General features: G+C 37.2%; 1 protein-coding gene across 3 annotated transcripts; it reads left to right on the top strand.

Annotated features, from left to right (window-relative positions):
* The first annotated feature begins 17,620 nt into the window (after positions 1-17,620).
* Positions 17,621-71,081, top strand: PPM1A (protein phosphatase, Mg2+/Mn2+ dependent 1A). Of its 3 annotated transcripts, none has more exons than XM_058293328.2 (6): positions 17,621-17,881; positions 54,526-55,382; positions 57,570-57,687; positions 61,916-62,024; positions 63,265-63,322; positions 64,315-71,081. In XM_058293328.2, exons 1-6 carry the CDS (start codon positions 17,701-17,703, stop codon positions 64,342-64,344), a joined length of 1,353 nt encoding a protein of 450 aa, XP_058149311.1. In that variant the 5' UTR covers positions 17,621-17,700; the 3' UTR covers positions 64,345-71,081. The 3 variants fall into 3 exon arrangements, with proteins under 3 accessions (XP_058149311.1, XP_071069998.1, XP_071069999.1); XM_071213897.1 differs by lacking the exon at positions 17,621-17,881 and adding an exon at positions 20,844-21,289; XM_071213898.1 differs by lacking the exon at positions 17,621-17,881 and adding an exon at positions 51,271-51,319.
* The last annotated feature ends 1,008 nt before the right edge of the window (positions 71,082-72,089 follow it).

Raw genomic sequence — 72,089 nt, 5'->3', positions numbered from 1 at the left:
CATTGAACTCATTAGAGGAACTTTGCACTGTTTGAAAGAGTCTATGAGGCACCATCTTAAATCTTTCTCAGTCCTTAACAAAGAGTTTGCCATCACACCCTATGCTTCTTTAGGTTAAATTGTCCTGACAGCATTCTCAATTTGATCATGTCCAAAAAACCATTTCTTATTTTAGCATCACTTGCTGGGCTCAAAAAGAAAACTGTTCTTTTATATTTGATGGTACTTTCTTTAGCTTTATCTCTCTCCTCTTTCATTTTACTACAGCAGTTAGAAGGTGACTTGGGGGCATATTAAACACTGTCTGAAAATGTTCTAAGCTCTATCATTCAGTTAATTAGGTACATTTCCTTTGTTCCACATTACCTCAGGCAATAATGTTGCTAAGCTTTCTGCTGTTACATGACAAGGGTCTACTTTCCTCTACCTCCCAATAACATTTTCATCACTTTGTTTTAAGCCCTTATCATGGGGCACCTTGACGCCCCTCAGACTTCTACTAACAGGCTCTTCAAGGCTCTTTAGCTTTCCTTAAAGTCCTTCCACCTTCAGCCTGCCCCTTGTTCTCAAAGCCACTTCCACGTGTTTTGAGTTCTGTTAAAACACCAACCCACATCCAGGTACGAAAATATGTTCCAGCTATCTAATCACATGTTACTAATTATTCTGAAAATATAGTGGCATAAAACAGTCATTTATTATGATCATGGAGTCTCTGGGCCAGAAATGTGAGGACCCATTGGGCATGTTTTGTCTCTGCTCAGCATTGCCTAGGGCCTCAGCTGGAAGACTGAAAGGCAAAGAGTAACGTGGTGCACGGGTGCTAGAATCAGCTGAAGGCCTATTTACTCACATGCCTGGTAGGTGATGTTGGCTGTCAGCTTCAACCTCAACTGGGGCTGTCGATCTGAACCCCTACATATGACCTCTCCATGTTGCCTGGGCTTTCTCCTAAGGGGGTGGGGGGCATGATTCTAAGGGCAAACCTCCTGAAATAGAGAGAGTAGACACTTGCTTTTATGGCCTAACCTCAGAAATAATGCAGTCACTTCAATCACATTTTATTTGTCTAGGCAGTTACAAAGACTCATCCACGTTTCAAGGGGGAAAGATAAAGATTCCACCCCTTGAGGGGAGAATGGCAAGGTTTGGAGGACCAGAAATATTATTAGTTTCCTCTTTTTGGAAAAAATATAATCTGACATATCCATTAAGTATAAAGCCCTCCTGGGGGCTTTCAAAACTTTTGACAGTTAGGCCCTGTGCTACTTTCCCACTTTTGCTTACTGATATCTGATTGTCTCCTTGTACTTTGCTTCCAAAGATCCAATTAAGGGAGTCATTGCCTCATCAAGGATCTGGACATAGACTTTTCCCCACAGAAAAGTCTCCTTCTAATGAAAATATAATCCATCCTTCAAGGATCACTCCTTTTAAGGTGTCTGTGAATTAGCAGACAGAAATTCCAGCTTAAACTAGCTTAACAAAACAGAGAATTTATTACCTCAAGTAAACGAACACTCCAGAGGAGAATCCAGCTTTGGGCATGCTCCCCAGAAACTCCAAATTCATGTTATCCTTATTGCTAGCAATTCTAGAGAAACATAGCATCTCTTCCCTATGACTCTGAAACGATTCCTGGGATTTACTCTAAATGGTCCATTTAGGTCATGTTTCCTTGCACCAGATTCTGGAATCAGGGGAAGGAATTACACTGAGAGGAAGAGGTAGCTCCCTTTAAAGGAATGTGAATTACTGTTACCATAGTAGAGACGAAATAGATGTTCATTTCCAGAATCAGAGGTTTTTCCTTGCAACAGTGGTGGGATGAGGAAACTGGAAAAGATCATAAATGATTATCTGGTTCAGCACCTTCATTTTACAGATAAGGAAAATTAACATTCATAAAGAGAAATGACTTGCCCAAGTTATACCATGGCCTAGTTTCTTACTCCCCGGGTCAGCGGCTCTTTGTATAGCCTGATGTCTTAACAGACACCAAGATTATACTTAAATTTCAGTTATATGTTACAAAAAATAGCCAACATTCAAATTCTATCCACTCATTTGCAAAAATGTGGAGAGGCGACCTAACCTTTCTGAACCTCTATTTCTTATCTGCAAAATATAATAGCACCTACCTTGAAGGTATAAAGTCAGGATTAAACGAGACACTGCAGAAACAGTTTCTGGCAAAGAAAAAGTATTCGATAAGTGGTAACTATTATTTACATCTCTTCCCATGCTTAATAAGGTTTGATAAATGCTACATTGTTTCTTTGTTCATTTGTTTCTGGCTACACGTTTATTCAACACAAAACAATCTCCCTCTCCAACTACAATGACACAGCTGACAACATCCTACTCTACCTCTAAATTGGAATTCAGTTGCTGACTGAGCCCCAACCTTGGTTTTCTTGTCACCACCATGGGGCTTAGGGCTCCACCTGTAGGTGTTTCTGTTAGCCTCCCCTCGAGTGAATTTTGCAGATTGCTCTACCTCCATACTTGGGGCCACTGCCTGCCAGTATCAGGATTGCTGAGCCATAGGGTGGCAGGCACGATCTCAGGGGACAGAAGTGGGTAATCGCAGAGACACTGGATACCCTAGCTGGGAAAGTACCAATAGAAATGACTCCAAGCAAACTGTCCCTTCATATAACATTGCAACTTAAGGGATGGCATGGTCTTCATGACATGTAGGTTGGGCACATTCTGCCAGCTTGGGATGCCTTAGCCTGTGGACATCCTTCTTGGCTGCCATTGCTCCCTTCTCAAAAAGAACTTCATAAATGGCAATCTGTTTCTTAGGCATCAACATCACAGCTGTAGCTACCTCCTGAGCCCACGCTGGAAATCTGCATACTACATTTTTATTCCATTATTGACATTTGACTGACTTAATTATTTTCAGAGGTGGGAGTTATGATTTACATTCCCTCAAGCATTGTATTGAGAAATCTAGAAAGTCCCTGCCCTTAACAGGCTTCAAAGAAATATTAAATAACCAAGAAAGATCAATATAAGCCATTTGATTTTTTTTTAAGGAGGCACGGAGGACTGAACCAGAGGCTTCATACATGGGACGCAGGCTCTCAACCACTGAGCTATCCTTTGGAACACACTTTTGTAACATTGCCTTGGGGATTTAAGTGTAGGACAGCTGCAAATGTATATGTTGTCAATCCATGTGTTATAGTATATCAGTTTTTGCTTTTTGAATTTAGGTACATCTGACATGTGATTATGATTTTGGTGTTGACAATCTAGATATCCTGACTGCCTTCATGCTGATGTTTATCGGTACATAACCCAGATATGAAACACATGACTCACTAGGCCATATAAATCACTGGTATTTTATATCTAGCCAAGATTTTCTTTTGGCATTGAATGTTTCAAGTACTCACATTGTTCCCTTCAACCTTTTTGTGCTTTTGTTGTGACTGACAACATAAAAAAGTTTTTTATGCCTTGCCTACTTGGACAAAGGTCAGTACTTTTACTACTCTCCTAGAGATGTATATAAGGTTCTCTAAAAGAACAGATGCACATTTTTAAAAATATATTATTTCTGAGAACTTATAATTGCCATAAAAAGGTTATTTGAACAGCAAATTATTTCTAACAGATATTTATAACAAAATTTATGTCACGTTTATATGAGTCTAGTAAAGAGGAGGTTTGGCAATATATTATGGTAGCTATTATTTGCATCTCCCTCCATGTTCAATGGTACTTTAATAATAGTAGATCCTTATAAAAATATTTTTTATTTTATTGTGATAGCAGAAATAAAACATAAAATTTACCATTTTAACCATTTTAGGTATGCATTTTCATTTATTAATTACATTTACAATGTTATGCAACCATCACCACCTACCGTCCATTACCAAAATTTAGCACCCCAAACATTATGCATTAAGCAATAATTTCCCCATTCCCTCCTGCCTCCAGTCCCTGATAACCTCTAATCTACTTTCAGTCTCTATGAATTTGCTTATTACAGGTATTTCATATAAATGGAACCATACAATATTTGTCCTTTTGTGTCTGGTTCATCTCACTTAACATAATGTCCTTAAAGTTCATCTAAGATATAGCATGTATCAGAACTTCATTCCTTTTTACAGCTGCATAGTGTCCTGTTGTATGTATATATCACATTTTTTAAATTTATTCATCTGTCGATAGATACTTGGATTTTTTCCACCTTTTTGACTATTGTGAATATTGCTGTTATGAACACTGGTGTACAAGTATTTGTTTGAGTCCTTGTTTTCAATTCTCTTGAGCATTTACCTAGGAATAGAACTGCTGAGTCATATGTTAATTCTATGTTTAAATTTGAGGAACCACCAAAGTATTTCCACGGGAGCTGCACCATTTTAAATCCCTACCAGCAATGCACAAGGGTTTCAATTTTTCACATCGTTGCTAACACTTATTATTTTCTGGGGGTTTTTTCTTAGAATAATAGCCATTCTAATTAAGTGGCATTTCCTGATGATTTTGATTTGCATTTCCTTAAAGGCTAATGATATTGTTCATCTTTTCACATGCTGGTTGGCCATTTGTATATTTTCTTTGGAGAAATGTCTATTCACATCCTTTGCCTGTTAAAAAAATTTTTTTTTTATTTTGAAATACTTTCAAACATACAGGATAGTTTTAAAAAAATACAAACCCCATACACAGAAATCCAGCATATTCCAACTCTATCCCCTGATAGTCAAATTCACCAATTTTAACATTTTGTCACATTCGCTGTTTCATTCTATATATCCATCTATCGATTCATGTATCCGTCTATCTGCCTATTTCTCATCCATTTTCTGGACACTCGAGTGTAGGTTATATACAATATGCTCCTTGAACTGTTAATATTGCCATGTACATTTCCTAAGACCAAGGTTATTCACTTAAATAAACACCTTAAGTGCAGCTATCCAGGTCAAGAAATACATATATATTTTTGGTTAAACTTCTTTTTTTAATATATATATTTTATTTATTTATTTTTAAAGAAACAGATCACACAAAATATTACATTACAAAGATATAGGGGAGTGCCATGTGCCCCACTCCCAATACCACCTCCCATCCCCCACTCTTCCCATATCAACACTTCTTTCATTAGTGTAGTACATTCATTATAATTGGTGAATTCATTTTGGAGCACTGCTACACAGCATGGATTATAGTTTACATTGTAGTTTACCGTCTCTCCCAGTCCATTCAGTAGGTTATGGATGATATATAACATCCTGCATCTGTCCTTGCAATATCATTCAGGACAACTCCAAGTCCCCAAAATGCCCCCATATTACACCTCTTTTTCCTTCTCCCTGCCTTCAACAACTCCAGTGGCCACTGTCTCCACATCAATGATATAATTTCTTCCATTGCAAGAATTACAATAATTCTGTAGTAGAATACCAGCAAGTCCACTCTAGTCCATATGTTATTCCCCAGTCTTGAGGACACTGGGATGGTGATGCCCTTTCTGTCTCTTAATTGAGAGGGGGCTTCAGTCTAACATGGCTGAAGGATGGGACTCTCTTGCTTGCAGTTGTAGACTCTCTCGGTTCCCTGGTGTGGTGGTTGTCCATCTTCACCTCCTTGTTAGCTGTCTCGGGTGAGTCCAACGAACTGGAGAGTAGGTGTTGCAACTCTGCTGAGGCTCAGGACCCAGCTTGCACATAGACAGCCCAGAGATTCAAGTCTCCTGGACATACACCCACTAACCCCAGCACTAACCACAGGTTCAATAAAAGGGACAGAAGAGGCATGTGTACCCATCAAGAAATTTAACATGGATATGAAGTTTACAGTCTATAATCGAATTTTTTTATATATCCCAATAATGACCTTTTGAATCTTTTCACTTCCCTTATTAGATCCTATACAGGATCATGTATTGAATTTAATTGTAATTGTCTCTTCAGTTGCATCTTCTTTTTTAAATTCTGGGAACATATATACAACATAAACTTTCCCATCTCAACCACTCCCAAGCATATTATTCAGTGGGATTGATCACATTCACAATGCTGTGGTATCCTCACCACCTCCCATTACTGAAACTTTCCCATCTCCTCAAACAGAAAACCTTATATCCCATTATTCATTAACTCCCCATTCTCTGTTCCCCACCCCTGGCAGTCTGTGCTTTAATTTCTGACTCTATGAGTTTGCATATATGCCAAAATTTTCTTTGTAGTTACCATGAGGCATAAATTTAACATACTAAATCTGTAACAATCTTGTTTGCTTTGATATCAACTTAACTTTAATGGTATACACAGACTATGTTCCATCCCCCCACCTTTTTGTGTAGGTCTAGTCACAGATTACGTGTTTATACACTAATTTATCATTGCATTGCATGCATTTGCCCTTTAGATTCTGCAGGAAGCAAACAGTAAAATTACAAACAAAAATATAATAGTACTGGCATTTTTACTCATGTTTTTACCCTTACTGGAGACCTTTATTTCTTCATGCAGCTTCATTCTATTGGCTGGTGCCCTTTCCTTTCAACCTGCAGAACTCCTTTTATTATCCCTTGTAGGGTGATGTGACACATTCTGTTAGCTTTTGTTTATCTGGGAATGTTTTAATCTCTCTCTCGTTTTTTGAAAGTCAGTTTCACCTAATATAGAATTCTTGGTTGGCAATTTTTCTCTTTCAGCTCTTCGAATACATCATTCCACTGTCATCTTGCCTCCATGGTTTCCAATGAGAAATTGGCAATTAAAAATCTTATTGAGGCTCCCTTCTACATGACACATTGCTGTAGGTCTATTTGGGTTTGTCCTGTTTGGAGTTCATTGAGCATCTTGGATGTATATATTTGCATCTTTCATTAAATTTGAGACACACTTACACAGGAAGCAGGCACCCAATCACTCACGATATATATCTGTTCCTTTGAATGTTCTTTCTGCCCCTTTCTCTCTTTCTTCTCCTCTGTGGCTCCCATAATGTATAAACTGGTATGCTTGATAGTGTCCCACAGGTTCTCAGGCTCTGTTCATTTCTCATCAATCTTTTTTTCTTTTGGTTCTTCAGACGAGATAATTTCAACTTAATTTCAAGTTCACTAATTCTTCCTTCTGCCAATTCCAATCTGTTGTTGAACTCTTACAGAGAATTTAAAAATTTCTATTACTGTGGTCTTCAGTTCTGTTTGTTTTCTTTTCATAATTTCCATTTCTCTGTTGATATCCTCTTTGTGTTCAACTATCACTTTCCTGGTTTCCTTTCATTCTTTTTCCATGTTTTCCTCTAGTTCATTGAGCCTATTTGGGGCCATTTTTTGAAAGCCTTAGTCTGGTGTTTCCAGGTCTGGTCTTCTTCATTATAATTTCTAATGCTTTAATATTCTCCATTCTGTGTATGTTTTATAATCTTTTTAAACCTGGGCATTTTATATATAAAAATCTTATCACTGGAATTTAGACTCTGAGGTGTCTCTTCCTTAAGTTTTATCCAGCTAGTGTTATGATAGAGCTTTCCTTGGTGCCAGGAATGAGCTACACACAGGAAGGAAGGAAGGAAGGAAAGAAGGAAGGAATGAACAAAGGAATGAACAAACAAAGGAAGGAAGGAAAGAAGGAAAACATTGACCTGTTTGTGTGATCTCCTTTAGGTTTTTCCATGCAATAATTTTAGAGACTACCTCCAAGCCAAAATGAAGAGGGCTCCCTTGTCCTTTCTGTGAATGTGTCTTATCCTGGGCATGCATGTATGGTTCTAGAAATTTCCCCATTTATACAAATACAAATATTTCTTCTTCCCTAGGAAACATTTTCCTCATGGTCCTGGGCGCTGTAAATCTGAGAGCCAGCAAACTCTTGCCCCAGGTAGCCACTTTACTGTTCTCTCACAGCACACTGTAGGAGATCTCTGTGAGCTGCTGTCTACATGCAGGGAAGGTTCTAGTGCAGTGAGTATGTGATCAGTGTCCTGGTTCAATTCTCAAGCTGCCACCAGTCAGATTGTACCAGACATACTTGCTTCCAGCATGTGTACAAGCATGACTGTGCTCACTCTGAAACTGAGGCCAGGAATCTGCACTGGGAGCATGAGCCAGCTCCATACCCAGTCAGTGAGAAGGTGGAGGAGGGGCCTGCCAGAGCAACAGGAGATTCTACAGTTTTTAAGTAGGCTTTATCTTGGTTCAACACTTAACCCTTTTTCTGTAAGCCTTTAACTCTTTTCTGAAACTTTGAGAAAGAAATTCTGGTTGTTCAAAGCTTCTGGTGGGGGATGGTGCCCTGAAGCTTCTCACTCCATCATCTCGATCAGGGCAGAGCCCTCTGCCCATTTTTTAAATTTGGTTATTTGTCTTTCTGTTGTTGAGTTATAGAATATAGTCTGGCTATTGACCCCTTATGAGATATATGATTTTCAACTATTTACTCCCATTCTGTATGTTGTCTTTTTCATGAGCCTTGGTAATGTCCTTTGATTCACAGGAGTTTTAAATTTTTCTTTTTGTTGCTTGCCAAATCCAAGGTCATGAAGATTTTACCATGTTTTCTTCTAAGAGTTTTAAGGTTTTAGATTTTACCTTAAAGTGATTGTATTAGTCAGGGTTCTCTAGGGAAACAGAACCAACAAGAGTTGTCTGTAAATATTATATTTTATAAAATTGACTTGTGCAGATATTCAGATGCACAAGTGCCAATTCTGTAGGGCAGGCTGCAAGCCAGGAACTCTGATAAAATTCCTCAGTGAATTCCCCAGGAAAAGCTGACTGTTCAGCAGCCTCTGACTGCTGAAATCACTTCTCATTTTAAGGGCTTCAACTGATTGGATGAGAAGTCTCTCATTGCTGAAGGCAATCTCCTCAGTTGATTATAGGTATAAACACCTACAGATGCAATCAACTCACTGATGATTTAAGTCCACAAAATATCCTCACAGTAACAGTTAGGTCAATGCTTTCTTGACGAAACACCTGGGCATCATTACCTGGCCAAGCTGATGCATGAGCCTAACCATCAGTCATTGATACATTTTCAGTATCCCAATTTCATTCTTTTGAATGTGGATATCCAGTTTTCCTATCATCATTTTTTAAAGATAGTTTTTTCCCCATTAAGTGCAGTGGGCATCATTTTGAAAACCAATTAGTGGGAGTAGATGTAGTTCAAGTGGTTGAGCACCTGCTTCCTATGTACAAGGCCCTGGGTTCATTCCCTGGTACCTCCTAACAACAAACAAACAACAAAAACAACAACTTTCATTGGGGAGTGGATGTAGCTCAGTGGTTGAGTGACTGCTTCCCATGTTTGAGGTCCTGGGTTCAATCCCCAGTACCTCCTTTAAAAAAAATCAATTAGCCATAGACGTGTGGGTTTATTCCTGGACTCTACTCTATTTCATTGTTTTACATATACACAGTAAGTTTTAATCAATACTTAGTTTTGAGTGATTATTCTTTTTAGTGGTGGGGAATTATGATTTATACTTTTGGGATATAGGTTGAATTTGGCACTATGAGGAGAAACAGTTGTTTTAACTCATCAATTTATGGTCTATAGACTTTTACTTATAATATAGTAGCCATAAAGATTTTTATTATGAAATATTTCTTGGATGATAGTCATGTACTAGATATAAGCTTAAACATAAAATTAGTTATCATCTGTAGCAGTATGATATGGTTATGAATTCCAAAAATAAATATTGGATTATGTTTATAATCTGGTCTGTACCTGGGCATGATTGAGTTATGATTAGGGCTTTGATTGGGCCACATCATTAGGGCATTGAGTCCCTGCCCCTTGGTGGGTGGGGGTTCACAGATAAAAGGCATGGCAAAGGACAGAGTTGAGGGTTCTTAATGTTGGAGTTTTGATGTTGGAGTTTGATTCTGAAGTCTTAAGCTGGAGCCCCAGCAAGTAAGCACACAGAGGATAGAGAAGCAAACCCTGGGAAGGGTTGAACCCAGAGAGAAGCAAGACCCTGGGAGGGAGAAACCCAGGAAGCCTGAACCCTCACAGTCATTGGCAGCCATCTTGCTCTAACATGTGAAAATAGACTTTGGTGAGGGAAGTAACTTATGCTTTATGGCCTGGTATCTATAAGCTCCTACTGCAAATCATACCCTTTATAAAAACCAACCAATTTCTGGTATTTTGCCTTAACACCCCTTTGGCTAACTAATACAGAATTTGGTACCAGGAGTGGGGTAGTGCTTTTGCAGTTAATGAAATGTTGGAATGGTTTTATAAATGGATAAAAAGTATTTTTTTTGAGGAATTGGGAGACACTTGGAAGAAAAGACCTACAATGCTTTGAAGAGACTGTTGATAGCAATATGGATACTAAAGAGACTTTTTATGATGTCTTAGAAGTAAATGATCAACTATTATTGGAAATTGGAGGAAAGGCAATCCATATTTCAAAATTGCAGAGAACTTAGCAAGATTAACTCCTGATGTTTTATGGAAGGCAGAATTTGAAAATGGTGAGCCTGGGCATTTGGCTGAAGAAATTTCCAAACTAAACCCAGAGAATGCAGTTTGGCTTCTGCTTGCAGCTTGTAGCAAAATGCTGGATGAGAGAGATATGCTGAGAACTGAACTGTTGGGTTCAAAGAAAACAGAAACTGATTCTGAGAATTCCAAGCCTCTAGAAATCAAGCTCCCAGATGAAAGTGCCCCATTGGAGGACTTAACTAAACTTGAAACTTGTAAATCAGGATTGAAAATGCAGTCATTTGGGGAAGACTTGTGGAAAGGCTTACTGTCTGATGGCTTCAACCCCTGCTTCCTGCATGCTAAACCAACAGACTTTTTGAGAGAGCTGTATGAACAAAACCACTGTCAGCCTGGAATAAAAGAGACATGGAAATGAGAGATTGAAGGGAAAATAACTTCAAGGGGAAAATCATGGAAGCTGAAATCTGGAATTAGAACATCACCTTGGGCCCACAGAGGAACCCCACCCCTGTGTACGGAGAAGGTGAGTTTGCCCCAGCAGTTGAAGAGGGTCGAAGTTCCTGTCCGATGTTCTGGGAAAGTTTTGCTGCCCTAGGGTACACAGAGGGTGGAGCACATTCCCCAAGAATTAGGGCAGTTAAGGTCAATAGTCTGGGAGGGGTGGACTCTGTCCTCCAAACATTAGGAAAGGCCAGGTGGTCAACTCATTGCTTTGAGAGGGTTGAGTCTGTATGCAGTTTGGCTTCTGCTTGCAGCTTATAGCAAAATGTTAGGGAAGGCCAGGTGGTCAACTCATTGCTCTGAGAGGGTTGAACCTGTATGCCAAAGGTTAAGGGAAATGTTGTCTTCACCTCACTATACTAGGGGGTTAAGACTCTAACCCAAAGATTGCATAATGTGTGGCGATCACCCCAACACTCTTGGAGGGAGAAGTCTGGAGCTTGGTCAACACCCAGATGCTTGATGAGGGTGGAACAAGAAGATGGCTATTGGGCAAGCATGTGGAAAGAGTGGGTTCCCATAAGGCACCAAGGAGAAGAAGCCATCTTCTTAAGAATCACTCTCAAACTTTGAAATTGAACAGAGGATTCCCTGCAGGTCTACTGAACTGTAGAGAAACCGTGACTCATGTTTCCCTCCCAATTTCTCCTAATTGTAATGAAAATGTTTATCCTTTGTCCGTTTATGTATTGGAAGCAGATAAATTGTTTTGTAAGTTTCAGAGGTCTATAGCAGATGGAGTTTTGCCCCAAGACAAACTATATTTCTTTAAATTGATTGTGATATGATTAAGTACTTGCATTATAATTATTTTGTTTTTTTCTTAATATTGTAATGTCTTTTTGGAATTCAGAGAGTGGAGTGTAGCAGTTTGATATGGTTATGAATTCCAAAAATAAATATTGGATTATGTTTGTAATCTGGTCTGTACCTGGGCATGACTGAGTTATGATTAGGGCTTTGATTAGGCCATATCGTTAGGGCATTGAGTCCCCACCCACCAAGGACTCACAGATAAAAGTCACGGCAAAGGACAGAGTTGAGGGTTCTTAATGTTGGAGTTTGATGCTGAAGTCTTAAACTGGAGCCCCAGGAAGTAAGCACGCAGAGGAGAGAGAAGCAAGCCCTGGGAAGGAAGGAAGGAAACTTGAACCCAGAGAGAAGCAAGACCCTGGGAGGGAGAAACCCGGGAAGCCTGAACCCTCGCAGACATCAGCAGCCATCTTGCTCTAACACGTGAAAATAGACTTTGGTGAGGGAAGTAAGTTATGCTTTATGACCTGGTATCTGTAAGCTCCTACAGCAAATAATACCCTTTATAAAAACCAACCAATTTCTGGTATTTTGCATCAACACCCCTTTGGCTAACTAATACATCATCCCTTTCCAAAGGCATCCTCTAGGTTTATTTTGAAGGCTACCAATATAGTAACATTAAATTAAGTGAACAAAACCCCATAGCAAATAAGACTGACATGAGAAGTATTTCCTTCATAGGTCTGTGATCAAGATTAAATCTAGGCCTAGTTGTGGAAGAAGTAGAATTTGTCTTTGGTGTTATTGAGGTCTGTAGCAGTTTGATGTGGTTATGAATTCCAAGAATAAATATTGGATTGTGTTTGTAAACTGGTCTGTACCTGGGCATGATTGAGTTATGATTAGGGCTTTGATTAGGCCACATCGTTAGGGCATTGAGTCCCTGCCCCATGGTGGGTTGGGACTCACCTATAAAAGCATGGCAAAGGATAGAGTTGAGGGTTCTTAATTTTGGAGCTTTGATGTTGGAGTTTGATGCTGAAGTCTTAAGCTGGGGCCCCAGGAAGTAAGCTCACAGAGGAAAGAGAAGAAAACCCTGGGAAGGGAGGAACCCTGAGCCCAGAGAGAAGCAATACCCAGGAAGAGAGGAACCCAGGAAGCCTGAACCCTCGCAGACACCGGCAGCCATCTTGCTTCAACATGTGAAAATAGACTTTGGTGAGTGAAGTAACTTATGCTTTATGGCCTGGTATCTATAAGCTCCTACCGCAAATAAATACCCTTTATAAAAATCATCAGATTTCTGGTATTTTGCATCAGCACCCCTTTGGCTGACTAACAAGGTCTTCACTGAATCCCTTCTTAAAGTTCCTTTACCCAATCTCACCAACATGTCAAGGAACTTGCTTTCCAAGTATTAAAACTTGATCTGTAAAGGATCTAAAGATTTTCATATTAAGTTGTAAATGTCTGCTTTAGGTAAAGACACCTTAACTATCATTCTCACTAGACAGCACAAAATATAAATTAATTAGGAGAATTAAGTAATTAATTAATTAGAACTTTAGGCTTCAGTCCTACAACATGTGTTTTGTGGGTAGCGTGTGAAAAAGGAGAAAAAACAAGGCTTTTGGAAAACATTTTCAGCGGCAACAAGTCTTCACTTGAAATTAAACGAGTTAAATGGGCTTCTCTTTTACCTATGCTTAACCTGGCCTTTCCCACAAGATACTCCTTGCTGCTTTTTACTAAACTTACCAAGAAAGGTTACTTGATGAGTCATTGGCAAAAATACCCAAGAATATTTCCCAGAAAGTGAAAACATGAACCCCAGGAACAAGAGCTCTTTAAAAGACCACATTCCTACCACCAAAATGTAATCAATCTATGCCATTTAAAACTGAAAGTTAATTTCACTTCCTCATATAGACATATAAAACTGACATGAAAGGATATTTCTACTTCTACTTTTGCTTTCCTAAAATCTTTTCACTATACTGCAGCAAGAGCAAAACATAAATCAGATCACATCACTTCCCTGTATAAAAACTTCCAATGGTTTCCCACCATACACAGAATAAAATCCAAATCCTTACCATGGCATATAAAGATCCTGACTACACCTTGTTCTCCCTTCTTCACTATGCCCCAGTCATTCCAGAGTCTGCTGTCTGTTCTGTAAACATGTCGTGTTCACTCTCACCCTAGGGCTTCTGCACTTGCCTGGCACACTCTTCCCCCAGTTCTTTATGTGGTGGCTTCTTTCTGTCATTAAGACCTCGGCCCAGTGATCACCTCCTCTAACAGGCTTTCTCTGACCAGCCCATCCAGAGTAACCTCTTCTTTGCCCCTCTCCCTCCCCGCCTGCCCAGGTCACACTTTGCTCCACATTCTTTACAGTACTTATACCTCTCTGCAGTGATCTTGTTTGTTTTTTCTCTCTCTTTTTTTAAAGATTTATTTTTACTTATTTCTCTCCCCTTCCCCCCATTGGGTGCTCTCTCGTGTCCATTCGCTGTGTGTTCTTCTGTGTCTGCTTGCATTCTTGGCAGCACCGGGAATCTGTGTCATCTTACTGCTTCAGCTCTCCATGTGTGCAGTGCCGCTCCTGGGTGGGCTGTGCTTTTTTTGCGCAGAGCTTCCCTATGCAGGGGACATCTCTGCGTGGCATGGCATTCCTTGTGTGTGGCAGCACTGTGCATGGGCCAGCTCACCACCTGGGCCAGAAGGCCCTGGATTCAAACCCTGGACTTCCTATATGGTAAGTGGATGCTCTAGCAATTGAGCCACATCTGCTTCTCTGTTGTTTTCTCTTGATCCCATGTAATCTCCTTGAAAACTGCATCTTTTCTCAGCCACAATATCCCCAACCTCTAGAGCAGTATCTAACATATTCCAGGTGACCAATACCAACTGATTGAATAAATGCACTGTGTCTCAAATTCTATAATATAAAAATGATAAAACCATAAAATAGAAAAAAGAGTTTGGAGTTCTTTTGAAGAACAACAATTTAGAGTCAACGTTGAATGACTTCTTTGCTGAATTTCATATTTTTGTTATAGTCACAATGTAACAGCTATAGACAGGACATGCTTTTCAAAATTTAAGCTGTATTATTAACATTTTCTCCATCATTTTCTCAAGTCTAGCCAATCAACAAAGCAATAAGTGAAGCCCTGATTTGTGGTGTGTACTGATTTCTCTGAAGTAAATATTCTCTCCATGGGCAATTTCAAGTGCCACCATGAAATCACTGAGTATGGAGTTGGGAAGAGATATGTAGTAACACTGACAGAAAATGGCTACCATACAGAAAAATAGGTGTAAATAACCACAAGGGCATATATAATAGTAAAATGTATTAAAATAATTTGGAAGTGATGAGTTTCTATTATTCATTACCTGTGTTTAAAAATAATTTCTTTGTTTATAAGATTAACTTTTTAAAGCAGCTTTATTGAGATATATTCACATTACTATACAATTCATCCAAAGTGTACAATCAATGACTTTCAGTATAACCACAGAGTTGTGCATTTATCACAATTAATTTTAGAACATTTTCATTATTCCAAAAAGAAAAAAAAAACTCATTTTTTAAAAGATTTATATTATTTATTTATCCCCCCCGCCCCCATCCCCTTTCATTGTTTGGGCTCCCTGTCGCTTGTCTTCTCTATTTATTTATTTATTTATTTATTTATTTATTTATTTCTCTCTCTCTCCCCTTCCCCCACCCCCAGTTTTCTCCTCTCTGCATCCATTCACTCTGTGTTCTTCTGTGACCGCTTCTATCCTGTATTAGCAGCACCGGGAATCTGTGTTTCTTTTTGTTGCATCATCTTGTGTCAGCTCTCTGTGTGTGCGGTGCCATTCTTGGGCAGGCTGCACTTTCTTTTGCGCTGGGTGGCTCTCCTTATGGGGCACACTCCTTGTGCGTGGAGCTCCCCTACACGGTGAACACCCCTATGTGGCAGGGCACTCCTTGCGCACATCAGCACTGCACACAGGCCAGCTCCACTCGGGTCAAGGAGGCCCGGGGTTTGAGCTGCAGACCTCCCATGTGGTAGGCAGATGCCCTATCCATTGGGCCAAGTCCGCTTCCCTCATCTTCTCTTTAGAAGGCACCAGAAACTGAACCTGGGATCTCCCATGTGGGTAAGAGGTACTCAATCACTTGAGCCATTTCTGCTACCTGCTTTGTTGTGTCTCTCGTTGTCTTTCCTTTTTGTGTCTCTTTGTTGAATCATCTTGTTGCATCAGCTCCCTATGCCTGCCTGTTGCGCCAGCTTGCCTTCTCCAGGAGGCCCCAGGAATGGAACTCAGGACCTCCCATTTGGTAGGCAATAACTCAATCACTTGAGGCACATCCACTTCCTCCCAACCCATCTTTAATGATGCCTGTGTTTTAACAAATGGTTATCAAAATCCCTAAAAATTTATTAGCTGGTTATTGTGTGCCAGTACAGGCCAGTTTCCACACACCACTCAGACTCTCAACCCAGTGCCTTTTCTACTCCTAATTCTCAATGCTGCCTTTATTACTGACATGTAAAAGCTAATAATGATCTGTAGGATACAGGGGAAAACCTGGGTACCAGTCATTACTTTCTGTGCCTGTGGGTATTTACTACTCAAATGACACTCGGTTTTTTCTGTATTGGATGGGAATGACAGTCCTTGCCCTGCCTACCCATAGGCTTGGATTAAATTGTTAGTTTGTGAGACAGTGCTTGGTAAATTTTATTATGATGATCATTTCATCACTGGTTTTTAGCTAGGCCACCATTGTTAAGCTTTCAAAGGTATGGTTTAATTTTGGATCTCCCATATGCCTGGAATGTATAGTAAACACTCAGAAAAAAATGTCCTCAGGATATCTATTCAAATGTTTGCTGGTCTTAATATAGCAGGATAAAAAGCTATTTTTTTTTCAAAGCTAATAATTTACTCATCATTTTTAGCACTGTTTGTTTTAAGGAACTTCCTCCAAGGATTTGTCATGCTTCTTAATTTCAATACATAAGAATCGCTTGATTTTTCATTTTGATTCTCCAAAGCTCCTTTGCTTTTAGGGCTGGACCAATTCATCAAGTTGCTTTGTATGGATTATGTCCACAAATAAGATGTTTTCCTAATTTTAAGTTAGATATCCCAAATATCCCAAGTTGAACTCCAACAAATGACTGACTATAAAATATTTGCCTTGAGTTTGCTGAGCCTCTCTTCAATCTGTACGGACAACTTTTATTCTGCCAAGCTCTTTACCACTTCAGACCCTTTGCCCATACCTGGCCTTCTGCTTAGAAGCTCTCTCCTAATTCTTTCAAGGCTAATTTCTTTTCATCCTTCTGCTCAAATGCTACCTCCTTAGAAAGGATTGCCCTGAACACATGTTTCAAATCAGCTCCTCTATTTCCTTCTTTATTTCCTTCACACCACTGATCACAAATTACAATTTCCTTGTTTTTTGTTGTTGTCTTAATTTCTTTATGTACATTTCATTATAATGGCAGCTTCTTGGGGACAGGGACCTCGTTCACTGATATCATGATCTATCCCCAGTGTCCAGCATAGTGCCTGGCACACAATAACTACCTGTTGATCAGATTAACTGGTCTGACAAGATCTACACCAATGTTGTAAGACTGTGGCCACATTCAGTTATCTTGAGGCAAGAGTCTACCCTAAAGACTATCCAGGACTTCACTTGTGGCCTTCACAACAGCAACATTTTTATCTGAGTCTAGCAGGAGACACAGCAGCAGCAAGGATTGCTGGCTTCCCTCTGCCCACCCCCAACAGAGCTGTCTCAGTGATGTCACACAGGACAAGATTCTCTGACCCTTTTAATTCTGTGACAGTCCTCTAAACAGCTAAGATTTTCATGACACGATATGGTGGGGGAAGAAGGTGGAAAGAAAACTGGGGTAGGGGGGGTTTATCCCCCCCAAAAAAAATTAGTTTTGGGACATTATTTATGTGGGTAGTAGAAGCTGCATTTTGTACTAAGCTAAAGGAAAAAGAGAAGAGAAGAATGGGGAAAAGAAAGATAAAGGAGATGAAAAGAGAACAACTGAAAAGGAGAGGAGCGATAAGGATAAAAAAGAGAAGAGGAGGACAAATGAAGAGGATATGTAAGAAAGGAAAACATGAAACAGGTAGTGAAGGTGGAGGAGGAAGAGTTGAATCTATGCTATGCTTGGCTTTGTAAGTCTTGGGTAGTGGCTGGCTTCAGTGCGAATGGATGGATGGCTCAGGGACAGGGAGATTCTGTCCCTGTGATAAGTCACTTATTGCTGGCATCCTTTTGAGACCCAGGCTAGGCTATTTCAAGGGCGACTCTCCTGGATGCATTCACAATAGTAATTTGGGAAGAAGGAATGTAAACCTCTTCTTTAAATCATGATTATGGAGGAAAGGGGATCTGCGTATTGCTGACCAGACTAAGGCTTAGGGACTCCCCACCACGGCCCCTTTCCTCACCTCAAGCCTAACAATTAACAGGCTAACAACACAGATTAAAATTCAGGACTTTTAAGTCAATGTTTCAGAAAATCTTCATCCTCTTTGTTAACTGAAATATACAAAGATTTCCAAAATTTTATAACATACCTATAGAAATTCCTAAAATACAATTGTGGCAATATTTTCCCTGCTGATGTTCCATAAAAACTTACTATGAATATCTCAAATGTGTGTGGGAAGCCCAAACAAAGCCTCATAGGTCAAAAAGAGAGGAAAACATTTTTCCCTCTTTTCCCAATGTTTTTCATTTCATTTTGGTTCCCCCTCCCCTTAATATAAATTTAATAATAGGGGAGGGGATATTATAATAAAAATATATTTAATCAGAAACAATTGATATCTGTTCTAAATTTTAAAATGTTAATATTAAAGTTTCTCATTTCATACCAAAATGTCCCTGCAAGCTGTATCCAGAAATAAGAAATAGTAGGAAGGTGCAGGTTTATTGGCAGTCACTGTGCATACTGTTGAAAAATATACCTTTATGCTCATATTTTATATTTTCCTCCTCCTCCTGCTACAATTCGCCCAGATTTTCATACAAGTGTAGAGCAGACAGAAGAAAGGTGTGGACAACTAAAGGAAGGAGGCAGAAAAATGGGCAAGATCTTCAATTTCTCTATGTCCACTACTGCCTTTAGAGACCCAGCTTCTGCCTATGAATAAGAAAATTAGTTTTTTAAGGGCACTCCAAATCCTGTGGGTGCCTGGGCTTTTTCTAATTCAGAAATTGAGCCCAGTAGCATGCTAATCATGCTCTTACTTGTCCAAAGAATTAAAGGTTCCAATAAGTCAGAATTGAAAAGATCTTTGATCCCTTTTATTTTTTATTTTTTATTTTTTGGGCAGGGGGCAGGTAGATGGAGAATCAATTAGGAAATAGGCCATCGGGTGATACTTGGGAACAAACACATAAGTGAATTTTATTTTTACTTCATATTCCTGGAAATGATCCATTTTACTAGAAGAAATTCTATTCCAACGATATTGGGTAGAGTGATTTTTGGGTTCCCTAAATATTTGGCCTGTCATTAGCTGTTTGTGAAGTCTCAGATCCAAAAGTGGAAGGCACATAGTTTCCCCACAAGTCAAGGTGAAAAAATTAGAGATGGCTTTTAGAACTATAAAAGTACTAAATAATGCTTGCTGAATGAAAGAGGTTGCTTTTGGTCTAAGAGTTGGGACAACAGTGGTTTTAGGATATACAAAGTAGCAGGGTGCAAAATGCTACAGTTAAGCTCCTAAGATAAAATGGAGAGGCTTCCTCACAAACTTACCTCCCTATTGGCCAGGATTCAATTTTGCTAGTGTTTTCAGGTATTCTTTTATAAGTACTTCCCTCCTACAATGAAGCATTTGATTGTTCTTTGCAAATGTCAATTTTAAATATTTCACGGATTTTTCTTATAATTTGTTACTGCCAATGTGGTGTAGGTCAAATTCATGAACAGGTTAAACCTCTGACGAGAAGCAAAGGCCTTCCAGCCAATGGGAACCCGGGTTGGTGATGTACTCTTCCCCAGTTCTAATTCATTGGTTGAGTAAGGTTTGTCATTTTATCCCCGGCGTCTGCAAGCAGCGTGGGTCGGGTTTTCCGTAGGATAGCAAGCTAAACTGGATTTTGGTCGCTTGCACGTTCAATTTCAATCAAGTTTAGCTCATCTCTAACTCTTAATAGAAGCAACTGTTACGCTTTTAATTTCCTCCAGATTTTGAAAAATCCTGTTTCTTAACCTCATTGGAGATCTCTGGAGGTCCTCTGTGACAGAATCAAGTGATTAACATGAGCAAATAAATACACTGGAATCCCATGAGCTACAGGGAGAAAGCCTGCCAGAAACTCAGGGCATGTGCCCTATGCGTGAATCATTTCCACCCGGGTGTGGGTGGGTGGGGGTAGGGTATGTGCGTTCCTGCCCCAAGGAGCGCGAAGTGTGGACGGGGCACCTTCGTGGGCCTCCCAAGGTCACTGGGAGAGGAGGCTCTGTGGTCTTGGTGCTTTGGGAGAAGGGGTCTGGCCATGACCCGGGACCGATGGCGCGTCCGAGAGGCAGTGACCAGGCCGCGTCTGCGTCCGAGAGGTCCAAAGCTCCGCTTCGGTCCTCAGAACTGCGTGGGTGGCGTCTTGGCGGAAACTATCGAGAGGTGGGGAGTGGGGTGTGTATTTGCAGGCAGGTGGAAGAGCCAAGTTGGGAGGTGAGGACGATCGGGGGTGGGGCGCTTCTGGGTCCCGGCTGGGCCAACGGCGGGGCTCGGAAAGGCGCTAGACCCACAGGACCCCGAATAGTTGAGCACTCCAGTCAGTCTCCACCTTTGGGGCATTAAGGGTTCGATCCTTGCTCCGATCCGGGATTCGAATGCCCTCCTCGCCCTCGGCCTCGGCCTGGCGCCCAGGCAGCAAGGCGACGGCGTCGGCTGGAAGACCCGGGTAGGGTAGTGACGTCATTCGCGACCGCCTCTCAACCACCCGCCAGTGCTCGCCGCAGTTCCTGCCCAACGACATCCGGGTCTCTCCAGCTGCTCTGCCGGGCCCCAGCTGTAGCGGCGGCGGAGCCGGCGGGGCGGGGCGGGGCAGGAGTGGAGGAGGGGCGGTGCCGTCGTGAGCGCGCCTGCGCGGGGGCGCGCTAGAGGCGGCGGCGGCGGTGCTGGGGACGGGAGCGCGCGTGGGAGCGAGGGAACTGTGGTCTCCGCGCCGGCCCGGCCGGGAGCCTTGGGAGCTCAGACGGCTGCAGCTCCGGAACGGGTGGTTGGGGAGGGGGGGTGGGGGGCCGCCAAGCAGCTGGGGTGTGAAAGCGATGAATTCTCGGCTCTTCCTCCTCCGGGACCCGTTCTGCGCCTCCCGTTCCAACGCCCGGATGATCTGAGCCGCGAGGGCGCCGAGAGCCGGGGGCCGGGAAGCAGCCGGCTCCTCCCCTCCTCCGCCCCCTCCCCGGCCTGACCCGGCCGGCCGCAGCTGCGGTGACCCCCTCCCCGTCCCTTTCCCGTCCGCCGCCGCCGCCGCCTCGGCGGACCAGGGACCTGCCTGCCCGCGGCTGCTCCGGGTAAGCGCGGTGCTGGGGCCGAGGGCGGGCGGGCTGGCGGCGCAGGCCTGAGCGGCGGCGAAGCCAGGCCTAGGGCCTGTAAACAAGCCGGGCGCTCCCGGGAGGAGACGCGACAACTCCACCCCCTGGCCCGGCCTCCTCCCGGCCGGGCGGCGGGCGGCGAGGGGTTAACGCTCCGCGAGGGCGGGGGCGGGGCGGCGGGGGCGGGGTGTTTGTGGCGGCGACGCGAGGTGGGGGCGCGACCCTCCCGCCGTCCGGGCGGGGTATCTGTGGTGGCGGCGACGCTGGCGAGGACTGTGGGGCGGCCTGGTCCGACAGCGGCCGGCAGAACTTTTCCCAAATGGGGAGGGGGCAGGTTGGCGCTTCCACCCGCGCGGCCAGTCCTGCGCTCCAGCCCCTGGGAGCGAGGCTTCCTTTGGAGCGGACTGGTCCTCGAAACACCAAATTCTGGAGAATTTGCTTCAGGCTTTGTGGGGGGTAGGGTTGGGAGTGGGGCTCCTGGCGAACTTGTCAACGACGCCTCCACTTCATTCATTATTAAGGCATCAACCAAATCCATTGAAGTAATTACAGTGAAATCTCCTCATCCTTTTAAACAGTGTAAACTGTTCGGGTAAAAGTTCTTAGAGTTTGGTTGAAGTATGTATGGTTCTGTTCTGCTTGTGGATTTTAAATAAACTTGGAGCCTTTTGTCGAAAGACAACTGGCTGTGGAAAGCCTTTTACCAACCACGGTTTTAGATATGTTTTGAAAATTTCATCACCTGAGGAACCTTCCTCCTTTTCCGAAGCACTACATGGTACTTACAAACCCACAGAGGTCATAATTCAGTAGTCCAAGCCAAGAAATCTATGTGCTGCTCCCCTGAACCCCAAGTTTTCTGGCAATTGTTTTAAGTGATCGAAAGAGATTGGGAGGTGCAAAATTTATGGGAGAGAAGTATTTTTTACAAGAATAAGTTATTTTGAAATTATTGAAAGATTAGAAAATTTTTCATTGTCCTGAGGAAAATTATTTCGAGGAAAAATAGTTTTTTCATACTTGTACATTTCGATTTTAAACACAACTATTTTTTTACATGCAAAGAACTCTGAAGAGTCAGGATTTATTCCATTTCTGCTGAGCCTTAGGGACTTCAGAGTGCTCCGAGTTAAACAGGCAGGGCTTGATTTTCAACTCCCTTTAACCGGAGCAACTTCACTTATATACTTTTATCTTTTTACATATTGGGCCTCTTGCAAAGATTGTATTTCTGTAATTCCTTACTTTACAGATAAGAAGACAATCTGGAGATAGCAACACCCCCTCCCCCCATCCCCCCACCCCCAGCTCCCAACTGTTTTCTAACCTTCTATGTTAGTTATTGGATTAATGTTTCCATTGCTAATAAATGATTTGAACCACAAAGTAACATTCATTGCACGATGTTATAATACGCTGTGTTACCTGACATTTAATTCAACATTCAGTCATGTAGGGATGCTTAATTTTAACCTGAAGGTTTACAGCAATAGCACATTATTAGAACTATAATGAACTGCACTCAAAAGTTGCTTAAGACATTTTTATGCCATTAATTCTTTTTATATCAGTGAGCTAATTATGCAGAGATATAGCTACCTCAGTTTATATTTTATTTGAGAAATAATATGGTTGAGTACTGGTGTCATAAAAATCACTTTTTGTATGGATTGTATCTTTTTATATTTAATATGAAGGACTGAAGAGGTGATCATAATTAAGTATAACCTGTTGAAGAGAATATTGCACTAAGACACAAGAATTGTTAAGTCATGGTTGTATTCCATTCTGTGTCCATGGACAAGTCCTTTAACCTTTGAGTCTCAGCTCCAAGTCAGTAAAGTGAAGAGGTATATTAGATTCTCACATGTCCTGTCCAGTTGCTAAATTTTTTGATTCTCTTATCAACATTGTGTACTCATCCAGTGTACCTTGACTAGATAAGTGCTACTTAAATGCCTCAGTATTCTATAGCTGATTTTCTTTCTGGGTTGTGTTTTATTTAAAATAATTTTAAGTTCTTTAGGAAATGTTCTTTAGGAAAGATATTCCTGTAGCTAGCCTTTATTGATTTCTCTGTAAGGATTGGGCAATCTAGAGAAACTCGTGGAAGGAAGGAAGATGAAGATTCCAAGGCAGACAAAAGATGATTTGAGATTATGGGTTTGAACCAGTACTTTACCCTTGGTGGTTTGATGTGAAGGGCATTAAAACAGCACATGAGAAGGTCTTCCTCATAGGTCAAGCTGGGTCTTGCTTATCTCTACTTGTTTAACTTAAGTTTGAAAATTCGCTCCTATGTTTTTTCCCCAAAGAAATCTATAGCAACATCATTTTGTCACATGATAAATATTGCTAATCAGTTACTAAAAACCTGCAGTCTTTGCATTTATTCATATTACACCTAGACACTGGTCATAACTGCTAATAGAATGTGCAGCTGATTCTACTTTAACTATGAAGGTTTAATTGTTTTATAATTTTAAACGAAAAACTGACATCTGTTCACATGAAGCTTGTTGAAATGCTCACCCATGAGAGTTGGATTAATTTTTTTAAGGTGTAAATCTGTGATCATCCAGAATTAATTTACAAGATGATATTTTTATGACTCTCCTCCCCTCCAAAAATAATTTAACTCTTGCCTGGGCACCTGATTCTGAGTAGTATTCTTTTTTTTTTTTTTTTAAGATTTATTTATTTATTTCCTCTCCCCCTCCCACCCCGGTTGTCTGTTCTCTGTGTCTATTTGCTGCATCTTCTTCGTCTGATTCTGTTGTTGTCAGCGGCACGGGAATCTGTATTTCTTTTTGTTGCGTCATCTTGTTGCGTCAGCTCCGTGTGTGCGGCGCCATTCCTGGGCAGGCTGCACTCTCCTTCGCGCTGGGCAGCTCTCCTTATGGGGCGTACTCCTTGCGTACTCCTTGCACACCCCTGTGTGGCAGGGCTCTTCTTGTACCCATCAGCACTGCACATGGGCCAGCTCCACACAGGTCAAGGAGGCCGGGGGTTTGAACCGCGGACCTCCCATGTAGTAGATGGACACTCTAACCACTGGGCCAGGTCCGCTTCCCCTGAGTAGTATTCTTGACTACTTTCCATCCTTAATAAAATAAGAGGAAGGAGATAGCCATATAAGAAAAACGGCCCAAACAGAGTTGTATCTTGGGTAGTAATTTTGTGTTAAAATATGTCTTATCTTCAATTGCAAATGTTGGTGACAGTTGCTTCTTTTATTGTTTCACTATAAGCCTAGATGTATAAATTCTCTGAATCTCCGCTTGAGATTGACCACCCTTATTTATATGAAAGAAGCTTAGGTTAATTAATATCAAACCTAAAACTTGATTTTCTAACTTCTTTCTTCCTTTTTTCTTCCCAGTATCAGATGTGCTCCAAATTATACAAGTAACAATTTTATACTTATTATGACTCTCCAGAATGTATTTCTTAATTACTTTGACCTTTGTATGTCCTAGCTATCTGCCTACTCCTAGGTAATCTCTTTACCTAACTTCTCTTTTCCTGGGGCAGGTAGGAGGATCTAGAGAAAGTAAATGATTAAGAGAAGTGAGCTTCTGTATACCTTTATCTAAAATGTGATAGACTTTAGAATTTTTTAAGGTACTAGGTGATAATGTATTTCAATATAGTATCTGTTAAAGTTATCTCTTGATAACTTTACCAAATTAAGAGATGTTTTTAAGCATTCCTTGAGTAAATGTGTAATAAAGGAAAGGAGATTGAGTTTTTTAAAATTCTTAATGTATCTATCTGGACTCCATTGACCAAGTTTACATAGTATTCATGTTTAAGATCTGGATGCAAGTCTTTAGTTTTTATGGCCAATGTGATTTGAAATAAAATCCTATGAGGCCAGGGGAGTGTATATAGTTTAGTGGTTGAGTACCTTCTTCCCATGTACAAGGTCCTTGGTTCAATCTCTGGTACCTCCTTAAAAAAAAAAAAAAAAATCCTGTGAGGCTGAACCACTAGGCATAGAAGAAAGTAATTATTGAGCATTTATTTTTGTTAGGCTTTAATTTTTCACCGCCACCCTCTAAAGTATATGATGTTTTCCTCCTTTTACAAATGAAGAAACATAGGCTCAGAGAAGCTAAATAACATACCTGGGATCAGATCTGTATACATATACATGTGTTTTCAAAATATTCCTGAGTAGATTTTTTCCAATTAGATGAGCTTCTTATCCCTAGGAAGCAAAATGTAAAAAGTTGAATGTTAGCACTTCTGAGTCATATATTCCTAGAGTTAAGAGTCCTTAGAAGTTTCTATGGTTGTCTTCCAATGCAAGAATCCCTTCTAAAACATTTAGAAAAGATTTAAGAAATAAAGTTCATTTTCTCTCTTCCAATTTTTAAAAAATTTACAGAACTAAAAATAGTTGCATTTCAACTAAATTCTCAACAAACCTATTTTTTTAAAAAACAACTCATGTTTTCAGCTTATTTTTGATTGAGAAATGGAATCAATATTCTCAAATGGTTGCTATCCTTAATGATCTAACGAGAGAAATGTTTCTCATATAGTCAGTAGAGCCACATTAAAGGCTGTAGAGAGATAGTGATGGTAAAACTACCCTTTGAGTATCAGAACTGAGTTTGAATCTCTGCTCTCCCATTTCTTAGTGGGATTACTTTGGGCAAGCTAAAGATTTCTCTAAGCTTCAGTTTTATTTGTCAAATGGAAATAGATTTCTTAGAAGGTTATCTTGAAAATTACATGAGATAATATATGTAAAGCACTTGACATTTTCTGCCATGAAGAAAATACCAAATGGTAGCCGCTATTATTATTGAGATGAAATCCTTAGATGTTTAGCGGAATAAAGACTTAATGGATATGAGTAGGTGATCTTTGAATACAGTTTTAGCAGTGATCCTATAAACCAAACTAGAAGAAGCCAAGCTAGAAAAGACTGAGTACTACCCTCTTTTTTTTAGAGATTTATTTTTTATTTATTTCTCTCCCCTTCCCCCCCCACCCCACCCACTAGTTGTCTGCTCTCTCTGTCCATCCACTGTGTGTTCTGTATCTGCTTCTATCCTTATCATCAGCACCGGGAATCTGTGTTTCTTTTTGTTGCATCATCTTATTGTGTCAGTTCTCCATGTGTGCGGCGTCATTCTTGGGCAGGCTGCACTTTCTTTTGTGCTTGTGGGGCTCCCCTACACGGGACACCCCTGTGTGGCAGGGCACTCCTTGCACGCATCAGCACTGAGCATGGGCCAGCTCCACACGGGTCAAGGAGGCCCAGGGTTTGAACCGGGGACCTCCCATGTGGTAGGCAGACGCCCTATCCATTGGGCCAAGTCCGCTTCCCAGTAGTAGACTTTTAAAAAGGTTGTAAATATATAGAGCTTGCTTATCATGCTTATATATATATGAATGGACTGAAAGTTAAGGGGTAATAGAAAAGAGGGAAATTTGAGTACGGGATAGATTTATTTGACTGTATGAGTCTGGAAGAAGCCATGGGTTTGTAGTTAATGATTAGGTGGGAGTAGATGGTTAAATTGAGGATAAAAAGTAAGAGTAATAAAGCAAAGGTAAATGTTCAGACTAGAATGATTAGTGAGAAAGGACAAGGGTTGATGTTTTGAAGAGAGGTTACAGTTCATAATTAGAAATGGGCTAAAGGATACTGGTACAGAAAAAAGAAGCAAGAGAGAGTAAGGTAACTATTCTGATTAACTCATTGCTTCCTGTAAATAAAAAAAATGAAGTCTTCATAAAAAGCATTAAGACTTCATATGTGGGTTCTGAGTTAAAGATTGAAAATTGTCTTGGAATAGTTTAGGTCTTATTACATCATATGCAAACCATGGTATTAGCATTCTGACTAGTCTCTTTCCCACTAGCATCTTGTATTGCATTTCTCTTCTGCTTTCTGTAAACCGTCACAGAATTCTTCCAAAAGTACTGTTTTCATTGTACCTTTTCTCTGCTCCATTTACTTCAGTGACTCCCCTTTGTCTCTAGAATGAAGTTCAGAATTCTTGATTTGGTTTTGACATTTTCTGTGGTAGGGACCTCAGCACTGATCTCTTTCACCCAAAATGATATACTTGTCATTTCTGGAACACACTCTGTACTTTACTTTCTCTTTCTGATCTTTGCTCATGCTAATTCACAGCCTGGAATTCTTATCTTCTCCAACTTTTGTTTTCTCTTTATCAAAGTTCATTTCTAATATTCCATCCTGCACAGAGCCGTCCATGACCACTAAAGTATTTCATCTCTCCTTTTTGTGAACTTCTATAGCATTCTATGTGTATTATATGTTTGACTTGAATCAAATAATTGTAGATATTTGTATCTTAATTATAGTTGTATGTTTAAAATTTTATGAGGAGAAAATACAGTAACTTTTATTATACCCAAAGCCTAGAGCAGTACCTTGTGGATAATGGACACTCAGATATTTGGTAAGTATTAGGTAAAATCTACTTGGAGTGAAAGTGATTGCTGTAGGAAGTGGTGGAAATAGTTTTGAACTTTCTGGTAGCAGACATTTCTGACTCTTCCTATATGCTATTTTAGCTGATCCTAGATATTTAAGTTTTAAGATTATACAAATTTGAGGTATGGCAAAGTGCTTATGTTTGTATAAATTGCCAGGTTGACTGATTCTGGATGTTAAGGTTCCATTTTTACTTCTTTTGATGTGGAGGATTAACAGGATATTCATTATCATGTATATCTCCCAGAGCATTACATTTGAAAATATCCTGAACTAGGCATCCTTTTAACCAGAGAGGAATTGTGGAAACACAGAAATTAAACAATGTATTAGTTAAAGGAGAAAGATGACTATCAACTGATTTGATTTGAGCCAAATGGATATCTAATCTGTGAATAGTCTATGTCCACATAAAACTGTAAACTGAGCTTTAAACCTTATCAAATGTTAAACTATTTCCAGTATTTAGAAAATACATAGTGAAATTTCCATTATTGGATTTCTAAGTGAATAAGATTTCATGTAAGCATTCTGTGGCTACTTAAACCCATAACCCATTTATTGGAGGACAGTGCTAATGAGACTAGAATCATGAATTTGATTCTTTGTGTGGCTCTTTTTTTTTTTTTTTTTTTTTTTAGCCTACTTGCTATTAGCTACTAACAATGATAGCTAACATTATTGAGCACTTAAATGCCAGGCACTGTTATAAGAAATTTCCAAATATTATCTTGTTAAATCCTCACAATACCTTTATGAGATAGATCCTATTTTACCTCTATTTTAACAAATAAGGAAATTAAGACAGAGGTTAAGTTACTTGCCCAAGGTTTCACTGCTGCAAATAGGATAAACCAAATACATGTCCTTGGACTTTTCAAAATAATTATGTGGGTTGCTACTGAAGTAAAGTCTGTGGGGGAGTTGTGATGAGTCAGAAAATTTTTGTATATGAAAGATACCAGTACAGGTCCATTGTTCCTGGAGAGTGACTCTTGTGATTGAGTAGGAATCTGAAGTGAAAGTGTACACTAAATTTGAAAGGTACATTATCATATGTTATGTCAGCTCCCTTTAGAGCTTTTCTCCAAGAAAAACAATGAAAATTTTTAATATAAAAAATTATGGGACATGGACTTGGCCCAGTGGATAGGGCGTCCGTCTACCACATGGGAAGTCCGGGGTTCAAACCCAGGGCCTCCTTGACCCGTGTGGAGCTGGCCCACGCGCAGTGCTGATGCGCGAAAGGAGTGCCCTGCCACGCAGGGGTGTCCCCCGTAGGGGAGCCCCACGTGCAAGGAGTGCGTCCCGTAAGGAGAGCCGCCCAGCGCGAAAGAAAGTGCAGCCTGCCCAGGAGTGGCGGCCGCACACACGGAGAACTGACACAGCAAGATGACGCAACTAAAAGAGACACAGATTCCGGTGCCACTAACAACAACAGAAGCGGACAAAAAGGAACACACAGCAAATGGACAGAGAACAGACAACTGGGGGGGGCGGGGGGGAGAAATACATAAAAATAAATCTTTAAAAAAAAAGTGTATGAGAAGTGGTTATAATGTGACTAATTCCACAAACTGTACACGTATTTGTCTTTTGGCTTATTTTGTTCATATTCACGACTTTGCAGCCCTCTGACCTACCTTATTTCATTAGTCCTTAATTTAAATGAAATTGGTAGTAAGTTCAGGAAAGTAGTCTTAAGCATAAACTACATAATTGGGTTTATGATAGAGATTATACTATAAATGGAGCATTTTAAGGCTAAATTGTATTCAAAATAAATTCCTTGAAAGCAGAGACTTTGTTTCATTTATTTTATACCCTATATATGATTGTTTAATCTTTATAGTCTCACTGCCCCTTTTCTGATGTAAACATGACAAATATTGAATGTGAGTAAGGAATACAGCAGACTATGAGAGGATATCGGTCATGTATAATCCAATTTAAATTTAGTCTGGTGCTTTGTACTCATCTGTGATATGACTCTCAGCCTAGAACAGGTTTTGAGTTTTTGGTTTTTCTTTTAAATCATGCTATGTGTTATTTTATTTTTAAAATTTGTTGTCCAATAACTACCTCTGTACTAAATGTTTTAAAGACTTAGAACATAATTCATCACCACCTTTGAATATCTTGGTTTCTGAGCATTGCTTCCTTTAGCAGGAGTGGCAGATAATTGCATCAAATTTGGTATTACAGCTACAAAAGAAGCAGCTTGCTTACCTTTGTCACTAAACTTCAGAAATGAAAATATTAATGATTAAAGATAAGCAAGGAATGGCTGAATTTTTTTTTAATTTGTTTTGTTTTAAAGATTTATTTTTTATTTATTTTTATTTATTTCTCTCCTCTTCCCCCCCCCCCCCCATTGTCTGCTCTTGGTGTCCATTCACTGTGTGTTCTTCTGTGTCTGCTTGTATTTTTGTCAGCAGCACCGGGAACCTGTGTCTTTTTTTTGTTGTGTCATCTTGCTGCGTCAGCTCTCCATGTTTGCAGTGCCACTCCTGAGCGGACTGCACTTTTTTCACATGGGGTGGCTCTCCTTACGGGACACACTCCTTGCACGTGGGACTCCCCTACACAGGGGACACCCCTGCATGGCAGAGCACTTTTTGCATGCATCAGCACTGCGTTTGGCCCAGCTCACCACACAGGTCAGAGGCCCTGGGTTTGAACCTTGGACCTCCCATGTGGTAGGCGGAAGCTCTATCAATTGAGCCAAATCTGCTTCCCTTGTTGTTGTTTTTTGCAAACAGAATCTCAAACCTTACCAGGCTTTAGACAAACATTTTTTCAATATGCCATCATGCTTCAGAATGGAAATAGATAATAGTAATGAAGTTTTCACTCTTTGTAGAGCAAATGAATGTAATCATTGCTGAGAATCAGTAAGGCTGTTTCGGATGTTAAGGAGCCATTCTTAGAATTAGCAGCTTTTGTTCGTCTAATCCTGTGTTATTCCATATCTGTCAACTTCATTTTTTCTGACTGCAAAAATGCTTCTTGATACTTCAACAACTAGTAAGCCATCTAGCAAGATCTTGTACTGGTTTGCTATAGTCAATAGAATAAGAGCTCCTTAGTGCAAATGGGATTATTCATGTTTTATACAGCAAAACTCCAAGATTAAGATAAAGACATTTTTGTCTAGAATACACTGAAAATAGCTTTCTAAGCTCTCAGAAATTATTCCTCTTTTGTGTCTTACCTTATACTTTGCTCTTACATAGAAAAGATTTAAAAATTTTACCCCTCCATGAATATTAAATGATGAGCAGATGAATAATAAATAGCTCAGGGAAAGAAAATGTATGGGTTCTAGCCTAGTTGTAACTACATCTTTTCTCTTTTATTTCCTCCAGTATCTCATGTGACATTTTTCAATAGTGGGAGAGGAGAGTGTGTATCTCATGATGTTGGAAAACTTTTTTAAGTTATTAATGACCAGTGACTGAAAATCAACTTTTTGATTGATAAGCCAGGTTTGCATTAGGGTTCAGTAATTTATTTGAAATCAATTATGTTATTTCTGTAGAAATAAAAAAATAGAACTGTGCCTTCTATAGAATAAACAAAATGGAAATGGTAGTTTACAGTTTGTTTTTAGGTCTGCTTCTGTGGGAATACCTTTTCCTGAGTAGAAAAGAATCAATGTTAACTGAATGACTATCATTCATTTGTCCAGCATATTCATCAGGTATCACTGTGCTTAGTAAGTACTGTAAATAGTGAACCAAAAAGGTGTGATTCCTTGCATCGTGGATCTTAAAATCTAGAATGAGAGGCAGTTCACAAGATGGTGGATGGTAAGTGTTGTGATAAAGGAAGTAGGGATTCTGTGGGATCTCGTGACTTATGGTAGATCTATTCCCTGAGACAGGAAACTCGGTAGGAGAAGTGGCAGACAGTTGAGAAATTCATTCTGGGCCATGTCATTTGTGGTGTGGCTATTCAAATATAGGAGGTACTTGAATATATATATTTTAAGCTATTAGAAAGATCTTGGCTGGATATAGTGATTAGGGCATTTCAGAATATAGGTAGTAGTTAAAACCATGGGAGGAAGCAGATTTAGCTCAAGGGATAGAGCATCTGCCTACCACACGGGAGGTCCAGCGTTCAAACCCAGGGCCTCCCCACGCATGTGGCAAGCTGGCCCACGGGCAGTGCTGGTGCGCGCAAGGAGTACTGTGCCATTCAGGGATGTCCCCTGTGTAGGGGAGTCCCAAGCGCGAGGAGTGCGCCCCATATGGAGAGCTGCCCTGTGCAAAAAAAAAGTGTAGTCTGCCCAGGAGTGGCTCCACATGCACAGAGAGCTGATGCAGCAGGATCACACAACAAACAAGAATACAAGCGGACACACAACACACAGCAAATGGACACAGAGAGCAGACAACTGGGGGGTGGGAAGGAAGGGAAGAGAAATAAAAAATCTAAATAAATAAATAGGTAGATAAAACCATGGGAATAAACGAGGTCACCTAGGGAAGGTCTAAGCAGAATCTTGAGAGACACCAACATTTAACAGATGGGCAAAGGAAGAGAAGCCCATATAGGAGACTGAGAAGAATGTCCAGAGAGGAAGAAGGAAAACCAGGACAATGTAGTGAAAAATAATGGAGCAGACTGCTTTCAGAGGAGAGAGCATCAGTAGTGTCACTCCTGACAGATAAGTAAGCTAAGATTAAAATTTGTCCATTGGATATATCCAGAAAGAGATCTTGGATAACAGTGGGAAGAGTAATCACCAGAGTTGTCAGAGTGGAAACCCTATAGTATAGATTGAAGACTGAGTGGGAGGTAAGGAAGTTGAGACAGTGAATTACTGTTTTAACAAGTTTGCCTATCAAGAGGGAGGAAAAAGGGTGACAGGCATGTGGAATCAAGGAGGCTTTTTTATTTTCTTTTTAAGATGGGAGCTATTTGAGCAGGTTCGGTGGTGATGGTGAGTGAAAAGGTGAAGATTCAAGATAGAGGGCATAAGTAATATATAGAATGAGGTCTTGGTGAAGTAGGAGAATGGATCCAAAGCCAAAAAGAGAATAATTGGTATAATTTAAGTGAAGAGGAATAAAAGAAATATGTAATGTTAAATATTTTTAAAATTATTACAGGTTAAATTAGGCATCTCACTCATCTCTTGATTCTTTTTACTAATAATTTAAAAAATTATCTTTAAAATGATAAAATGATGCATGCTGGAATATTAAAACTGCTTAAGGTTTTAAAGTACTCTTGGTAATTTGTAGTTCCCTCTTGCTAATAGAATAAAATTCTATCTCTTCGTAGGTTTGTAGTTCTCACCTGATTCTTTCATCCTTTTTTCTTCCTTCTTCATATTTTGGGTAAATTGACATTCATATACCTTTCTTTCTTCCATACTTTGATATTATTTTTCCACCCCTCTTCATCTCCTTCCTCACTTCAAATAAACAAAACCAAAAACCTTTGCCTTAGCCATTTTTAAAGGTCTAGCTCAGGTGTCTGTTTTCTTAGTCTTTAAGGTCTTTATTTCTCTTGCTCAGCCCCCTTTTGTTCAGTATTCTCATACTTTGTCTATGCCTCTCTTTGGCACTTAGCATCTTTAAGCTTTATGGAGGATGGGGTAGGTGGGGGGATAATTTGTACTGTTACATCTCTGAATTTTAAGCTCTTGCAGTACAGGAACTTTCATCTAAATTTTTTTTTTCTTCCTCTTATTCCCCCCAACACACTACTGCCAATATATAAAGCATCTCATATCATATTTTATGGACTCAGTGAATGATTCTGTTTTGAAGAATGTTTATGGACAGAAGTCTGTCTTTATTTAGAGGCAGATGCTTTTTGGTCATTTTTCTAGCAGGGACATTTCATTATGTGTAAAATATTTTAAACCCCCAAATATTTTGTGGTGTATGAACATTTTACTGTCTTAAACATTTAATAAGTTGTATTTTTCCCCTTCTTTATCGGCAAACACTTAAACATGCTCTGAGTTTGGGGGTTTTGTTTTAAGCAAAAGGAAAAAAGGGATGAATTAGCTGAGGGAATCGGTTATTGTTTTCTGGGTCAATCTGAATCAGATATCTCAAATATGCAGGAATTTTAAAATAGCACACCAGGAATTGAATCTACTCAATCTATAGATTAATTATCCAAAAATGGTAAATTTCAGGTATTTAAAAGATGAGGCAAGTTGAGATTGTAAATACTCTATCATTTTTAGAAAATGATAAAAACTAAATAAGCTGTGTAATGTGTAAATGTGTTTTCAGTGTTTTGCTCATACTATATTTTTTAGTGAAAATAGGTCAATATCTAATTTCTACAGTCCCTAGGACCCTCCAACTAAATTTAGCTTGGACATTTTCCAGGCAATTATATACTGAGAAAATTTAATTTAAAAAACTATGTAGTACATAACCGTTTTAGAATTTTTTTTATTTTTTTTACTAATTTTGTAAAAATATTACATTAAAAAAAAATATATATATATATATATATGAGGTCCCATTCAACCCCACCACCCCCACCCCACCACTCCCCCCCCAGCAACACTCACTCCCCTCATCATTACACATCCATTGTACCCGGCAAGTACATCTCTGGGCATCTCTGCACCTCATGGTCAATGGTCCATATCATGGCCCATACTCTCCCACATTCCATCCAGTGGGCCCTGGGAGGATTTATAATGTCCGGTGATTGCTCCTGAAGTACCATCCAGGGCAACTCCAAGTCCCAAAGGCGCCTCCACATCTCATCTCTTCCTGCCACTCCCCATATCCATCAGCCACCATGTCCACTTTTCCCACTCAAATGCCACCTTTTCTTTGTGGGCCTTGGACTGGTTGTGTCCGTTGCACCTCTATGTCAGGAGGAGGCTCAGATTCCACATGGATACTGGATGCAATCCTCCTGCTTTCAGTTGTAGGCACTCTAGGCTCCATGGTGTGGTGGTTGTCCTTCTTCAACTCCATCTTAGCTGAGTGAGGTGAGTCCAGTAAATCAGATTGTAGGAGCTGGAGTCTGTTGATGCTCAGGGCCTGGCTATCATATTGTCAGTTCAGAGATTCAAATCCCCTAAATATATCTTAAACCCCAACACCAACTACAATTCCAGTAAAGTAGGATGAAAGTCTTATGAAAAGAGATCCCATCTGAGTCCAGTTCCATCGCGCAGAAACACCAGCTCCAAAGAAGGGCCATCTGACATGGCAGTGAACCCCGTCTGCCATGACCATAGAACCCGTGGGTCTCTTTAGCCCTCAAAGGAACCAATACCTGGGGATTGTATCTACTTTATCCGTCTCTTAGACTCTGCTCAGTTGTGCATAAGGGCACCTTTTTAGAAATTTAAGAAGACCACCTTATGGAATATGTAATTCAGATCACAGCACATGTCCATAAAGTGTTGATATAAAAAAAAGTGAAATATAAAAAGGAAACATTGAAAGAGGCAAACTGTTTCGTACACTATTAGAAATTGAAACTGCTGCTGCTATCTGCAAACTGTCTATGGTTTGAGTACTTTTAAATCTTTATCTAATTTGGCAAAAACTATTTTTTAAATAATTTTTTGAAAGAAAAGGTCTGCATCATGAGCTTTATGGAAATACTCTTTAGCATAGAAAAACTATCTGGCTAGTTCAGTTGGTTAGGTTTGGTTTGGTTTCTGAAATTTTGTTTCTAAGGTCTTATTTTAGGATACAATTAAGTCAATAACAGTTCATTTTCATCAAAATTCCTTTGGATGAAGTTTAGTTCATTGGAGGAGCTGTGGTAAATATTTAATTGGAGTTAGAATGAAGTAGATAATTAGTTGAAGCTATAAAATGAAAAAGCATTTGGTGGCTGAGAGGATTCTAAATAACTTTTTTTTACCTTTTAAAAACTTTAAGAACTTTATTATCCCATAAGTGTTTTCCTTAATGCTATATAGAATCTATAGTCACTTTTAAACCTTTTTATGTAAAATAAAATATAGAAACATAAAGTGTTAGTAATCTTTTTTAACAGCTTTATTGAGATAGAAACCACATAGGATAAAATTCACCCATGTAAAGTTTAGTTAGTTTTTAGTATATACATAGAATTATGCAGCCATCACTGCAATTTAATTTTAGAACATTTGCATTACCCTCAAAAGAAACCCCATATCTCATATATACAGAATCCAGAAAACTTTTTGATCAGTGATTTCTAATTTTTATAAACATTGCGTATGTCTCATAAGATAGCTATGAATAAGTTCACCTTTTATAGCTTAAATGTTCCTCATTTGACCAGGAAGAATTTTTTTTTTAAGATTTATTTATTTATTTCTCTCCCCTTCCTCCCCCCACCCTAGTTGTCTGTTTGCTGCGTCTTCTTTGTCCACTTCTGTTGTTGTCAGCATCACGGGAATCTGTGTTTCTTTTTGTTGCGTCATCTTGTTGTGTCAGCTCTCCGTGTGTGTGGCACCATTCCTGGGTAGGCTGCACTTTCTTTCGTGCTGGGTGGCTCTCCTTACGGGGCACACTCCTTGCGCGTGGGGCTCCCCTATGTGGGGGACACCCCTGCGTGGCAGGGCACTCCTTGTGCCCATCAGCACTGCGGTCAGGGAGGCCCGGGGTTTGAACCACGGACCTCCCATGTGGTAGACAGATGCCCTAACCACTGGGCCAAGTCTGCTGCCAACCAGGAAGAATTATTCACTAATTAGGAGACTATGTCCAACTTTAAACCAAGATTCAGGCTCTCTTCTCGTCATTTTAATCCAAAAGAATAAGTACCATTGATCCTCACCTCCAATAGTGCTTTTCACTGCAGATTGCCACAGTAGGGGCCATTTCTCTTCTACCTCTTAAACTCCAGGCTTGAATGAGCTCACGAAATGGTTTCCTTTTGCAGCTGGTTTGCCTGGCCTCTACCCTATTACTCCCCTAAGCCCAAGAATGAGGAATAATTAAAATCAAGAAGGGGAAAAGAAGAAGAGATTGCTCAGGCTGGGGAGAGGGAAAGTGGGGTAGAAGGGGACATAAAAATTTCGGAGAGATGGAATTTGTGGGCAGCAGAATAAAATGTGGAGGCTGCTTAGGAGAAAGTAAGACTTAGAGGGAAGAAATAAAAGGCAAAGATGTTATATTGTGGTAGAAAGTGAGAATGTAGGTGAAATTTTTTAGTTTTCCAGTTCTGAATTTTAGTCATATACTACTAACGCACATAGCTCCTTTTAGTCCCTTTATTTTTATTTTTTTAAAGATACTTTGAATTACATAAATGTTATATAAAAAATATAGGGGATTCCCATATGCCCCACTCTTTACCCCTCCCATACTTTCCCACATTAACAACTTCCTTCATAAGTGTGGTACATTTGTTATAATTGATGAACACGTACTGAAGCATTACCTCTAACCATAGATAATGTTTACATTATAGTTTACACTCTGTCCTGCACAATTTTGTAAATTATGACAAAATATATAATAGCCTATATCTGTCATTGCAGCATCACGCAGGACAATTGTATTGTCCTGAAAATGCCCCCATATTATACATATTCTTCCTTCTACCTCCCCTCAGACCTCTGGTGGCTACTACCTTTATATCAGTGATACAAGTTCTTCCATTCCTAGAATAATAAGTCTACTTAGTCCATTGTTCATTCCTCAGTCTTGAGGATTTGGGGTTGGTGATGCCCACTCTATTTCTAATTGAGAGGGGACTTAGATCCCATGGGGTGGATGGATGGAACTATCTTGCTTGCAGTTACAGGCACTCTGTTCCTTGGGATGGTTGTTGTCCATCATCATCTCCTTGTTAGTTGTCCTAGGTGAGTTCCAACGAACTGGACAATAGGTGTTACAACTCTCCTGAGATTCAGGGCCCACCTGGCACATGGGCAGACCAAAGATTTAAGTCTTTTGGACATATACCTGTAAGTATACTACTAACTATAGATTCAAATAAAAGGGGTAGAAAAGCCATATGTAGGGAAACCACGAAGGAGTCCAACTCAGTTTGACTGGAAGCATAAATTCCAAAGTACAGCCCACTGGCAGGGTGCCGAACTCCTGAGCTGTCTGCCCTGCCTATGGTGTCTGGATATCTCCAGAACCCTCAGGAACCCACTATTTGAGACAATAATTATTGTGTCAGTCAATGAGATCCTGCTGAGACATACATATGCATAACCTCTGGGATGACCCCCCCCCCCCCCCCCGACTCACTTTGAAATCTCTCAGCCAGAAAAACTCATTTGTATTTACTTTTCCCCCTTTTGGTCACGGTCTTTTACCAGGTCCATTGCTAGTTGGCATTTGGTAAGCCCTCAGTGCACAGAATGTTCATCTGCAGGAGTCAAGTCCAACAACGGGGAAGGTAATACATTTATATGCTGAGTTTGGCTTAGAAAGAGGCCCCATTTGAGAGACAAGGAGGCCCTCAGGAGGTAACTCTTAGGCAACATATAATACTAGGTGTAGCAGTTTTGATATGGCTATGAATTCCAAAACTAGATATTGGATTATGTTTGTAATCTGGTCTGTACCTGGATGTGATTGAATTAAGATTGAGGCTTTGATTGAGCCATGTCATTAGGGCATTGAGTCCCCACCCCTTGGTGGGTGGGGACCCAGATAAAAGTCACTGGCAAAGGACAGAGTTGAGGGTTTCTGATGTTGGGAGTTTCAATGTTGGAGTTTGATGCTGAAGTCTTAAACTAGAGCCCCAGGAAGTCAGCACGCAGAGGAAAAAGAAGCGAGCCCCAGGAAGTCAGCAAGCAGAGGAAAGAGAAGCAAGCCCCAGGAAGAGAGGACCTGAGCCAGGAGAACACAGGAATAGAGACGACTCCTTAGATATGGCAGAAACCCTGGGGAGAGAGACAGCGCTGTTCACCTGATAGTCTACAGCTAACCATGTGGAGAAAAGAGTGGAACTGAACCTACAGGAACCCAAGAAGCCTGAACCCTCACAGACATTGGCAGCCATGTTACTCGAACACCTGAAAATAGAGTTTGGCAAGGGAAGTAAATTATGCTTTATGGCCTGGTATCTGTAAGCTCCTACCCCAAATAAATACCCTTTATAAAAACCAACCAATTTCTAGTATTTTGCATCAGCACCCCTTTGGCTAACTAATACAGTAGGCTAAGTTTCAATTTTTAAAAAGTTCATAAGTGCAGTCATCAATATCAAGGGCCGGTCGTAATGGACCATCCTCCTCTACTAGGCACAGCCTCTGTACTTGGGGAATTCTTGCTGCCCGGCTAGAGAATGTAGTAGAGCTCCCCAGGATGGGAATTCGATATTCTTTCGGTTATTGTGTGGATCTCCACCCACAGTGATAACGCCCTTGAACACTTGAATACATTCATATGCCTTAGAGGTATGTCCCAGGTGAACCCCCTCCCTTGCATGCCCCCATCACAGACAACCTGCAGCAGTGATCCTCCCCTGCCACAGTTGTGACACTTGTGTGATCGAAAACCTCTCCAAAAATGAAACCAACAAAATAACCAAATAAAAATAATAAGAAAATGAAATTTTCTTGTTTTAAAAAATAAAAATAATAAAATACAAAAAAAATTTAATTGAAATGATAAAAAAATTTTAGACATTATATCTTGCCTCACTGTAAGATCTGTTGTCCTGTATGTACAGTAATATCTTCCATACAGTCCCCCAGTGTCTTGTTTTTTTTTTCATTTTACCTTCAAAGAACACATAGCTCCTTTTTGACAAGATATTTTCTTTCAAGGAATTTGTGTGGGACTTTTGAATCTGTACCATAACCATATGTTTTTTGGTTGTCCCATGGTCTTCAGGTTGGCGCTTGTTCAAAGTGGAAAACCTGTATCACTTTGGGATTATTCTTCAGGAAAATACCACAGGAGATTAAATGGTACCCCCCTCTGAGTTTTTGAAATGGGATAGCAGATCCTATTCAGGGCTGCTTCAGAGGTTCTAGCATCAGCAACAGAATGGAGTTAACTTGAGAAGTTGCAGCTGCCAAAGAAAATCTTATCTTGATTTGATGGATCTGAAGGTTGAATTAGAATTGTTACTGCTCTTTTAGGGACAGTCAGTAAATGTGCCTCAAAAGAAATAGAAATCCACATATCCAGAAATCCACAAATGGCTTTAAAGGCAGTGAGGTCCTGTAATGAACCAACTGGAACTGAGAATGGGGGTATGGGGAGGTAGCAGCAAATAGGAACTGTTACAAACTATATTTGACCTCTTGAATGATACTAGATGCTTTGAACTCTATACTCAGTTCCTTATCAAAAATATTAACAGTATTTTATATATAACTCTTTTAAGGAACAGGCCAAAAAGATAGGTTACATTTTCTTTAGAAACATTAAGTTTGATTATTTAACAGTTAAAATGTGTTATCTGATTTAAATGAATGTTTGTAGTAATGGAAAGCAAATTTACAAAATGTGTGAGAATATATCATTTGTTTTAATAAAAAGGATTCCTCTATATCTTCCTAAAATTATTGCCCTAGGCTTCCTAGAAGTCTAGGGAAGAGAAATTTAGAGTATTTGTTAACGGACTAATTTATAAGATTGTGTTTTAGTAAAAGAAGTTTTGATTATTAGAACCTGTGAAGACATTTTTAGCCCTGAGGGACATTCTGGAGATTTTGCCAATCTTATGGACCCTATAAGGAAATGTCTCTATCTCTAGCTAAAGTAAGATGTGGGGGTTTAAGGTTTGCTATGTTTTAAGTATATTTAGAAAATATGAGATTATACCAGAAGAGCATTTGTTAAATGAGGTTAAGCTCTACTATGTAGGATAAGGTACTCTTATTTTGCTCATGTTCTCTAATTCTTTCTGTGCAATAAACGTTGACATTAGAGCTGAGAAATCTATCTACCTTAGCCATGTTACAGGGAGTTGACATGAACAGAGAATATTTACTAGTGCCTGGACTTAAGGAAGTGTTCATGTCTTAGTTTTCTAAGAGCCTGTTGTCCGTGGACTTTCGATGTATTTACTCCTGATGGAGAGTTTGATTTTCATTTACATTTTCTCCTTTTTCCTTCCCCTTTCCCACATCGTTTGAGTGGGGTCAGTGGTCTAGAATGTGAGGGTGAGAAGGGTGGGGGGAGAGTTAGACTATCCATGGAACTGGGGGAGAGGGCTGGAGGAAAGAACAGGTGAACTCGAGATTTGTAGGTCTGTGGTTGAAACTAAAATTGTGGGAATGTTCTTTTGGCAGATATGGCAGGGGATGGTCAGTGGTGCAAGGTGTTGGTAATGGGGGATGTTTGGGAAAGAGTGCACCTGGGGCAGGCTTCTATGGAATATGAAGGTGTTCATCTCATCATAGAGACTGACACAATAAACAACAAATATTAAACTCCCATCCTGGGGAGTCCTGCTACGTTTTCAAATAGAGGGACAAGAATCAAGTATGTAGGCAACAATGCCTAATACAAGAAAACAGACCAGTATGTCAAGCCTCAATATATATTTTTTTTTAAGTTTTTTTTTTTTTTAATTTCTCCCCACCCCACATTCCCCCCATTCCCTGCTTTCTCTATCCATTCACTGTGTGTTCTTCTATGTCTGCTTGTATTCTCATTAGACAGCTCTAGGAACTGATCCTGGGATCTTCCAGACTGGGAGAGAGGCAATTACTCTCTTATGCCATCTCATCTCACTGTTCTGCTATGTCTTCTTATTTTCTGTCCTCTGTGTCTCTTGTTGCATCATCTTGCTGTGCCGGCTCCCCCTGTTGGCCGGCAGTTCGGCCAGCACTCCTGCACAGGGCAGCTTTCCTGCTCAGGGTGACTCTCCCGCACAGAAATGGTATTCCCACTCAGGGTGGCACTCCTGCATGGGGCCACACTCCTGCGTGGGCCAGCTCACTGCATGGGCCAGCTTGCCCTCACCAGGAGGCCCTGGGTGTCGAACCCTGAACCTCCTGTATGGTATACTAAAGCCCAGTTGATTGAGCCACATCTGTTTCCCAGGCCTCAATATTAATGCATGTGACTATGAACCTTATTCTCGAAAAATTGAAACTTAGTAGTTATCAAAGGTTCCAAGGGGAGGGGGGAGAAAGAATAGGTGAAACATAGGGCATTTTTAGGGCATTGGAATTGTTCTGCATAATTTTGCAATGACAGATACAGGCCATTATACATTTTGTCAAAATCTATAAAATTGTACAGTGCAAAGTATAAACCATTAATGTAAACTATTGACCATTGCTAGTAGTAATGCTTCAATATTTGTTCATCAACTGTAACAAATGTACCATGCTCATGTAAAATGTTATTAATAAGGGAAAATGTGAGCGGGGGAGGGAATGGAAATCCCCTATATTTTCTATGTGACTTTTCTGTTATCTAAAGTTTCTTTGGAAATAAAGTGAAATAAAAATAAGAAGACGCTAGGGGATCATACAGAAGAAATTGTGAACATGCATAAAAGATAACATCTTACAGTGATGACAGGCACAATGCAAGATATTTTTTTATCTTTGTTTTTGGGGAAGTTTTGGATTACAGAAAAGTTAAAGCTCTGGCAGGGGAGAATCACTGGTGCAGGGTGTCCGCAGTGGGGAAGTTTGTGAGGAAGGATACACTTGGGGCATACCTCTATGGCATATGAATACGTTCATCCAGTCATGGTGTTAATGGGTGGAAACCCACACAATACCAACAAAGTATTAAATTCTCATTTGGGGAGTCCTGCTACTTTCTCTAATAGCGTGACAAGAATCTCTAGAGTACATAGGCAGTGCCTAGTGAAAGAAGACAGACCAATACACCAGGCTCTTGATATTATTGCTTATACTTATGAACCTTATTCTTGTAAAATTGAAACTTAGCCACTTAGGATTGACCTCCTGAAAATCTTGTTACTCAACTGTGGCCTCTCTCTAAGCCAAACTCCACATGTAGGTTCACTACCTTCTCCCCAGCATGGGACATGACTCCAGGGGATAGGCCTCCCTGGTGCTGAGAAATTATTACCCTATGCCAACTAACTGTGTATTTGGTTGTAGGTTTTTGAAGTGGATATAATTTTTTTAAATTTCTTCAGTTCAGCCGTCTTATTACTATACATCATTTAATTTGTAGTTTAATTCATCCTTTGAATTTTTAATACCAATGCTTTTTTTATTTGATAAGTTTTTATAATTTTTCTTATTTTTTAATTGTCTTTTAAAATCTCACTAAACAGTTCATACATAGTTTTAATATCTTGGATTCAATAATGTCAAAATTTGAAGTCCTTTGGGAGTTATATTTGTTATATGCTAATTCCTATTCATAGTAGTTTGTTCCCTTGTGTATTTGGTGATTTTTTTTTTTTTATGAACTCATATTTGATTAGCTAAACACTGGTCCTTTCTCCATCACCTGTATAAGTGCCTGTAATTTTATTTCACCCTTTTGTGACAAAGTTTCATTCTTTTAATACTTAATAGCTAATATAGTTAGCATATTTTCCCAGTTTCTGTTCTAGTGATTCCTTACATCTTACTCCTCTGTATTTACTTTTTTTCTTGCTAAAATATATGTTAGTAGTTCTTTTAGTAAGAGTATCGCTTACTATTTTCTTGGTTTTTATCTGAAAATATTTTTTGCATTGCTTTCTTTTTTAGCTAGATATAGAATTACTGGTTGATAGGCTTTTCCCCACTTTCCCATTAACACTATGAAGATATTTTATTGTCTTATGACAAAGTTGTATATCTAAGAAATCTAGTCTCTGCCTAATTGTTATTCCTTTGAGTATATATATTTTCTCTCTGGTTGTTTTTTAAAATATTTTTTTCCTGTATCCTCTTGCCACTCTTTGCTGTGTGATCTTGAGTAGGTTTTAAATAAAGATAGCAGTATTTGCATTATAGCGTTGTAATGATGATTGTTAATATATGTAAAGCACTTGGAGCAGTGCCTTGCATATTGTAAGTGTGATGTAAATGTTAGTATTTATCGTTTGGTGTTTTTCTGAGTTTTTTTTTTTTTTTTTTAAACCATCCTTAGATGGTCTGGACACATTTTATCTGCCTCCGTATGTGTACATATGTTGTTAAAATAACATTGTTGATTTGAAGAGTCCTTTTTTTCTTCAATTCTAGAAAATTTCCTAACTTTTAATCTTTGAATATTGCTTTTCCACTGTTCCTTCTTAGTTTCTGTGTTATATTCTAGGCAGTTCCTCAATATTGTCCAGCAAGAGTTTATATAGCCCCTGTTGTTTTTATTTCTCAGTATGTATTTTTCTTGTGTCCAGGTTTTCTTTTTTCCTTCCTTTCTTTTTTAATAGCTACCTAGTCTTGTTTGATTTCTGCCTGTATTTGTTTTTTCCCCTTCCTCGTTTTTGTTCCTTTTAACTTTAAGAGGATCTTTTTTTTTTTAAGATACATAAATCACACAAAATGTTACAATAAAAAAATAAGAGGTTCCCGTATACCCCACTCCCCACACCCTCCGCTCCTCCCACTCAACAATTTCTTTGATTAGTGTGGTATAGTCATTGCATTTGATGAGTACATTTTGGAGCATTGCTACACAGCATGGATTATAGTTTACATTGTAGTTTACACTCTCTCCCAGTCCATTCAGTGGGCTGTCCCTGCAATATCATTCAGGACAATGCCAAGTCCCGAAAATGCTCTTTGGGAGGATCTTAAATGTATACATTTGAAAGTATTTTCAGATTTTTTCTTCTTGAATGAATTCCTACAATTGCTGATTTTGTTGGCTCCCCATCTTGATTTAATTTTCCTTGTATTTTGGAGTTTAGTTTTGTTGTCTTATGTTGAATGGGCCCTTTTTATTAGTTTTTGTGGGGTTTTTTTCTTCTTTTCACCCTTCTCATCCTGTTTTTGTATGTGCCCTTTATTTTAACCCTGGGGCTCCCAGTCTAAAGCAATGTTTTATAATAGAGGCTTGGTTCCCCTGATTCTTGTTGTGTTAGGATCAGGCTTACCTCTCCTAGAATAAGACACAGAGCAAGAAGATCTTGCTTGTCTTGTAGGACACATAACTTTATCTGAACTATAGCCCCAGACAGTGATTGGTAGTAGTGTTTTCCAGCTCCTTTTACAGAGAGCCCCTCCATGGGAAGCATTGGTTTTGAGCTGTGTCCCAGGGTTCTTCCCAGCCTTATATGGGTGCAGCTTTGGTCCCTATTACTATCTGTACAGGACTTCTGGCCATCTCTATTACTTGAGCTCAGGAGGCCCACAATGTCAGCTTTACAAATGGCTTTCTATTTCAAGAGTTGTTTTTCAGGTAGCTTAGTCTTAACTTTGTTTTTATAGTTAAACTATTTTAATATACGTGGTGTTTCAGAGTGTGAAATGACTATACAAAGTCATTTCAATGGAAGGCAACATTTAAAATTAATGTTTATCTCGCATATCATTCAGAAGGACAGCAGTCTACCCTCCTACTCACCAGAAGTATATTTCTTACTTGTTTGCAAATAGCATTATAAATTTTTAATCTTTGAGCTGGTAATGTGTAAAAAATGAATTTGTGTTTAATATATATCCATATATATTTTTGGCCATTTTTATTCCTTTAGTATTGAATTGCATTTTCATGTTCCTTGTCCCAGTTCTTTGTCCATTTTTCCCCCTTTATGGTGTTTATTTGGGGAAGTATTTATCCTTTATTATATATAGTATATTGCAAATATTTTCAAGCTGTTTACCTCTCAAGTTTTGCTACTTAGTATAGAAGTCTTATTCTTTTGGACTCATATCTGTCATTTTCCTTTGTGTCATTAATGGCATGCTTAGAAAGTCCTTCCCTTATAAGATTATGGAAATATTTGCCTAGATGTAGTTATATGGTTTTATTAGTAGTACTTTTAATTTTAAAAATCACCTGGCCCTTATTTTAAGGTGTGAGATAGGAATTCAGCCACCTTCTACAGGAGGGCAGGTGTGGAGCAGGCCAGCTGTTCTAATATCAGTTATTGAATCTCTGTTCTCACAGCTCCTTTTATAGACCCTCAGTTTTATTCATCTGATCTGTTTATTCCTGCATCAGTATTCCCTCTTAACTACTATAATTTGAAATTAAATTTGATTATCAGGTGTAGTAGTAATTTCTTGTGTTTTTTTAAGAACATTGGTTGTTGGAATTTTAATTGGAATTATGTTGAATCTGTAAATTGCTTTGGATATAATTGGCATCTTAACAATATTAAGTCTCCCAGTCCATGAGCCCAGAATGCCTTTCCATTTAGTTAGGTCTTCTTTGAATTCTGTTACCTTTACATATAAATGACAACTTTAGATTTCTTGGAATATACCTCTTTACCCTCAACATTACTCCATTGTTACCTGTTATTTGATGTTGCAAATTAGTCTGAAACCAGCCTGATTTGTTTTTTGTGTTTTATTTAATGTTTTTGGCACATTTCTTTTGTTGGAATTCTTCTATTCTTGAAATTCATTATCTTCACCAAATTATGCTTTGGTCAATTCTTACAAAATCTCTCTTAAAGTGATGGGCACTTTAAGTTATCAAAGTCAGATTTTCCTTCTATTTAAGATCTGCATTATTTAATTTTGTTTTCACAAAATACTAAACTGTTGGATCTGCATTTTTAAAATATTTTCTACAATCTGCTCAGTTTTAGCTCTTTATTTTTACTGTCTGCATATTAGATGGTTTTTCTCTTGCTTGGGTTTTACACCTTGCAGATTTTCTGTTTTGTCTTTTCTCCTAATTATTGCCATTTAATCTCTTAAGTTTTTCTTCCCGTAGCTTTGTTAATACCTTTTTATTTATTCTAATTTTTTATTTCTTATTTCACAGACCAGATCTTTAATTTTCTTAGAGAAGTTACTTAGTTTTTTTTTCTTCTGTTTTTCAGCATAAATCTTTCAGATTTCATGTCATCTTCTTGAATGTTGTTTTGTTTTGTTTTAATTATTACTATCCTTCTTTTTGTTTCAGAAATTTTGGGTGTGTTTCATGAATGTTGTTCCTGTTTTCTTTATAAATGATGACACTTTTTCCTCTTTGCCCAAAAATAATGCAACTAGATAATCCTTGGTTCTCCTCTCAGCATATCTGGGCACCATTCATATCCTCCCTTTAGGATGTAAACTGACAAGCCAAAGTATGTGAAATTATACTTTCAGTTATGATATTGAGTTTATTGAGAATAGTAATCCCATATTACCAGTTGAGAGCTGATCCTGTTAGGCGATTGTAGGCAAGAAACTTTCTCTGATGGTTTTCTCTTGATCCCTTGCTGAAATTACTGCAGATTTTCATCTTAACCAGTTTGGAAATACCAGCAGGAGGACTTGACTTTTGGGTATTATGTTCGTTCCTTATGGGTATAGTAAATCGCCAAAAACTTAGTGGCTTAAAACAGCACAGATTTATTCTCTTACAGTCATGGAGACCAAAAATTGAAATTCAGTTTTGACACCTGGATAAGTGGACACTTGGTTAAAGAACCCCTGCTCTAGAGGAAGATCTGTTCCTTGCCTTATCCAGATTTTGGTGACTGTTGGCTTTTAATCACTCCAATCTTCAAGGCCAGCGTCTTCGAGCTCTCTCTGCTCAGTCTTCATATCGTCTTCTCTATGTCAAATATCTCTCCTCTTCTCTCTTATAAGGACATTTTATGATTGCGTTTATTAATAGCACCCACCACATAACCCAGAATGATAATCTCATCTCAGAGAACCTTGACTTGATTACATCTGCAAAAACTTTTTTCCAAATATAAGATAACATTTGTAGGTTCCAAGGATTAGGACTGATATCTTTGGAGGCCATTACTCAGCCTACTACAGGTGTCATTTTCTTTCTCAACTCTTCGTATTAATGAAAAATCAGATTAGAGTAAGGCTCCATGGCTGTTTGTTAGAACCATAGAATCACAGGGATTGTCCTCTGTACCAAATGATTCAAACTCAGATGTCTTGGTGGTGAAGTGGATAAAATGGGCTGGATACAATTTAATAAGGAGTGGTAGGGACTCAGAAGAATGCATGCTGTTGGGAAGGATAGGATAACATGTAAAGGTCAATTTCAGGCTGCCAGTTGGCAGTCCTACTTTGCAGTTGCCTTTTCTATTTTCTTAATTTTTTTGGCTGTATGTCTACAGGTGTGAGCATGGCTCCTCGCGTGCTATGCTTTTTTCCTACTATTTACTTCCATCTCTAGATTTTATTTTTCTAGTTTAGAAAGCCATGTGGTTGGAGTAGAGAATGTGGGAGGAGGGTGACATGCATTGAGATGTGGCTGGAGAAAGTAGGTAGGGACCATGAAAATGAGTTGGAGGGAGGCATGCATGCATATGAGGAGACATATCAGGAAGCTGGTATGGAATAATTGCAGTGAGAGATCTTGGTAGCTTGGAGACTGATTTTTTAAAGTGGACAGATGTGAGAATATTTAGGGAGTATAATTCGTGGGCGTGATGACGGACTAATATGGAAGATGGGGTAGAAAAAGTTAAAAATAATCTCCTTGGTTTTTATTCAGTTTGATGGATGATTGTGCCATTCACTGGTAAAAACTGCAGATATGTGAAAGAGTGTCTAGGAAGAGAATATAGAGGAGGGCTTAAGTCTAAGCCTTTAGGAGTAACAATAATGACTTGGGTCTTGAGGAGTGGTCTGCAGAGGAGACAAGGATGGATCCTAATTTATCCTTTACAGAGAGGGCCACAAGGATTGTGTTTCTTCACTGAACCCCAGGAAAGGTGCATTCCGTCGGTCAACTAATCACCCCCATGTTTGAGGACAGTCTATTCATATGTAAGCAATAGTGATCAATGTAGTATATGCTAAAGATTTGATAGCAATAGAGTTTATATTCCACACCCCACTGGAAATAATTTGAATGTTGCCATGCTACACGCTGCTGCCTATGCTGCTAGCCAGTGAACCTTTTTTCCCCGCTTTTCCCCCAAGGACCTTCTAGTCTCACTTGATATATAGTTTTTCCCCTCTGGATTTTCCCCCATCCTTTAAATTTTTTATCTTATTTATGCAGATCTACTCCAGATTCTCCTTCCAAATTTTTATAACCAAATCTATCTTAGTGCTCATCAAACAAAAGACCTCCAGTTACCAGCCTTTACCATTCTTGGAATGCCTAATTAGCAATGATCTTACGCTGTTTGAGTATATCTTTTGAGCTTTACCCCCTACCTTAAATATTTGATCAAAGTAGTATTTCTTAGAAAAAGTGCCCTGAGAAGAATTCTATTATTAGTTGCTTAAGAGAATGTAATTTTCTCCAGATTATTTACATGTATCTGTCTTGTCCTCTACTTATAGAGCCTGGAGAGGAATTCTATATTAGATTATGTTTCTGTTTCCATTAGATAAGCAGGAATATAATTTTTAGGGTTTAATTTTTTACCAAAATATTCTGCCCAAATTGCAGGTTTGAATAATTCTTATTATTTCTGGGTTAATATGTTGCTTAGGGATCTTAACTATATAGAGTGTTTATTATTAATTTTATTATAGGAGGTACCAGGGATTGAACCTCGGATCTAGTACATGGGAAGTAGGTGCTCAACCACTGAGCTACACCCTCTTCCCTGTAGAGCTTTTTTTATTTGGAATAATTCTGCACAGATTTAACTAATTGACCACGTTCAAGATTTCTGCTACGATTATATCTATTTAGCTAATTAAAAGGCAGTGGCTAACTGTTAATGAATGACTTCCTGACCCAGCCATAGAATTTTTCAAGTTAGGAGTTAGTGTGGTTTTAAAAGGCCCAAAACATTCACCAAATTTTCTGATTACATCAAGTATGGAATCCCAGTCTTACGATTGTCATAGCACTTTACTTTGAAAAGTTCAGATCAATTGATAATGCTAGCATTTCTCTCAGAAGCAAACAAACTCATGGGTGAATTGAATCCTCTTGGGGTTCACCATAGGTATATACCAATTTAATAATTTGAGTGAATAAAATACTCTATAGTCTACTTTTGGAAGGTGATTCTATAAACATAGTATTTAATAAATAAATATTTCTGGCAGGTATTACATTTACATAGCCACCTGCTCTATTTATGTTGCTATAGTTGGCTCTTTCACCAAGACTTCTACAAATTACTCAGAACCCAGGGAGGTATCAGATTTCTAAATTGCTTAGTCTTACTATATAAAAATAAAGCCAGAGAATTATTAATTTGCTCTTGGCACTATTTTTTTTCAAAGATCTGTTTTATTATTTCTCCCTACCCTCTTGTTGTTTTTCACTTTCTGTGTCTGTTCATCTTCATTATTTCTTTATGAGGCACCGGGAGCCAAACCTGGGACCTGTGATGTGGGAGGGAGGTGCTTGAACCACCTTCACTCCCTACTTTGTTGTATCTCTCATTATGTTTTTTTCCTCCCTGCATCTCTTGTTTCATCTTGTTGCATCAGCTCACTCTGCCTGCCTGATGCATCAGCTTACTGTCTTTCTTAGGGGGCAGCAGGAACCTCTGCTCCCTGCTTTGTTGTGTCTTTCATTATGTTTTTTCTTCTGTCTCTTGTTGAGTCAGCTTGCCGCACCTGCCCATTGCACCAGCTCGCTGTCTGCTTTAGGAGGCACCAGGATCCAAACCAGTGACCTCCCGTGTGGTAGGTAGGAGCCCAGTCACCTCAGCCATATCTGCTTCCTTCCCTTGAAACTTTATTTTTAGAGTTCCTTTGGAGCTGGACCTAAAATTTTATCAGATGACTGACTTGATTTGTTATTTTACATCTCTAACGTGTGTTTTTCCAAAGTCTGGGTTTGGTGTATAGGTAGCGTACCCTGTTTTATCTTCAAATTATTTGGTTGTTTCAAATGCATATTTGGAAAATTACTACTGGACTTTGCTATGAAAGGGAGATAAAGGTTCCCATTGTGGCATATGGTCAGATTCTACATGTAGCTTTCTATGTAGGAATATAGTAATAATTAGGTTAGTTTCCGCTTGTTGAGTGCACTGTTTGTGCAAAGCTTTGTGTGTCTATTTTGCAGCCATTTTCTCATTTAAATCTAGCAGTAACATTCAGAGGTGACTAGTAATGTGCCTGTAATACAGAAGAGGAAGTTAAGGGATGCTAGATTAGTTGGTGTCAAGTGTCCTGAGTATACCTTCCCTCTTCCTCCTCAGCCTAGCAATTGAGATGATTAGGCAACTTGCTATTGACTTTCAGCACATTTCTTAACCTCCCCTTACTCAGATCAGTTTCCTTGTCAGTAAAGCAGGGATAATAATAGTACCTACCTTTTAGGGGTGGTGTGACATTTAAAGGAGTTAATACATATATAAACCTTTAGAACAGTGCTTAACTAGTAGTAATCCCTCCATAAATGTCATATGGGATGTAGGCTATAGGAAAAATGAGGGAGAAAGCCAGGCTCCTAATCTCTCTAACCTAGAAATATATCTTAGTTATGTTTTAAGAGAATTTATGTACTTTTTAATTTATTGATTTCCTTTTCTTTGGCTCCTGGTTTGATTTTCTTTTGATTTCTTAGTAAAAGTAACTTTTGAAGAACTTCAGTTTACCTAAACCAAAGGAAAACTAAGAGGTAAGACAGATTATGTTCCTGTAAATTCTTGTTACTTCTTCAAAGCCTGGAAATCACCAGTTATAGATACAATTGAAACCCCTTTTTGGACCATTTCCTAAGGCCGTTCTCTTATCTCTTTTCCTCTCTAGAGAGAAACTAGTCATTCAACAAATATTATTGAACTTCTGATATGTGTTAGACTCTATTCTATGTGTTGGGGAACACCAGTGAATAAAACAAAGTCCCTGCACTCATGGACTGTCCTAAAGTTGGCCTGTATTCTTTCTATCTGTGTTTTTGTACTTGCACAAACTATGTATTTAGAATTGTTTTGCTGCATTTTCAACATTTTGCTTTTTTTGTTGTTTCTGAGAAATACATGTATTAATATATAGACCTGTTATGCTAATTAATATTCTAGTAATTTATCCATTCTCCTTTCTTACGAACAATTAGAAGCAGGTTATTTCCAGTTGTTTGCTATTACAGTTCTTTAAAAAGATCATTGTACATGTCACCTTGGACACATAGGAGTTTCTTTGAAGAAGTATGTTTCAAGCTTTTTGACTGTGACCACATTAAGAATTATGTACTTCAACTCAGTAAATGCATAAGTACATCTGAAACAAAAACATGGTATTTATCTTTACCATATTGGATGCACTCTTTTATCTTTTTAAAATGCAAGCCACATAAAACCCACTAAATTAATTTCCTCCCCTATGTCCACAATTTGCAAAACATTGCTCTCAGATATATAATTAGAAGTGGAATTGCTGAGTAGTTGCTAATGTCATCTTCAACTTTACTAGCTGTTACCAATTGCTCTTCAGAATGTTTATATGGATTTATATTCCCAAGTACAGGGAAGTTCCTGTCTCCTCACCTTTCCCACTCTTGGTATTGCCAAGTGGATATAAAATAGTATTTTGTTGTACATTTGCCTTTCTCTATTTATTAATGAAGTTAAAATTGTGTTTTAAATTATAGCATGTAGAGAATGTTTTAATTTAATGGTGGTCAAAGAAGGTGGCAAAGAGTAAACCTATTATGGCTGACTCTCTGGCAGGAAAAAATAGTGTAATAATTATATAATAATAATTAGATCCATACTATATTATGCTTATAGACACTACACTATGTGATGTAAGACTTCTCCTTGTACTTCTAGCCTAGAAAGTCTTGATTCACCACATTTTGAGTTGAGTCTGTTTGGCCCTTAACCTGTCTCTTTCACCTAGGCATTCCATCTCATCTTTACAGTGTTTTACAACCTCACTGTGCCTCAGAATCTCACGTGAAGCTTTTTTTTTTTTAAAGAATTATTTTACTTATCTCCCCTCCCCGCCCCCTGTTGTTTGTGCTTGCTGTCTGCTCACTGTGTGCTCTCTCATCTTCTCTTTAGGAGGTACTAGGAACCAAAACTGGGATCTCCCACGTGGTAAAGAGGCACTCGATCACTTGAGCCACCTTTGCTCCCTCCTTTATTGTGTCTATTATTGTATCTTATTGTCTCTTTGTATCTCCTTGTTGTGTCACTTTGCCACACTATCCAGCTGTGCCAGCTTGCTGTCTTTCTCTTCTTCTCCAGGACATACCCGGAACCGAACCCTGGACCTCCTATGTGGTAGGCAAGAGCTCAGTCACTTGAGCCACATCCGCTACCCAGAAGCTTTTAAAATATACAGATGTCTAGGTTCCAGCCCTACCCTGGAAATTCTGATTTGGAAATCTTTATTGTTCAAAAAATCCACTGGTAATTTTTTTACACGGTCATGGTTGAGACCCATTGCCTCAGTGGTTAAAGTTAGTGCTTTAAGAGTAAGACAGACCCGAATTAGAATCCTGATTCTCCTAAACTTATTAAATGATTAACCTTGGCCAAGTTTTCACTGTTGTTATAGAGTGTCTCAACTTGGTATCAGAAAAGTATTCTGATTAATACCACTAATAGGGATGTATGGTGACTAGTTTTCATTATTTACTTTCCATTAGTGGAATTGTAATAGGGAACAGAAGATAGGCAGGGGGTTGTTTTATCACATTAATCAGCCAGTCTTCTCTGCCTGTGTATGAGTTTAACTCTAGGAGGAAAAACAAGGAGAAAAAGGTTTCTGGAAAACCAGATGTTTTTAATTTTCCTCCTAACAAGTTTTTCTTCTTCCCCTTTCTCTCCCAGAGTCTGTGAGTGTTAGTGTCATTAGGATTACCAATACTCTCATCTCAGAACTGCATCCTGAACTTTGGAGTTTTGGAAAAATTAGATTGGCTGAACTTTCAGGCTTTCAGCAGGGCAATCACTAGGTCCTTTAATCTCTGTTACCATTTATACCTAATGGTGATAGAATATGTTAACAATGGTACAAGTTACTATTAGGTTAATAGATTAATTTGATTACCAATATATTAATTTAGTTTTATTTATATGTAATAAGCTTTCTTATATGTATGTACAGTTGCCTGCATCGTGAAAATTGGAGCTGAACCATTTATAGTAATTAAATAACAGTGGCTTTATCAAGACTCAAAAACTTCATAATAAAGGTAGGATTTGAGCTAGACTTTAAAGGATAGGTATACTTTTTCAAATATGACTAGGGAGGAGAGGCAGGGGATTCCAGTGAAGGGGACTGATATGAGCAAAATCTTAGAGAAAGGAGCTAATTTAGAACATTATGTTTGAGTAAATCATTTTTTACTTTTGTAGAGTATTCATGTAGTGGGAGTAAAACCTAGGTAGTTTGGAATCAAATTGTAGAAAATTTTGAATGTATGACCAAAATGTTTGAATTAGTATATATCATTTGACTTTTTTTCTTGATTGATATATACACACAACTCAATTCTGAGATTCCAGAGATTGCATATATTCAGTGTATCCTTAAAGCTTGGTCTGGTTCATATAAGCTGGTGACTGCTACCAGGTTCCTTTTCTACTTCAATGGTTGTGCCTTAGAGAGAATAGCCCATTAGTTCCCTTTATCCAGTGTTTCTGTTCTCCCTTTCTGTTGTCCATTCTCAACTGGGCCTGATCAACTTTGCTCCCAGGTCTCCCTTGTTAATCTCCAGATTTCAAATCAGCAACACAGTGAGTGTCTACTTATTACAAGAGTTGTAAATTCTTATTTAAAGCTTTGTGTATCTCCTTCATTCTTATAAGAGTTGTTAGATATATATTTGTTTATAAAACAGATATTAACTCTCCTGTTTCTCTTCCTTTTCAGACCTAGAGGATCAAGACATAATAATGGGAGCATTTTTAGACAAGCCAAAGATGGAAAAGCATAATGCCCAGGGGCAGGGTAATGGGCTGCGATATGGGTTAAGCAGCATGCAAGGCTGGCGCGTTGAAATGGAGGATGCACATACAGCTGTGATCGGGTTGCCAAGTGGACTTGAAACATGGTCATTTTTTGCTGTGTATGATGGGCATGCTGGTTCTCAGGTTGCCAAATACTGCTGTGAGCATTTGTTAGATCACATTACCAATAACCAGGATTTTAAAGGGTCTGCAGGAGCACCTTCTGTGGAAAATGTAAAGAATGGAATCAGAACAGGTTTTCTGGAGATTGATGAACATATGAGAGTTATGTCAGAGAAGAAACATGGTGCAGATAGAAGTGGGTCAACAGCTGTGGGTGTCTTAATTTCTCCCCATCATACTTATTTCATTAACTGTGGAGACTCAAGAGGTTTACTTTGTAGGAACAGGAAAGTTCACTTCTTCACACAAGATCATAAACCAAGTAATCCACTGGAAAAAGAACGAATCCAAAATGCAGGTGGTTCTGTGATGATTCAGCGTGTGAATGGCTCTCTGGCTGTGTCAAGGGCACTTGGGGACTTTGATTACAAATGTGTCCATGGAAAAGGTCCTACAGAGCAGCTTGTCTCACCAGAACCTGAAGTCCATGATATTGAAAGATCTGAAGAAGATGATCAGTTCATTATTCTTGCATGTGATGGTATCTGGGATGTTATGGGAAATGAAGAGCTCTGTGATTTTGTAAGATCCAGACTTGAAGTCACTGATGATCTTGAGAAAGTTTGCAATGAAGTAGTCGACACCTGTTTGTATAAGGTAGATAGAATTTTTTTAAAGATAAAACTATTTTATGTCATTTTAATTACTACTCTAGTTTTTAATCCTCTTAGAACCTAGAGTTCTCGGAAGTAAGTTTTTGGCATAATGTAGGATAGTCTTCACCAACTATGAAAATATGTCATAGGAATCCTTTTTAGAAATAAATTACCCAGTTACCACCTATGCAAGGGTTATAATTGGAATGTTTAGTATTTTAATAATCAAGACTACTTGAGCTTTTTAATCATGTGGAAGATTATCAAAGGTAAAAAAAAAATTCATGTTTTAAAAGAGGGAGTGGGGAGAGATAGGCCTCAGTATCTATAAATGAAAAGTATTCAGAATTTTAATATCTTATTTTTACTATGTTATATCTCTGTATAGTTAATTTGGGACTGTGGTCTAATGAATCTAGTAACACTAACAAAGGGACTTTAGGATCATCTGGTGTGATATGATAGAAATAACCTTGGATTTGGAATCAGAAGAACTTGGTTTAAGACTCTGTGAATGTTTAAACTATAAGGTAAGTTATTTAAACTATCTGGAATTTGAGTTTCTTTCATTGTAAAAAAAAAAGATAAGACAGGCATTGCCATATCACGGGGTCTCTGAGAGGATCAGATGCAATCATACATACATGAGCTAGTACAGATCAGTTCATAGGACTGACCATGGATTAAGTTAATGAGCTAATGTAGGTATGTAGCTAGTTTAGCAAATTTTATGTACTCAATACATACCCTTTTCTAGAGAAGTTAGATGACTTCTCCAGGATTCCCCAGTTAGTTCTTAAGTAGCAGTAGTTAAGACCCTTGACCAGTATTCTTTCAGCCATACTCTGTTCCAGTTAGTCAACAGTGCTCATTAATTAACTCCAATTTTTTTAAACAAATGTTGATTTTATAAAACACTTTTTTGAGGCTGTATATTTGACTTTCTTTTAGGGTACAGAAATAAAAAGCAAACAATATTCTTTTTAATTTTGTTTACACATTGCTAGCTCTACTTGAAATCTTAAAATATGATTATATTTATAAATGAGGTATGTGTAACATCCAACACAACCCATATGTTTTCAAAAAATCAGTAGAGCAAAAACTTGTTAGAGTACACTGATGCTAATTTCTGAATTTTGGGAAAACTGAAAAATGATTTAAGGTACATACATATGTTCTTTGTCCCTTTTATGAAAATAGCATTGATGTGTTGAGTTTATTCTGTAGCACTTGAATTAAATACTTTTAGCTAGATAAAAACCATTTTCTTATGAGATTTTTCAGTGCATGTCAGTAAATTAAACCTCAGCTTCCACTTTCTCTCTTCTGCTTTCTTTTCTCTTTTAAATATTATTCAGTACATTACCACACTGTATAGAATTTTCCAAGATTGTCTTTTTTAATATTAAGTTCTTTATATTGATTATTGTTTAAACTAATCTTTTGAGATCAGTTTTTCTAGATAGCAGAATTAAATATATAAAAATAACTCCAGTTACTAATAGGAAGGACATGAAGGGAGGCAAATAGCAATTCAGGTATTTTAATTTCAACATTTTGAATACTTAACATCTCTTTAGAATTGAATTTGTTTTCTAAAATTTAAGTCATTTTTTAATTATAAAATGTAAAAGCTCTTTTTTATCTATAGTTTTACTTCTAATTCCATATTTCTGCTTTTTATGAAGTGAATGAATTAGCTCCACAATGATGATTATAATTTATTTTAAATGTAAGTTTGTCAAGTGTAAACTACAGGTCAAATCCTGTTGAAGAATACCACTAGAATTTTCTGTTTTGTTGTATGGAGTGAATGTGTGTGAATATGTGTATTTGTGTTAGGTGTGTCACTGCAAGTTAAGTAGGCCACCAGTAAATGCTTAGAATTTTTTTTTATTTTATAAAATTCTTTTAAATGATTGTTGCAGTGGGATTTTAACCTTTAATAGTTTTGTCTTTTGAAGTGTTGGTTACACTGTTTATTATATACCGTTTATAATTTATGTATGTGTGTATCCCTCCTCCAACATAAACATTTCTTTTCTCTTTAAAAGTAATACATAATTTCCCTAGAACAAGTATAATTATAATTGGCATTCCTATAAACATTCTCAAGGCTTTGTAGAGAGTGTATGGAAGGACAAAAAGAAAACCAAAATATTTTCTCAAACTTTTTTCTTCCCAGGGAAGTCGAGACAACATGAGTGTGATATTGATCTGTTTTCCAAATGCACCCAAAGTATCACCAGAAGCAGTGAAGAAGGAGGCAGAGTTGGACAAGTACCTGGAATGCAGAGTAGAAGGTGGATCATTTAACAAAAAATAAGTAACTTTATTAAAGAAAAACCTTCAACAAAAACTTAACATTTTAGCTTTTAGACCTTTACATGCCTTTGACATCTAGTGTTAGTGTGCAAAAGTGGGAAAGAGGTTTCTGTAGTAGCTGTTTAGGTGTAAGCTGATTATCCTATCATAGTTACATTAGAAATTTCATCTAGTGTGGCCCTCTGTTCAGGATTCTTTTGTTTAGAAAACCTGAAATGTTTGTGTGCTTTTAAAATTCTTAATGAATTCACTGGCGTGGATACTTTTATGCCAAGAAAATTTGATTTTTGTGGTTTATTTAATTAAAAATTAAGAGATTATTTATGATGGTGATAATTTGAATGCCGTCTTTCTGTGAAAAGCTGTGTACATTAATATAGGAGCTGTAGAGGTTTTGTTTTATTTTGTTTTTTGATAACTTGAAGGTCATAGCTTGGTTTTACACAACTTTCATATGCCATGGCTTTTTAAAATTTGTTCTAAACTATTTCAAGACTTCTTGTTAAACCCTAAATTATCTTGCCTAAACAAAGATAGACCTGAATAAAAGACATAGAAGGTCTCAACTTGGCAGGAATGTTAACACTAAGATCAAGAAGTAAATTGGGAATTCAGGAGTGTATTTGTCATAATTGCAGAAATTTCTTTGAGACATTTAATGGGGTGATTATAACTGTCCAGTGTAGTGCCTTTAAATATTTGATAAAACTTAAGTGATTCTTGGATTGCAGCTAATACTTAGTATAAATATTAAGCCTCCCCAAAGAATGCAAGTTTACGGCATATATGCAGTATGTAAATTATAGTACTTCCTTTAAAAAGAACTTAACATTGCTATAAAGTGTTAAAAGGTACTTTGGCCTCCTAATATTATTAATTTGCACATTAAAGACCCCTAATAGTGTGCAGGTATTGACCTACCACACTATTACATCTTGCTGTGTCTGCATTATAAAAATTAGTGTGCACTTTAATTTTGTTTTTTCCCTTTTAACTCTTTGATATCAAGCATATCAGTCTGCTATTAGAATCATGATTGTTTTTTATTTTCAGTATTGTCTAGAGCTGCTATTTTTGTTTCTGTTGCCCTCCAAGACCTTGATAATGGTAAATCTAATATATGTATATACTATTTGGTATTTCATTTATTGAACATAATGTTCAATTAGTTTGTTTCCTGACTATCATCAAGGATCTTAGAATTTTTATATTTTAAATATGTTATTTATAGATAATACAATAAAATAACAAAATATTTAGTGTTAACAAAGCCATATCACAATGGTTCAAACTGCTGCTTAGTTGGAAATTATGAGAATAACATGCATAGGGATAAGTTGATATTTAATGTACTTTAAAGTAACTTGGAATTATATACACATGCCTTCTCATTGACTTAGATAGGAATAAGTACTTCAGTTTTATTTAATATGAACTGGGATCAAATTTTATAAATAAATTGCCACTTTTCTTGTTAGTGTATATTCTTTTAAAGTAAGATTTTGATGGAATTACAAAGTATTCATTTTTAAAATGTAATTTTGTTACATTATTAAGCTTTATATTGCTTATTATCAAGCAAAAGTTGCCACTGGAGCAGAGTTTTATGTTGATATTCAATATTTTCAATATGTTGAAATGTTGTTATACTTGTACCATTAAATTTAAGCTTATTTTATGTCATAAATTAAATCTGGTATTCCTTATTGAGATAGATTTTATGAGACTGCAACTAAAGAATAAACACCACATTAATTAAAACTACTGCTATTTAAAAACAAAAAGAATGTAACTGTTTGCATTGTAAAAGTTGTTACAAGTCTTAAAAAGTAAAAAATATTGCATCAACTTCCAAAGCAGGCACTGAATACTTTTTTCTTTTAAGTACATGCCTTCACTAAATTGCTGTGATCTGCTAAAGTTCATTTTATTTGCTTTAAACACTGTCAGCTTCTCTGTCCACACCATAGTTAAAGATTAGAGGTTTTTCATCTCCCCTTTCTCCTATCATCTTTGCTCTTCTAAATATTTTCTGGGCAGATGAAAAGATTCAATTTATAATCTATACCATACCTCTATTGATTTTATGGTCCTTTTAGCCAATTTAAGATTATACTTGTTTGTGTATATTTTTAAAATCTTTACTACTGATTGCTGCACTTAATTTATAATTGCTGATTTAGAGATAACCGATAGAATCCCCCAGACTTGGGGAAGGAGAGTGAGTGAGGAGGAGCAAAATGTGTTGTTTGTGTATGTGTTTGTGAAATATGGATCATCTATACATACATGTTCTTTAATAAAAACATCCAGCCTTTTTGCAATTATAAATGAAGTGTATAGTCTAAGAGCAATTAAAAGATTTCTTAAAATTCCTTTCTTTTCTTTTTTAAAAGCAGAAAGAAGCAAAGCTAGTACAGTATTTTTTGTTTTTTAGTTTTAATTTTATTTTGTATAGTATTAATGGTCAGGTAATTTAAGTGGATTGTCCCACATGGAATATAGGATACTGTTTTTAAAGCCTTATATATATATATATTATTTTTTTAAAAAAAGAACTTGTTTTCCGGTAAAATCTTTGTAGCTAAAATAGTTTTTTATTTTGACCAAAGAAATGTAAGATACATCAAAAAGATGAATTAAGGTAATATTTTTTAGACCTAAAACCATCATCGATTGCATTCATTATTAGTGTTCATTTCTATTGTATTTAGTTATCTATCTAGACATTGTATTGGCTTAGCAGAGACTGTATGTTAATTGTATTACAGCTTTAGATTGTGAAATTGTGCAGTTTAGGTAAACATCAAATCCCTTTATTTTTGTACAGTAGATTTCCCACATTAGAACTATGTAGAATAAATATACTAGATGTTAAAGATTACACAATAAAGGAACTTGGCAAACCAAATCTGAGATCCTTGCTTTTTGTTCAGATTTAAGAATGGTTTAAAAAAAAAAAAAAAAGCCAAAAATAATAGATGGTAAAATTTGGCCTTAATTCTAAAAAGACAGTTTGGATTATTTAAAGACATATGGGTAGCAATTTTGTCTTTTAAAGTGTGCCTTTAAGGAGGAATTAATATTTCAAGGCTTGATCAAAGAATGAAGATCTTTATATGAGTTATTTTCAAAGGTATTTACAAATTGAGAACTAGAATAATTTTCTTGTCGCAGTGTTGACTAAAAGGACATTTCCTTTATATGAACATTGAAAAACAAAAGACTGAACAAAACTTTGAAGATAGGATTTCTAAATACCTTTGACATAATATTGCATTTAGAGTTAACCATGCTAAAACTCCTTGTGAAGAATTATTTGTACCTAAACTGCATTTGTTTAGAGTTCCCTTGTTTAGTACTTGGTACATAATTTTGGTATTCTGTGGTATGAATAACAGTATATGTCTGCACAACAACACTGCAGATCATATCACTAAACCCATTTAATAACTGGATATTTTAAAATTATTTTAAATGCAGATGTATGGTTTGTCAAATCTTTTTTTTAAAAATCTTTTCACAAAATTTAGACCTTTTTCATTCTAGACTTTGTTCAAATAATCAGCTAAGAAAATGGTATTCTTTCTGTTTACTGTTCAAAGATACTTTAGACAAAAATTAAGCTGGGTGCTATTTCAGTGTGTCACCTAATCTGTGTGTACCACTTAACTACCATTTTGCAAATATAAAGATATGTAAAAAATGGTGTAGCATATAATCAATATATTTCCATATATTTAAAAGGTTGTTTTTAAAAAAAAAATCCTGAAATTGTTTACCAAAAATGAAAAATTGTGTAATATATTTTACAGGGTCAAGTTCAGGAAGCATGTTTCCAGTCTAAAGAGAGGAGTTGATCTCCTCAGAAGTAACTGGTTGTCATCTTAAGAAGGATATTCTCTCTTGTACCCATGTATACCTAATATGTAATATATTGGTTTAACATGAAATTCTTTTCATATTTTGATCTAGATTGTTTTCATTCTTTAAAGTTAATCTAGAAAATATTTCACCTTTTGTGTCATTTTGTATACTCCTTTGCCATAAATTTTCAAAGGTCAACTTGATTTTTTTCCCCTTATAACACCAGTTTAGAAAATCTCAGATGTGGTAAATGCCATCTTTAAAAAACTGTTATCTTTGTTTCAATTTTTAAAATTAAATTTGGATAGCACTTACAAAAAAAGTACTTCTGATTCCCAGAAATCATAAAGAAGCAGGGGGAAGGCGTCCCTGACTTAGTCCATGTGATGCGCACATTAGCGAGTGAGAACATCCCTAGCCTCCCACCAGGGGGTGAATTGGCAAGCAAGTAAGTTATATTCTGCATACGCTTATGCTTTGATGCCAGTATATGAAAATGTTAGATGTAGTGGATCAAATGTTTATTTTGCCTGATTTGTAAAGTGATATAATTAATGTGTTTTCAAAAATATTTTATTTAACCTATGGATCTATTTTTTTTTTTTATATTAATGATATAGGGTGCTTGTTTAAAATATTCAATAGTGTCATCATTTTTAACTAAACCGAAGACTGTCATAAGTGGAGGTTGTGGGTGACGTCAATTTCTTCATATAGCATAAATATGATGTGGTGAAAGGACTTTTTTAAACTAAACTGCATGGCACTATAAAATACTAAGTGTCATTATTAGTAATACTATTATTTGATAATGTCAACTGCTAGATAACTTTGACATCCCATGAATAAGCATCTTCCTTTTCCTCCATCTGAGTCATTTTTCTACTTCTCAACATTTGCCCAGTATTTTTGGTTGGTTGGTTTTAGGAGTCTGGAAAGATGGGAGAATACATTTCTTGCCTTTTTTTCTTTCTACTTTAGCTTACAGAAGTGGACTAATAATCATTTTACTAAATGATAATTATAAAAGTTCCGATTTGAAGCTTTTATTTTTTAGAAACTTGTTTTCTTCCAGTATGACCTTCTATGAAATAACTGTCTGTAAAATTGCTTCAACTCAGTTTTGGAGGTAGGAAGGCTATAACCATAAATGCCATTGCAGACCTTTTAACAAAATGTTATTCAAAAGCTTAATTCCTAGACTTATGGAAATGTTGCTTTTAACATTTCAGTTTTAATAGAGGCATTAAGCAAAGCACAAACATATAAAAAATATATTTAAATTAATTTACTTCAACAGGTATTGAAGTTACTTCTACTTCAAAACTAACATACATCTCTTAACTGGTGTATATGAGTATTATATCTTAAGAACCTCATTGTCATTGCTAACTCAAAACCGCTTCAGCCAGGTCAAATAGAAGACTGTATAGACTGATTTTTTTTTTAAACCATGACTTTAATCTATTAACTAGGTTGGTGGAATGCTCCATTTTAGAATGAATTCATCTCTACTTTTGACTGTGAGGCCAAATATCTTAAAATAGGCTTGCTTATTTTATTAAGAAATAGAACTAAAATAATTTCTAAGTATTAGATTATCTTTGATATTTTAATGAACACCTGGCTAAAAGTTATTAAATACTTTTGCTTTCTGATTAATTTTCTGCATTTTTTTTTAAATTTAGGCGGAATGTAATTGAAGCCGTTTACAATAGACTGAATCCTTACAAAAATGATGACAATGTAAGTAGCATTTTAGCTTCCTCTGCTTACCCTTCCCCTCCACTCTAAATGCATATCCTTCCTACCTGTTTTTGCAGCGCTGTTCACTGCACCCATTCTCTTACACACACCCCTGATTGATTGCTATGAACCCTGCTTGCTCTGCTCTCTGCCTGTACCACAGTTCTAGTGATTGAGGACATAATAATGGTGAGTGGCCACCTCTCTCAAAAATGAAGAAAGTCCTTTTGAATTATTTTTGGTTCTGTAAGCCTTTGCAAGCAATCAACTGCAGAAGGTTTGCCCCCACCAAATGTTTTTTTGAAGTTGGAAATAGCTCTATTCAGAATTTACAATTATTCTGACTTTTGTAGACAGCTGCAACTTTTAACTTGAGAATGCTTATCTCCACCAGTTTTTATGATTGGAAATACCTCTGCCAAGAACACTGAAATGTATATTAAATTTTGAAATAGAAAATTCTATTCATAAAAATAGACAGTAGAATGCCATATTCTCAATTAAGTTTCCTTCTATAATTCTGCTACAGAATATTTGCAGAAAAGTGGTAACTTAAAATCATTCAAGCACAGCTCAATATTTAATACATTTCATTATGACACCTCTTCAAATCTCATATTACATGAATTCTCAAGTTTTATGTAATAAAAGTTCATAAAAGTGGTATTCTACAAATAAATTGGGTTTTATAAAAGAAAAAAAATTATTTTTAGTAGTTTCCTTGATTTAGAAATACATTTGGTCGGCCTCACTGTAAAAACAGGTTTCAAATATTTTATTCCAAAAACAAAACAAAGGCTTAACAATTCTTTGAACAGATTAAATATTGATATTTCATATACACACATACATACTTGCACTCTTCTTAAAAATTTATCTATTCTAAAAATCAACTTTTGAAAACCTTACCTGCATTATCCACAAAGTAGTATATTTTGAAACCTCCAAGCATTAATTTAGCTCCTTGTTTTGTTTTGTTTCCTTGTATAAAGGACTCTACATCAACTGATGATATGTGGTGAAACTGCTCATCTAACTATGGAGTTTACCTTCACCTCCAAAGGAGAGTATTGCTCAACCTTCGTTGAACCTTTTTAACATCCATTCTCAACTTTAAAGAAGGATATGATAAGGGTGAGAGTGATTACACCAGAGAACTTCAGCAGTACAACAACAGCTAGCCCAGAACTGATCTTTTTTTTTTTTTTGTAAATTTGAGACTTATGTAAACGTGATTTCAAACGATAATTCATGTTGTAAATCAGACTCCAGCAATTTTTGTTGTATGATTTTGTTTTTTTTGTAAAGTAATTGTCCTTGTACAAAATGCTCATATTTAATTATGAACTGCTTTAAATCACTATCAAAGTTACAGGAAATGTTTTGGCTTGTTGTGTGATGCAACAGATATATAGTCTTTTCAAGTCATGTTGTGTTTTGGACTTTGGGTTGGGACAGGGAGAGCAGCAGCCACATCAGCTAGATGCTCAAACATGCACAGAATAATTTGAAAATCTTACAAAGCCAAACATACAGGGATTTATTGAAAGCTATCTTAATGTTCTTGGCAGTGGGATTGGCATTGTTGATAAAACTGGTCCCTTCATTTAACTGTCTTTTAGGATGTTCTCTCCTTGTTGCCATGAGTATTGCAGGTAATACAGTATATTTACAAAAATATCAATCTTGGGGCTAGAATGCCTTGATTCTTTGCACCTGTTTTACAAGTCCTTACATTAAATTACTAATTGATAAGCAGCAGCTTCCTACGTATAGTAGGAAACTGCCACATTTTTGCTATCATGATTGGCTGGGCCTGCTGCTGTTCCTAGTAAGATATTCTGAATTCCATTTTATCAATAAAGCTTGATTTAACAAACAAGAAATTTAATCATGTATGTGTAATTCCTCTTTTATCCTGGTCTTTTAAAACACCATGCCATTGTAAATGAGAAGTTTCTCATGGGGAAAGATGTTAGTCTCTTTTAAAGGACAATAATGTTACTCAAGACCTATAGATGGAACTGTTTCCCTTCCATTAGAAAGATTAAAAGATTTAAGTCTCTATTGTTTCTTAATCTATTTTTAAATAGGTTTCTTTCAGGCTGCTTATTTTTCATTGAGATGTGCATCAGCTTGAATTTGCCTACTGTTTAAAATAATTGTCAGAGTTCGACATTCTAACACTCTGTGGTAGATGTGTGTGTGTGTGTTCATGAGTGTGTTTGCCTGTGATTTTTAATTGGCCCATGTCTTTAGAATATAAGTGCTTATGATGTGTTTGTGATTTGAAATATAGCATGTTGATAATATTTAGCTGTTGGCCATTAAAAATAACTTTCAAAGCTTAAGGAATTGTAGATAAAAAATAATTTAATTTAGGCCTAAATTCCTCTGATTAAGCATGTGAAAGTAAGTTTTTATAATCTGTCACATTGGAAAGACTACTGTTCTGTGCCCTGTATTTTTGTCTCTTTAGGTTGAATATTGTATTTATCTCCACGTAATTTAATCATTCAGTAGGCAGATTTTTCCACCAGAAAACTATTAAAATGTATGATTCAAGTATGACGTAGAATACAAAATCAAAACTTTGTGTATAAAAGGTAGTATCCATTTTGTTATATTTGTTTATTCCCTAACTTGGAAATATACATATTTGTATATACAGCCTTAAAACTAATGTAAAGTTAGGGGAGTAGTGGGAAAAAGTAATGTGAAATGTCTCAGATTTAAGTAGTTACATACCAGCAAAATCTTTTCATTATCCCTCTTATTTGTGAGGTGATTAAATTTAACTTAATTGTATTTAATTTATATCTTAATTTAGCATGAATGAAGCAAAATTGAAGTATTATTTATACTTAGAAACTCATAACCGTTGGAATTAAATAACTGATTCCGCACTTACAAATAAATGCTTAATGTCTAAATCTATGGTAGAGTGCAAAGTATAATAATGTTCTAAGTTATGGCTTTGCAAGCATCTAAATGTACATTTAGTGAATACTAGTGTTTCTAATGTGTAATAATTTCAGGACATACTAGTCCTGAAAGCTAAATCCCTTATTACAACAAGCAAGATCCTTAATTTTTTTTTAAGTCGACTGAAATTTCAAAACCTTGAACTGTACTGTGGAATCTTGAGATGCAAAATCTTAAATCACAAGTAAATATATGATGGAAAGCTATATTTCAAATTTAGAGCCTTTTTTATTTGAGTCTTTAAATAAAAAAGAGGAGATTAAAACAGTCCTCTGTTATAGCAAACTGTGTGATTGAAAGACTATTTTACACATGAATCAGCACTGACATATACTAGATATAATTTTTCATTATAACAATACAAGAAGGAAGTATACATTAAAACGGCAGATTTTATATATTCCTGAATCCTGGGGAGAATGGTGGTAGGGGGGAGAATCAACCACAGTTTTAAAAGGCACTCTTGTACTTCTGTTGTGCACTTCATTTTTGTACCACTAAGTTCTTCACCTCTATACCCTCTTTTTGTGCTAATTAGCATCTCAGGGCAATGCCTCAACATTTTTTGTGTGTTCTGTTATTTTCTTTGGAGGGAAGAAAACATGATGAAAATATAATATTAAAAATGGACTTTGACTTAATTGTCTTTATAGGATGAGGCCAATTTGCTGCTTTTAATAGGAAATTGAGCTTTATATAGCAGACTCTTGTTACCCTAACATAAAAAGAAAACAGCTTCATTGATCTATCTCATATTGTTTAAGCAAGATAAGATCTAATTTCCACTTTCTTGAGGAATGTACTTTTACAGATAACAGAAGATGTTCTTAATATTAGCATTCACTTCTAAAAATTTCAAATGACATTTTTCTTATTCAGCATTAGGACTATCTAAAACAGTTTTGTTATAGTTCATTAACTTGCTTCTAGAATATTTTGCCGTTAATAGAACTGCAGCCTCTTAATTTTTTTCTACAAAGTTTATAACATTATGAAATTTGGATTAAAGAATAAATCAATTCTTTAATTAAAATGATCTAAATTACATCAGTACTTTTAGTGATCATCCTTTGGGCCATATATATTAATCCAGCTAAAATTTGGCTTTTTCAGGAAATATTATCTGCAGTATACTACTCTAGTCTAATCACCTTAGAATTATAAAGAGATGAATAGGTCCTTACCCTCAGGATCTTTGTTCTAGCAGAATTTATAATCTAGTGTATGTTAATATTATAAGTGGATCACTCATTCAAAAAAATAGTTATTGTTCACTGACTATCTACCACCTATTCTCCTGGACGAAGCAGGTCCCTGTTCTCAAAGAGCTCATTTGTGCTTCTTTTGTTCACCTGAACTCTTTTCTTCTGTTTATTTTCTTCCCCCCAAAATTGAAAATCTCATTCAAAAGAAAATTTTACTCAGCATAGGAATAAAATTGGACTGATGAGGAGTAAGTCCATTCAGAATGCTTGGTTGTCTTTGAAGAATGACTTTTACACTTCCTGCTAACAGCAGCAATTCAGAGAAATAGGTCATGGAAATATACATACTTTTAGAAATATATATTTCTAGTTAAAATTAAGTAAAACTCTGTTCTCTTATTGAAAGCACTGTCAGTGTTCATATCCAGTTTTAGCCAGATGATTATTGTGCATTTTAAATTTTTTAAATAATTTCACTACCCACCTTTACTGGACAAATTCATGTTGGAATTCAATTTGTGATTTCTGCAAAGAAACTGATGAAACTGAGTACTGATTTTCTTTTTGTTGTTTCTGATTTTTAATTTCATGGTGTGTATACCTTTAGTTCTTTAAGTTTGAGAAGTTTAAGCCTTTAATATTTTGATTGCTGTTTGTACAGTATTATATTAGGATTTGATATTAGAAAAGATTATGTAAATATTTCAGAATATAAATATTCCTAATTTGAGGTTTTTCTTTGAAAGGGACCTTAAAGAGTTTCATATACTTTTGCTTGCAGATACTGCTGGTGAGATGACCATTTTTTAATCTAGTCTTCTAATTAGTTTTTCTTTTAGACATTGGGAAGACTTTATGGTTTAAAATTTTAGAAGCATAATTTTATTTCCTTCAATAATGTGCCATGTGTTTTGGGTTGTATTTGTTTAAATTATATATTACTTGAGAATATGCTTGAAATATTTAAGGATACATGTTCTAAATGTATGCATATAATACTATATTGTTGGTCGGAATAGTAAGTCTCAGTTAAGTGTTAGTTATTGCTGATAGAATATAGTTACAGAAATTATAACAGGTATTTGGTTTCACTTCACTGTCAAATAAATATTTTTCACTTTTGTTTACCTCAGCACATACTCTTGCCCTTTTAGCCTTGTGACTTCTCACTGCTTTCCTATTTTTATTACCAGCAGAAAAACTCAAGATACTATTGAAGATAGTTTTGAAATTGCAGTTCACAACTTATACTTTTATTGGATGAGGATGCAGGGAAGGTTGTTTAAGGTGATGGGAATAAAAAACAATGACAGCAAGGTTGTCCCCATTTCCTCTCTTTCCCTCTTGGTTAGCTTTTTTTTTTTTCCAAACAAACAGGCCAATTCCATTTTCTTGAGCAAGAAAGCTTAGTGCATTACCTCATCAGGTCCTATTAATACTGTGTTAAACTGGGCTTAAAATAAGGAAATGGGAGATGGAGGGGTGGGGAGATGTCAGTGAGGGGGGAAAAGGAGGATTACTCTTAATTCTTTCAAAAGCCATAGGAATGTCTTCCTTGGACCCAGCTGTGAATGATTAAGTACTGTTGCATCACATAAACCATCACGAACCAACCTTGCTTCTTTAGATAATTTGGGTTTTTCAGCAAGGGAGACAATAATAAAAGTTACTGCTTCCTCAACTTAGAAGCAATTGAGAAAAATAAATGTTTCTTCATCACAAAACCCAAATCATCAGTTTTTTTCATTGCTTTAAAACCCGTTTTTCTCCTAGTGACTTTCTGATTAAATGTTTACAAAACTGTTTAGTTTTTCTTTTCTTTTTACATGATCTGTCCAATCCAGTAAAGAACTGTTTAGTAATATTTGTGTTTATGTGGTACTGTCTGAAATAAGTTACACTTGTTTTAGAGATTAGGTAGCTGCAGAACAAAATTAGTAATGTTCTAATTAGGTATAATGAATGGGACAATTCATTTTAGCAGTTCTTTTGGGGGTCACAGACCCTTTGAGACTGATGAATTCTATGGACTGCCTCACCCAAGAAATGCATATAATGTATATATATAAACCCCAAGCTTTTTAATATTACGGTGGTTTGTGGGCCCCTTATTAAATTCCACATCACAGCATAATACAGCAGCATCCTTTTTCCTGCAAAACCAATAAATAATATTTCAAGAACATCAAAATAACGAGTCCATTTTAAGCAATTTCACTTTTTAAAAAGACATGGAAGGTAGAGGAGGGCCTGGGCTAAAATCTGGTATTAAAAGTATTCTTATTTTTAAAAGGTTATATTTCAGGGAAAGGGAAAGCAATTAAAGGTGAAAAATGGTAGTGTTTGGACTAGTTGCAGATGATAACATTTTTCTCTAAGAAGACTTGAAATTCAACAGGAAAGAAATAAAAGAGGGAAATTGAACATACCTAGAGCATTTCTGACCTGTGTAGTGCAGATTATTAACAGATAACACATAACTGCCAGATCTCACTCAGGTTTTAAGATTTAGAGCTTCCTGATATTAGAGTTCATTAAATGTTCATTTCATGTTTTAAGGTTTTAGATATTTACTAATGCAGAATATTAAAATAATATATAACTTGGACAGCCACTAATGTCCAGGATCAATGAGATTTCTACTAAAATATATAACTACAGTGGAAAAATTGATTGAACTGAAATATTTGTTGCCAAACTTGGATGTTCAGTTACAGCTTTTTAAATAACCATTTGTGGACATTTGAAACACAGAAAGCATTGGTTTACCTGGTTAAGCTCTTGACTAACTCAATAGCATATTTGCAGGAAAATTGGTTGTTTATAGTGATAATGACCCAATACTGGTTGGTTTCACTCTTGAAATTATTTCATTTAATTTGTATAAATGTTATGAGTGGAGAGATGTTTATATGTTAAAAGCATGTTGCATTATATCTGGATTCATTTTTTTTAATCTATAAATGTAAGACTAATAAAACTGCAGAAATATTTTTCTTAAACACAGTGTATAACAAAATTCTCCACAGAAACTCACCCACTGTTTGCAGTTTATGTGATTCAAACTTGTTTAGAGAAATTCCATAAATGTATATTTTGTATTATGTACCATTTCCTGGTCCAAAGAAAAGATGTGAATTCAGTTCTGATTTTAAGAATGTACTTTTTGTTTTCAAGTCTGTTGAAGAAATTGCATTCGGCCCGTGAATGGTTGCAGATTGTATGTGAGGTGAAAAATAGAAATAATTTCTAGTTTGCAAAAATGGTGCCGCTAAATAAACAGGCAATTGCATAATGAGTGTGTATTTATGATTGTTTAATATTGCAAGCAGTATTTTTATTCTGTTGAGAAACCTGGAGAATTTGAGATTACTTATTGGGAAACCTTAAAGGAAATTTTTTTCAGTTGAATTTTGTTAATTTGCTTAAAAGTTCTGATATTCACAATGTGAACTAAAATTGTCCCTTCCTGATTTTAGAAAGATTATTGAAAGCCAGTAAGTTTGGGTTGATGATGGTTGTCATGAAACATTCCAGAAATAAAGAAGCCAAAAGTTGTTCCTCTTTGATGAGAATATTTCTATTTGTCTCTCTTATAGGTGATAAATTTTCTTTCTCCCTTGAAGAATGGAGATAGGGAAATGGGAGTGGTCTGGGGAAGGACATCCCCCACCTAGAATCCTTGGTGTAGTGCCTGCTTCCTGCATAATTATATCAAACATAAGGCTTTAGAATACATTGATAGTGTGAAATTTTATGAGCTACACATTGCTAAAAATGTTGTAAAATGTATAATGAAAACAACAGGGAAGTGTCATAACCAAAAGTTAGCAAGTCTTAAAACTAATAAGAATAAGAGTGTATTTGGCTATGTGTAACTTGAACCTCTTTGTGGAAAATTTATTTACAGTTTTGTTTTTATTTTGCTTTTTGTAGTCACTTGAAGCTACTATTTTTAGTAAAAATGATTTATTTCAGTTATTTTTTATTTGATCTAATACCAGTAATAATGAGAAAATAATAATAATTGGGATATATTGGGGTCCTCATCTTTCTCTTTTTCCTTGTTACTACAATAGCTCAGACAGAATGCCTCATCAAAATACAGAAATCTTGCCTCTAGTTAAAAACTTTTAGTCTTTGATGAGCTACCCCAGAAAACTTGGCTTGCCTACCTCTCTAAGACTTGGTGTATTTGTCATAAAAACAACTACTTACCAGAGACTGGTAAAAGATTTGTGCTAAGCTAGCCCCCCATTTTCCCCAAGGACATTCATGTAATTTGTTCTGATATCCTATATAAAGTGATTCAAAGTATTTAAAACCTTTCATAAGATTGTGTGTTTCATGTTGATAGTTGTACTATTAGCCAAATAGTAGATTAGCTAAAATACATGTGTGTCATTCTCTTTTACAGTTTAGGTATAGGCTTGGATCTTCCAGACCAAAGTGCTTTCTCTAGCGTTTTTATAGCTATGCAAAAGTTTTTCAGGTACTGATTTGAACCAGTGAAATTCCCAATACTTGATCATTTTTCATCTTTTCAAAAAATGTTCGATTTTGTTCAATTTAGTTTT

Source organism: Dasypus novemcinctus, chromosome 3 (genome assembly GCF_030445035.2).
Source record: "Dasypus novemcinctus isolate mDasNov1 chromosome 3, mDasNov1.1.hap2, whole genome shotgun sequence".
Classification (NCBI taxonomy): Eukaryota; Metazoa; Chordata; class Mammalia; order Cingulata; family Dasypodidae; genus Dasypus; species Dasypus novemcinctus.
The sequence above is the reverse complement of the archived record's forward strand: the minus strand, read 5'-3'. Positions and strand labels throughout refer to the sequence as shown.

Excerpts from the sequence above, each read along its gene's own strand:
- PPM1A (XM_058293328.2), top strand. The coding sequence starts at position 17,701 with ATGTGGGTAGTAGAAGCTGCATTTTGTACTAAGCTAAAGGAAAAAGAG. Across the intron at positions 17,882-54,525 it reads GAAAGGAAAACATGAAACAG|ACCTAGAGGATCAAGACATA; the intron begins GTAGTGAAGGTG and ends CTTCCTTTTCAG. Across the intron at positions 63,323-64,314 it reads CTTACAAAAATGATGACAAT|GACTCTACATCAACTGATGA; the intron begins GTAAGTAGCATT and ends CCTTGTATAAAG.